The following is a 72,089-nucleotide window of genomic DNA, read 5'->3' as shown; positions in this document are numbered from 1 at the left end:
CCCCTTCGCACGCCGTGGTGACTGAGGCCCAAATAAGTCGTTATTCCTGATCATTTGGTCGCACGCCGTCTCAGACCGGACAGCGTTGTAATACTAATGACCAAATGCCGGTGACTTGGCCGAAATGTTTTTCTAAAAGGGTTTTGATTTAAATGCTTATTAGTGACGGTGGTGGTGTTATTTTGGTCATTTCTATTTCAAGATTTGACCAATTCTAGACTTCCGTAGTTTAATTTCTTAACATGATTGCATACGTGTTTCAAATGATTCTTCCAGGGTGCTTTAATAGCTAGTCTTAGAATGAAAAACTGTTTCTTTGAATATGGGCATGAATGTGCAAGTGAACAAATGAAATATACAAACTTTCAAATGTTTCCAGTGTGTTAGGAATAACACTTCTGCACCAGAATTGCATATGTTGTTTATGATAGCTTTTTCTTTTGGCGAACTCTTTTAAAATAGTACAAGCAACAGATAAATATGTACTGCGACACGATTTCGTCAGAACAGGTAGTTATAGGTCATAGGCTCCCTGAACCTTTCCGAATCATATTTAAAAAAAAATTGCTATCCGCATTTTATCTTTAATCCAAGAATTAGACACATATTTCCAGTGACAGACTCAAATCCACAGCTAGCTAGCTTGGCCACGGGTAGCCTAGTTGGCAATTCTATGTGCGGATTTGCGTCTTTTAGGCGTGCCTAGGTTCGAATCCAGGTTCACACTGATAATGTTTCTTGGTTTGCAAGCACCATATCCACACTCGAGGGTTTTACCAAAGTAGCGAACCTTTACAACCTGCATCACTTCTGGCTTTTTCCTCACACATCCATCTGATATGCCATGATACAGCTGAAATAATGTTTAACGCGCCGTTAAATCAAACCTACTCTTGGACAACAACGGTCGATGCCGACAGAGCAGTAAAGATCCTCCACGGCATCTTCCACTCAACAAAGATGGCTAACTAACAATGATTGACGACGTTCTCTGGTCTTTATTAAGAGTAGTTCACCTATCCTACGATATGTATTTTACATACTTAAATGCTTTAAAATAACTGTCAACATATAAAAGTAAGGGGCGAATGTGCATCCTCTTGTGTTACAGTCACACTTTATTATAGACAAAGCACCTTGTGAACATTAAAGATGTTGTGCGACGATGGAGGTATTTTTGTTTGTTTTCTTCATATTGGCGATGGATTGACTTAAAATATGTCGTTAAACACTACCATACATGACAGTTTATACATGTCAATATAAACTTGGAGGAAGCCTTAAGATGAACGGCCAATGATACCAGTCCCATGGCCTGTTCCAAATGGGACTGGTATCATTGGCTGTTCATCACCAAGCCCGACCAGCCGATCCATTTAACCCCCTCTTACGTCTCATGGGTTTCGGGGGACGATGTAATGGGAAATAGGCCCGGGGTAATTGGCGGTCAAAGCATGTTTGTTCAAGACGTTCAGAGCACCCTTTTCTCGGCCACAATATTAATAATTTTAATAATGCAGCCCAATCTAGAAGCCACAATCTAGAATGATTATTATTATACAGATACAATGTGTTAGTTTCATGTTGGGCATTAATTACTCAGTCCAGGCGTTGACTGCACATAGACAGGGGATCGTAGAGCACAGCTCCTCTTTAAGACCCGGTAGTCGAGTAGTCATGAACAGAATGGGGTTTTACTGAGAGTCAGGTCTGAGAACTCGAATTACCGTATTCGACGTAATAAGCGCACCACTCTAATAAGCGCCCATGGCGATATTGCTTATATATTGGCTTGTGAACAATTCCAATTAGCACCCCTTCTGATTGATCAATATTAACAAGACTTATTTATTCGCGTATAATACGCACTCATGTGTTATATGCACACTTAATTATGGGCAATTAAATTCTGGAATAACATATCTGTCGTATATAAACATTTCAGCCAGTCAGCATAAACCACGACATTTATCTTTCAACTCTGTTTTTTTTTCACTGAAATAATATACTAATAAGAGCCCCCTATTTCTAATTTTGAGAACGCCTGGGCTCTGATTGTGTCGAATACGGTAAACTATAATTTCACCGTCAAAGTGCATGTATAGAACGTGTATGAACTGCTCGGTTATTAAATGGTATGCATTGTTACAGTATCTCGTATAAACGTCTTTGCAAACTTGGAGTCACGGAATCAAGGAATGAAGGAACCTTGCATGGAGATGGATAATGCTGTAGATCTATTCTGTACACTTACAGTGTTAGTAGTTATTACACTGGTCAAAATTGATGTATTGTTAAACCTCGAAAGGCCTCCACCTGAAACCACATCGATAATAAACTTTGCGAATGTCAACCAACCATAAGCATGTCTCGTGTCTGTATATCTACTCACTCCCGATGTAACTGTCTCAAGAACGCGAGTGTTGTACTTTCAGCGTCGTGGACCAGTTGTCTACTCGAGCCACCAACCTGTTTTGAAATGAGAACCGGAATTCTCAGAGGCAATCACGTATTTGCCTATCTTTGATTTACCGCCATGGAACCACGTAAATCTTCAATATGATGTCCAAATTATTTACACATGTCGGATAGGTCTGGTAATAACAAAAGCAAAAAAAGAAAAGTCCTCATACGTAATTTAAATGCCAATAAATACATTGTTTGAAATGTTGTAAATTTGTGACGAAAGAAAAGTAAAATTATTGATTTTGAAAGGTAAGATGTCTAAGATACCCGTCAGCAGTTGTGTATTATGCAAACAATCAAAATGTAAATTTTAAAAAGTTTTAAATCAAATTATAGAAAAAGAAGAAGTATCCTTTAAGTTCATTGTTGGAAATAATATCGCTAATAAAGATATTTTCAAATGAAAGTCAATCATGAAAAAAATAGGTATAATTTCTTTTGCTTCGACAAATTAAAGCTTTGTGCCTTTTTTATAATGAAACATATTGTCATAAAGACGCCGCGATATGCCCTTTATGTTACCAGAATCCGCTTATACTATTTTCAGTGTCGGCACCATATCCGCGCGAGGTTTCAGCGAAGTAGTTAATAACCATTGCGTGTGCAATATTAGGTTGTGGACGTAGTAGTGTGGGACATGCCTACCCTTTTCACAAACACCCGGTGTCAACACTGATTTTCAGTGATCCATGCGTATGGTTTTCGCCGCTATTATGCCTTCTACGACCAATAGAATCGGTTTAGTCGGATAATCGAGTAATTATTCCTTGGCGTTGACGTTTTATATTTTATATAATTACCCAAGTTGCCACATCTCGATATAGCAAAAAGAACTTTCTAAATTGTGACTGAGCACAACTCATTTACGCACTCACAATTATGTCCAAACAAAACACTTTCCATATCCAACAGAAATTGACTGTTTGACTCGGCAGCGCTTCCTTGGAGAAGTCCCATTCGCTACCTGGGCTGCGTGTAGAGGGGGCCTGAGCTGATGATGAGCCTAACCAGCTTGACTGTTCCAGGATCACCCCAAATCCTCTTTGCTGCATTTTTTATATTTTAATCTGTAAATAATAATAAAGCGACAAAAACCTTTCCATGAAACAGAGTCCGTCGTACGATTCCGACCATATCATGAGCATGTGTTTATGAATCATTATCAAATAGCAATGACACCAGGCGTTAGCGAAGGTGAACGTATCCAGTCCCATCGTTGGCACCTGTCACAAACATATGCACAGGCAAGTCAATCGTCCACCCAAAAAAACACGGGAACATATTAAAGAACGTTGGAGTGGAAATTGTATGTCTGAAGTTCAACATCTAACGGAAATATGCTTGAGTATAACAGCTCTGACACTGCACACTTTGAATACGTATATAGTATGTATTACAGGAGAATAAGTGCATCATTCAGAATCGTTTGCATTTCTTATGAAGACTTTGGATCTTCGTAAGAAGAGCATTGTTATGATCATTATCCAGCTTCTGCATGGACAGGAAGGTTGCGAGTGTTCTGCTGCATGTGTGGTGTAAGGCAGCAAAACTGTCCATTAGATCCCTGAACACACTATATTTTGAGTGTTGAAAAGCGATTGAAAGGCATCGTGTAACATTCAGATCACTACTGTAACCAGACAAGAATCAATACTCATTATGCAAGAAAAATTTTTTTGCATAGGCTCTTAGATTTAAACTACGACACTGTCGCATATTTCTAACGGCACCCGCCGTGGTATTGCTGGAATATTGCTAAAAGCGGCGCGAAACTTTACTCACTCAGTAACGGCACACTCAAATCAGTCTGTAACTGATAGCCTTGAAACACGCCGAGAGAGGTTGACACAACGCCATCCCAGGCTTTTATTTGAATTATAAAATTGGGACAATCGTGCAGATGGGTTGTGCGAGGAGGATGAAAATCTTATGAATAAATTCAACAAGATCATTTCAACAGTCAGAACAAAAAAGTCCATTGTACGATTCCAACTATATCAAAAGGACGTATTTCTCAATCAATATAAAACAGTGATGTTACCGGATGTTCGCGAAACAATGAACGTATCCTTTCACAATGGTGGCACCCGTCACAGACGCATGCAAAGGCATGTCAATGTTTTTACCTGTCTTTACCTCATATATTCCACCAAACCCCTGCATTATTTACGTTTCACATTTAGCCATTCTTCTGCGTTTGGAGTTGTCCTAGCAATGCCACGTAGGTGTTGAAATAAGAAATCTTGTTCTCAATCTAGGAACGGCTTCTGATTAGTTTCACAGCAATTTTTATAAAGCAATCCTGATACCTTAGATTTTGTAGTTATAGACCTTGAACCCTAAAAGGGTCCCTTCCACGTCTCATCCTTGAGGAAAAGGCATTGTGACACAATGTCAAGAGGACTCGTATATCTGACTCATTGCCTCTCGTTTGTTGTAGTCAGGTTGATTCGATGCAAGGCTCCGTTTTCTCTGCTGAAAGAGGTAGATCAATGAAATACAAAATGATATTCAATATATTATACACGTATCTAATATCCCAGGACATCAGAAATGGTTTATAACTGGTAATTTGAGGTTTTATTACTGGTAATATGAGGCTTAACACCTGATATCATCGCTATTTGAAGGCGATTTATGCTTATGATATAGTCGGAATTGTTCAATGGCCTTTAACAGATATTTGATATTATGATTTTTTTTAAGGTGTGTGTTGCTTTTGTTAACGTAAAAAACGAGATGTTACAAGAGACTTGGCATTATAGGTGTTTTATTTGACTTTACTTTTGTGTTCTCGTAATGTGTAACGGATTGAAAAAACATTGGTGTTTAGTTGTAAATAACACTTTTATGTAGAAAAAACACACTAGAAGACTTTTGAGAGATTTAAAATAACACTGGCAAGTATGCCGGTACTACAGAGAATTTAACACAAATCACTTAAGTACCCTTAATAATTCATTTCGGATAAGAACATAAGTTCATGGTAGTGAATAAGCTTGTGAGTTTAGTTTAACAGTATTTCAGTTATATCACAGTGTCATATTGTATCAGATTATAGTGGAGAGAAAACTCGATGTCATGCAGGGTTTTCGACGTTTTTAGCTTTCCTGAAACCAACCAGAAGGTGTGATGCTCACAAGCCCAGATAAATATCAGAACGAATCAAGTATTCGAACCCATAATTGATCAGAAGTTTCTGGCACACGAAAGGAACGCAAACACTTGTGCTCATTAGGCGACTGTGTAACTCGTAAACCGTTGATGACGTAACAGACAGTGTCAAGGTGACATACTTTTGTCACTACGCCGTGAAAATCCTGTTTAGAACTTGTCTTCAGCAACCCATGCATGCTTTGCGCAAGAGGCGAGTAACGGTGGTCAGGCTCGCTTACTTGATGCATATCATCGTCTCCCATTTGCGTCGATCAATGCTCATGCTGTCAGACACTGGTATGTCTGGGCCTAGACCCCGTTCCACAAAGCCATCGTAGCGTTAACATGGTCGTACGTCCCATTCTTTAGCATAGCATTACTTTGATACATGTATCAAAATGAAAATGAAATTCCTGAAACAGTTTAGACAAACCAACTGAAAACGCTCAGACTCGAAATGGATTAGCGGACATGAACAATCACACACAAAGCAGTTCAGAGACAGTAGATACATGTACCACCATAGACGGATAGATGTAGATGTATGATTGACCTTTCAGAATGTGACTTGTTCAATGAGATTCAACAGTCTTGTATCAGACTTCATATTAATACATAACCTTCAATGTAGTTTCTGTCCGTGTTGGGATACATGATAATGCCATATGGTGGTATTGAAGAGTGTATATATGTCAGTGAGAACTACCATATTATGTTTCGTAATCAGCGACAGTCCTAGTCTCACCTGGTATCGTAACTATTTGATAGTAATATTAATACACGCTGAGGCGGAATCGTACACTCGACTCTGCTTTAATCAGAGATTTCTCAAGAATATGGAAAGGGGTTTGTCGCTTTCAGTTCGTTCGTGTTTTATCCATTATATTTTCCCAGGATGGCTGCTTAAATTTTTAAAAATTAATAATTATGTGTAATGTTGCTATAAATTAGATCAATCTAGTTCTGGAGTTCTGGCAGAGCGTTAGCTATTTCTGTGCCACGTATTTCTAGCTAGGGCAACTATCATCTTCCAAGATGTCCACAAACCAAATATAGTTTAGTCTTTTCAAGTATTTATTAAACCTCTTAGATTTCAAAGGTTATTTAAAGAACCTGAATTTAAATATTAATTTTGCATTATTTTTTATATAAATAATATTTTTTTAAAAACGAATAGAAAAGGAAAATTTCTTCAAATCAGTTTTCACAACATCTATGAGATCAATACAATATTTCAGTGGAAAGGAAAAAAAGTTTGCAACCTTTACTGTTTGGGTATTGGCGTGTTAACAATGATGACAATTGGTGTGGGAGAATCGGGAGCTCATAAAGAGGCCTGTATGTAGTACCCATCGTACACGAAAGTGTAGGCGGCTGAAGGTGGCCGCAGAACATGTCCAGGACAATTCATTCCTCTCAATTGATTTGAAAATACAAATGTAGTTCTCTCAATTATGTAGGGCTAAGGTTAAATTGGCGAGTGTGTCTGTGCGTGGAAGGTAATAGAAAAGGGTTTAGACGCTTTTATTTAAATACCAGCACCAAATGTCCAGAGTGACTGATGTTCCAACACTATTGATTGATTGATTGATTGGTTGGTTGGTTTGTTTGATTGGTTTGATTGATTGATTGATTGATTGGTTGGTTGGTTGGTTCGTTGGTTGGTTGGTTGGTTGATTGATTGATTGATTGGGAGGAAGGCCCGAAGTAATGCATGTCTAAGACGTGTACCAATTTGTTTAAGAAAGGAGGAGTCATTGATTCGAACCCGCGATCATTGGTTTCTGGTATGCCTAATCACGTGAAAGAAGAGAATGGAAAACGGCAAAAATGTCTTATTGAATGTTACATTTTATTAACAGCTCATATAATAAAACAAAACCTCTCTCCATATGAATTGCCAATGCCGTTAACTGAACACCGTGTCCTACATATCCCTAAATGTTGTCTCTGATTAATGTACAGCATGTTTCTTCTAGCTAAAACGTCAACGCCAAAGAATAAACAGATGACTATATTTGAGTATTAATCAATCTGTATTCATTATGCAGTGTAGACCACAGACCCATCATCCATTACAGATGAGGTGAGGTGAAATTGGGTTTAACGTCACGTCAAAGATTATTGCACTTATATAGCGACGTGTATGCACGTGTGTGTGTTTGGCTGATTGTACTAGTCCGGACTAATGCCGATTTTATAGTGCTAGCCCACTGAGAAACTATGTCGCAGTTTAATTTAAATACCACACTCAGAAACAGTATACTGACTCCAAGCCGACCAGTCTTTGTTTTAGACCCTAAATGGCGAGCGCCAGACAGGGTAGCAACAAGTCGACATCAATGCTTTGATCAGTCTACTTTGTAAACAAAAAGATTATTTATACGTCAAATGCCAATTTATAACTGCCCGCGACTATTTCGGAGCGAAAGAGGACGTATTAACTAATTCGACAGCACTTACAATAGAACTTTAAAACCTTTCTTATTCTCGAGTATGATTTAATCCGAGGCATCTTTTTAACACGTGTCTTAAACTGTCTCAGATTTTGTCGTTTGGTCAATCTGTGTCAATACGTCGCCGGTACCATCTCACTTTTTGAGGTTTGGTCAATGCCTGGACGTTGTAAAGTTCTATCAAGACGTGACGAATCTTTGAGAGTCACGGAACTAGCCCCAAGGTTATGCAATCTGAGACCACGGCTACATCTAAAGGGAAATTTATCAATATTGCTTTTCTGAGAATTCCGTTGGCCGGAGGTGTGTAACACTTCAAAATAGCATTAGGCAACCCAAGTAAATGATTCGTTCTTCAGAATAGGATCATCCTAGTTTCCAGCTTACTTACTTATTATGTATTCCTGATATCCATTAGTTTAAATGAATGGATGAATGGGTGAATGGGTTTTTAACGTCGCAGTAACAGAATATTACAGCTGTATTACAGCTGCCTGTCAAAGAGGTGGTGGTGTGAAATGGAGTTTAACGTCGCGTTTAAGATTGTTGCACTTATATAGCAACGCGCATGCACACGGAGATACCATGCCGCAGTTTTATGTGTGTGCGCGCGCGCGCGCGCGCGTTTCTTCAAATCCGGGGTAATGCCGATTTTAATAGTGCTAGCCCGCTGAGATACCATGCCGCAGTTTAACATGAATACCCCACTCAGACACATTATACATACCGACCAGTCCTTGTTTTAACCCCTTAAGGTCGGATGCCAGGCAGGGAAACAACAAGTACTCTTTTAATGTATTTTGGTATGACGCGGCCGGGGATCGAACCCCGACCTTCCGCTCTCTAGGCGGACGCTCCACACGCCCACGGAGACGACCTTGGTCAAAGCGACGATTGTGGAAACAAAACTAGAAACATAATCATGGATTCGATCCCACGATCAGATAACATGTCCCGATACCCATGTCACCCGATACGCCGTGTTGCCTACGTATTGCCTAGATGAAATATGTATCACAATACATCGGTAGATTTAGTGAGTGATTGAGTGAGAAAGTGTGTGAGTCATCAATATTCCAGTTACAATGAGTAAAGATAATAAGGCACATATCCTTTCCTGTATAAACAACCCGTTCTATAGAGATCTTGTACAGTGTTGGTGGATGTTCGTAGAGGGACTGAACAAAAATGTTTCACTGAACAAAGACATTATGTCTCAATCAGTTTGGTTAAACGATAACATCCAGGTTTGGCATAAACCTATTTTCATGTGAAAATTGTACGACAAGGGAATAAAATTTGTTAATGATTTCATCGATGACCAAGGGCACACAGAGATTTTTGTAGGATATATTCTACTGATGTTAACTTCTTAGATTATTTAAGCATCAGAGAATCGATTAAGAAATACTGTCGGGAACATAATAATGTGAATATGAACAAAATTGCCTCTCGATTGATACCGTTTCAATTATCGCACCTGTTAAAAAATAAGAAAGGATCCCAACATCTCTATCAGATATTGATAACAAACCATCATGATGGAAATCAACATTTCGCGAAATGGGAACACATATTTGGTCATGACATAGGTGAAAGACACCGTGCTAGCTGTAACCTAGTGCCTTTCAAATGCACCAATGCCACCAAATTCCAATGGTTTCAGTATTAAATCTTACATCACATTTTACCCACAAATTCACGTCTTTATAAAATGGGATACGTGGATAGTGATTTGTGCAGTTACTGTTCTAAACAGAAAGAGTCCGTGTTTCACTTATTTTAGGAATGCTCCTGTGTTCGCCCTCTTTGAAACGAATTGAAAGTCTGGCTTTCTTCTGACGCTCAGATAAATACAAATATATCTGAGGAAATAGTTTTCCTAGGTTACACCCAATGAAACAATTCTCCTCTCAACATAATGATAATTATATTAAAATATTACATATTTAATAAAAGAATACAACACAAAGAGCCAGATTTCAAAGACATCCAACGGGAGCTTTCCGACTATTACAACTTAACTAAATATGCAGCAACTTTGAATTCGAATGTTAACATGTTTAATAAGTTTTGTCAAGCTGTCATTTACTACTTAAGAAAATATGTCTTTAGTCTAATATGTATGCGCAACTTATGTAAAATGCAACAAAAATAATAAATTATATAATTTTTTTTAAATTCCAGTTACATCATGTATCACTGAATCAATGAACACATTAACCCTTAAGACAGCAAGTTGATCATGAGATATATAGGGAATGTCATTACCGCCCACCAGTGTGTGTTGTTTACTGCCGCAATATGACCGCGGTGTGTAAATAATCGAACACAGCCCAGACAAGCCAGTGGTCGATATTATGAGCACCATTCCATGCCACTGGATAAATTCAGTCACCTCTTTCGACAAGCATTATCTACAAGTTTCCATATTTTTCCGGAATTCACTCAGGGTCTCTGACTACACGTACCGATCTTAGAATTTTATAAATGTTCTGCTAATGGATTGCCAGGCAGGAATTGACCTAGGGCCTTCCAACAGTACCAGGCCAATCCCATATTCACATGATTCGGCACAGCTCAGTACCATGGGTCCTCTGGGCCACCATTTGTATGAATCAGAGGAACGGTATTTTCTAGTTTCACTTATTCATGTGACTTTCATATCACTCAACACGAATTGGCGACAGTCGTGATCCTTATTTCTTACACACCTGTGGGTGAGAAACCCATTTGAGATAACTGGTATCAAACATATGTGTGAGAATTCCAGGCCCGTGATTGGCTAATCCATAATGATAACTTGAAGTAAGTTGATGACGGACTACCTTCCTGAGTGTACGTCATTCATTAGTTACTCGTGCTTCAGTCGAATGTTCACTTACGACTGTATCTGACAGACACTCGTGTAGTAATCTCTTTATAAATTATGCTCGATATGAATTGTATACCTTATTCATATCAAGGGTAAAACGTTTTTCCCCCTCAAAATCATCCCCGTGTTGTACGATTGGTTGGTTTGTAGTTTAACGCTGCACTCAGCAATGTTCCAGCTATATGACGGCGGTCTGTAAATAATCGAGTCTGGACACGACAATCCAGTGCTTACCAAATCATGAGCATCGATCCTTGCAATTGGGATCGATGACATGCATCAAACAAGTCAGCGAGCCTGACCAACCGATCCCTTTAGTCGCCTTTTACGACAAGAATAGTCGCCTTTTACGACAAGCATGGGTTGCTGAAGACGTACTCTACCCCGGAATCTTCACGGGTTCCTCGTTGTACAAACTATTTGCGGGCATCCCGTTACAGCGACTTCTCTACCACATCTCTACCTAGGGTATTATGTTGGGAAAGGAAGAGTCGATTTGACGAATGTCACGAGATCCTCAAACGTAAACATGTTACATACATTCTGTTACCAATTCAAACACGATTAAGCAAAAGGCGAAGTCATTAAATGTTTTTATTTGGCACTTCTCTTGTAACGTTGGGAAATTTGGATTAGTTTTGTGAATAATCAAGTAAGTGGACAATATATCGCTTTTACCATCAGAACACATCTCAAGCTGATGGGAAATAGCGTAAATTTTAAAGGTTATCCGAGTTATGCTATTCGCAGAAAGAATTATTGAAGATTCTGTATACACTTGCAAAGGTTTTATTCATTTGATTGATTGTATCATGGCGTCGGCATTGTTAGGTACTAAGAAGGGATTTTACATAAACTTCTGGGAGTAAATTTAAAGCTTTGGCGGAAGTCGGCTTATTGATCGATGGTGTATGCCTTTACCCAACCTTATTACACAGAGCGTTGCTTTTTCCATTTTTGTTTTTCAAACCCCAGTTGCCATGGCTGACGTATAACACATAGGAATTGACAATCAGAACGTGCCAATATTTGTAATTCTGACCATTTTAAGTAGAATATCAATTTGAACTAATTTGTTTGAAAGTCTGGCTAATATTTGGAATACGTACCTATCTTTACTAAGAAAGTGTTATCCCAAATATAACATTTGTAACACATTTTCAACTTGCATTCAAGAAACATCTGTGATAACAAATGGAATTTGAACATTTACACGAATAATAGTTTTAAGTTTATCTGATTTTACATGTTAATTCGTAATATGCGATGGTTATTCATTTTTTCATATTTTAACGCGAGCCGAATATCATTATAATGAAAATAATTGTGAGAGCGCGGTTTGCTTACGTCAAAAAGTACGTATATTTTATGAAACACTTACTTTAAAGGGCTCTCTGGTAGCCTGAGTGAAATACCAGCAAGTATAGTCATATGAAATGTATATGTAACTACACTAACTAGTATTTCCTCAAAGTATTTCCTAAAAGTTTCGTTACTTCATTACTGATACCTCAATGGAAGATGATCTTAAAATACAACAACAAAATATTTTTTTAATTCAACTTTGAAATGAACATACTGAACACCCTTTTGACATCAATCACAACAATGAAATACACATTAAGATTGACTTGCGTTTAAAATGTTTAAAAGTATCTATCATACGAGACTCTGAAGCAGATTCTATGGGTTTGTCCGTCGAAAAGGGAATCGACTGTTCTAAAAATGGAACCCTGATTTCAATATTTGGCTTATTTCGGGATATTAGAGGTCAGAATATCATATTAAACAAACATTACTAGTTGACTACTTATATGCTATTGATTTGTCATAAATCTGCATGTCATGACGATCTAAAATAGCCATTCAATCATCGGTGACGGTTTATATTAACAAGGTGCATCGTGTCAACAAAGGGACATCACTCTCCCAACTTGATAAACCCATCTACCATTGAAAGTGCGCAAAGTCCAATTTTCAAGTTTGAAAATAAATATCATGTTCGACCCTGTAGAATTTGAAGTAATAATTCACTGCATAGATGGTAAATTGAGGTTTATTATTGAAAAAAAACCATGTGCTTTTTTTCAGGTGAAAAACAACAACAAAAATTGTGCTATATTTTGGTTTAAGCAAATGTTTTTTTCTGCTACAATGGTAGTTTCGGCCCTGTACTCTGTACTTATAGGGCTGGGCATCTCTACATAACCCAATATTCTTCTCAGGATACACGTCTGTTATTGTGATCTGAAACGAAATGTGACTCAAACACAGTAGTGTCTTTCCAAATTAATTAAATGCAGCTCATTATGTTCACAACCCAAAAGGCACACGATATATTTCAGTACGCACGTGCAGCTCCGATGCGTCATTAGTGTGTGAAGCGACAGTAAAATCCTCTGATATACACATGTTGGGGTACTGGGAAAAAGAGATCATACAACTTAAGTTAATGATTCGCTTGAACTCGCTGGCAACAACCGACAGCACAAACAGACCCAGAGGTGATTTGAAGAAATTTGTTAATTTCTTTTGGAAGCGGGTCTGATTGTTAAACTAATGGATAATATTCAACGTGTTTAACGCCACTTGATTGTAACGGTAGATGTAGACTAACATATAGTCTCTGAAATGAACATATCGTACATAAAAAAAACAGTTGTTCAGTTATCTTAATAAAAATATAATAAAAAGGAGTCCAGTGACTCTTTTCATTTTCAGATACTGATACTGCAGTGATCTAGACTTGCCAAACATTATAGACTTGCATGGGCTGTATTTGATATATATTTGTATCAGGGTCTGTAAGACAGACTATGGTAGATGTAGACTAACATATAGTCTCTGAAATGAACATATCGTACATAAAAAACAGTTGTTCAGTTATCTTAATAAAAATATAATAAAAAGGAGTCCAGTGACTCTCTTCATCCTGATACTGCAGTGATCTAGACTTGCCAAACATTATAGACTTGCATGGGCTGTATTTGATATATATTTGTATCAGGGTCTGTAAGACAGACTATGGTAGATTGACTATTTAAACATTTAAACATTATTATAATAGTTAAGATATGGAACTAGATTGAATGAGCAAAAAAGAGTTAAAATATCCATGACGTCCCTACTCGAGACCCTTTTTGTGACTCGGTGAAGTTATTTTATCCTGTAATTCATCAGTTTTTATTGGTAATCCGTCATGCTTATGGTAGTCAGTTAATAAAAATCAAGAGTGTTCTTTGTGTTTGTTGTTTAACACAGCACGCAATATTCCATCTATATGACGGGAGTATGTTAAAAAATCCAATCTGGGAATTGATTGACATCGGGAGCTTCGATCAGCGCTATTGGCATACGATGACACGCATCAACCAAGTCAGCGAGCCTGAACATCCAATGCCGGTAGTCGCCTCTTATGACAAGCATAATGCTGAAGACCAATTATTTCCCGGATCTTCATGGGGGTTCTTTAAGTGGATTCTATTGACGTTTCACTGGAAAGGACACTTATGTCTTTTCTATTTGTGCATTAGTGCATATTGATTATATTCTTAGTGTATTCTCTAGTGGCCTTATGCGTGCGATAGCTATGGGTTCGAATCCCAAATTCTACCAGATCATAATTTTTGGTTTGTCAAGACAATACCCATCCTCGTGGGTCTTACCAAAGTGGTAAAGGTCTTAAAACTACATCACTTCGGGCTTTCCCCCCACGCCAAGCTGACTGAGATAATGTTCAAAGTTTGTGAGTTTGGTTCATTGCCGCTTTTAACAGTATTACAATTATATCGCGGCGTGTCAGCTTAATGTGGGAGGAAAGCCCGAAGTGATGCAGGTCTAAGACGTTTACCACTTCGGTGAAACCAACGAGCACGGGTATGGTCCTGACAAACCTAGAATCATTATCGGGGCGAACCGGGATTCGAACCTGCAATCAGAGGTTTCTGGCGTGCCCAAGGGACGCAACACTGCAGAGCGTATCGCGGCGCCTTAGGCTAATGGGCCACCCGTGCCCCAAGATGCGTTAGAAATAATCCAATGTGCCATTTCATCGTACTTCGTAAGTTTTGCTTATATATTTGCATCTATAATATTTCCACTTGTCTTTCAGCCATGCTGGTACTGACAATGGAGCTGGGTTCCGTTTCCGGTTGCGCATGTCCACCATGCATGGGGTTTGCAGAAGGATCGCAAAGGTGTGAGTGTTGCGTCTATTCAATGCTTGGGAAGCGGTCGGCACCCATGCCTGAGTCGAGGTTAGCAAGCCAAGACAACATATTCCTACGGATAATTTCAACGCAACTTCACCCGGATCAAGAGATCGTCAAGTGACCTGACCCTCAAAGCCCACCCCCAGCCTAGCGGCGCTATGGAAACCCTAGTGATATTTGCTGACATTCTTAGAACGGAATGAGAATATTCGTCTTTGTGTAAATGTTTAATTATGATCAATACGATTTCCTCAGTCAGCCAGCAGTCACCAAGTCCAGGAAGGAATGGCGGTTATCCCTCTTATGTTTTATCTGTAGTCGTCAAAGAATTGACGGCAAGCACTGTTCCAAGGATAGAAATACAGTCTTTGTTACATTTCGTTATAGTTCCTACAGGATCCTTCTGTTTCTTTCGAATCATTGGAAGCATGTGTTTCGGGCAGTTTGTGCTCGTAAAATGCAGAGGTTTCTCCCGAAAGCTTCTTTTGACAGGTTTATATCTTGGAAAATGAAAATGGACATGACTGTATTGGGTAGATTCGACGTCACATACTCACTTGATACATGCGCAGACCCGTAGTCCCGATGCAGTGGTTTAAAGTCTCCCAGTTGAGACTTGTACAGGAGTCACTCTATTGCCTAAATAAATGCTTCAACCTTCAACACGTGTCATTGGTGTTATTTGTAAACATCAGGATGGTTCATATACATTGTCCCAGCACATATGGTTAGTCACACTGGGTGGTGGGTAGACGCATACCCGTGGTAGGAAAGTCCGAAGTGATGCAGGTCCTAGACGTTTACCGCTTCGGGGAAAACTGCGAGCACGGGTATGGTGCTGACAAACCTAGAAATATAATCGGGGTGAAGCAGGATTCGAACCCACAATCATAGGTTTCTGGCGTGCCCAAGGGACGCAACTCTGCATAGCGAATCGCGGCGCTTTGTATCCACGTGAGGAATTGAACTCGGTATGACAACACCTCAACCTTTAATTTAACCACAGGCCTACCAACGTCCCTGTTAACTCGATACTTCCATGACGAAACTTGTTTAATCGCCATGATATGTCGATGGCCACTGGGAAGATGAAATGACACTTCCCACGTGTAATTTTGATATTAACATTATGTCTTTGGTGCTAATGAACAACTGTGATTTCCTTGCGTTTAGGCTAAGCCAGGATCATGTTGGTTTCTCCATATTTGACATCCCTTACGACCAGTTCAGTCGTTCTCCCGCTATTATTGAATTGAAAGTCAACTTTATACGTGGATTTATTTTCCAAAACGGAGCGTGATATTGGTTTTAGCAGACAATATGGCGGTCGCAAAGAAACCGCTTCTGGTTTTCGATTTTGATAAGGATCCAATGTTAAAGTTCAGTTTTCATCAAAAGTTGCATATCAAGTTTAATATTATATTATCTGAAGCCTAGGTTAGCTCTAGGGGCGCTGTAATTATCACTGGGATTAACTGTTAAACTTAAATTACGTAGTGGTACAGTGAGTGAGTGAGTATGGTTTTACGCCGCTTTTAGCAATATTCCAGCAATATCACGGTGGGGGACACCAGAAATGGGCTTCACACATTGTACCCATGTCGGGCATCGAACCCGGGTCTTCGGCGTGACGAGCGAACGCTTTAACCACTGGGCTACCCGACCGCCCCCGTAGTGGTACAGAGACAATAAGACAGTACAGGAGATAAGGATGGGGGATACGCATCCCTTACCTAGGTGCATAGCTCTTACAGGGTTTAGTTAAGTGAGTTAAAATTTAAAGTCACATCGGCAATATTTCAGCCATATAGTGTACAGGGTTTAGAGAGGATGGTATATTTTATGTCATCCATGTACGCGTAAACAGGCATGTCAGACACGGAAATACGTTCCGTTCTCATTGTTTTCCATCCTCGATTGTCCAGTGTATTATATTTCCAGTCTACTGTGATACATACTTCCTTTTGTTCTAGTGATTCAGGGGGCGGTCGGGTAGCCAAGTGGTTAAAGCGATCGCTCGTCGCGCCGAAGTCCCGGGTTCGATTACTGACATGGATACAATGTATGAAAGACTTTTCTTATGTCCCCCGTCGTGATATTGCTTGAATATTGCTAAAAGCGGCGTAAAACCTTACTCACTCATTCTAATGATTCAATGCTATGAGCAACCGTTAAATCAAATTAGACTGTTGTTTTATGATTGAACATGGGGCGATATTACCGGTACTCAAATACAACAGAATCTGATTGGTCAGTAGGGGGAACATAGAAGGGACATTACTCGTAACAGCCACAGGTGGCGCTACGATCTAACCAAGAAATTCCAGCCAAGTTCGGCAACTGGACTTCTAAAGCCAGTTAACGCCTTTGCCACGGGAAGATGCTCAAGGGCACGTATGACCAAGTTGTCTAAAGCGCTCAATATATATGTACAGGGTTGCGTTCATGTTTTGCATGAAAACCTATGATCCTGGGATCGAATCCCAGATTCGCTCTGGTTGTGTTTCCAGGTTTGTCAGCACTATAGCTACACTCCTAATGGACGTATGAACGAATTGGGGCGTCGTAGACGACTGTGCCAAACAAGGCCCGCACACCTCTTCAACATAAAATTGTCAGTGCAACATCGTACATTTGACGTGTATGGTCAAAGTGAGCGAGTATTGTCTTACGCCGCTTTTAACAATATTCCAGCAATATCACGACGGTGGACACCGGAAATGGGCTTAACATATTATACCCATGTCGGGAATCTTCGGCGTGACGAACGAATGCTTTAACCACGAGGCTACCCCACCGCCCCTGTATGGTCATAGAATCCCTGTACAGTTAGTTTTCAACATGGGGCGGTCGGGTAGCCTAGTGGTTAAAGCTTTCGCTCGTCACGCCGAAGACCCGGGTGCGATTCCCGACATGGGTACAATGTGTGAAGCTCATTTCTGGTGTGCCCCGCCGTGATATTGCTGGAATATTTCTAAAAGCGGCGTAAAACTATACTCACTCACTCACTAGTTGTCAACACAAGACTCGAATACCCGCAATATGCCTCGTTGATTTGAATCATACATTTCATCTCGTAACACTGGGCAATGTAAATATAGGTCCACATACATTTGATCAAGCTACATGAACATAATTAATATCTTCGCACACAGTTCTCATATTACATAACGTGGGCAGTAGCTGGTACCATTATGAAATATTTGAATCTAACTCTGATATCAACTCCCAAACACACTGCCAAAGTTGACAGATGTTCTTTGATCAGCACTTCATTATAGTGCAATAAGCACGCCTTCAGGAAAAGCATTATAACAGCAGACGCCTAATCATCGATTTTCCTACAGCCTGATAGTTAATGCAACAAAGTCATATATTACATACCTAAATATGCCGCGTGTGTTCTCATTGTTACGTCTCTGGGAGCGACACTCACACACTCCTCGTATATCTCTGATACAAGCCGTTTTGTGGTATGATTCATTATACTACCTGTTAAAGGGAGACTCCGATCCACATTCTGGAACCCTTTCTCGGTCTTTCTCGGTCCAAGAAAGCAATATATATATATATATATATATATATATATATATATATATATATATATATATATATATAATCGAGTCTGGGTTTGACAACCTAGTGATTGACATCATGAGCATCAATCTACGCATCGGGATGATGCGGGAAAATGCAGCAACCAAGTCAGCGAGCTCGCCCACCCGATCCCGATAGTTGCCTCTTACGACAATCATAGTCGAGTTTTACGGCAAGTACTTTTTCAGTCGCTCTATTAAGTCAATGTGTGTATATCTGTGTAAATGGGGTACACGATAACTGTTAATGTGATATACATAAAACAATTTGTGTCTAGCAGAAAAAATGAAGTGTATGAATGACTTGATTCACCTCCGCTCGGACCGCCCGCCTAAGCCTAGGACTACTTAACACAGGGACATTGGAATGCAGGAGTCGTTTCGTGATACAAATGAACTCAGATGTTTGTTTGTTATTTAACGCAATAATCAGCAACAGCCCAGCTACATCCTGTCACTATGTTACTGACTGAATCTGGAAAAAATAAAATAATTGCGACAAAACCATTCCATAATCGTGATGATACCAGGTATTCGCGAAAAGGTGTGATCAAGATCAAGATCAAGACCAAGATCAAGATCAAGACCAAGACCAAGATCAAGACCAAGATCAAGATCAAGATCAAGACCGAGATCAAGACCAAGATCAAGATCAAGATCAAGACCAAGACCAAGATCAAGATCAAGAGTCATATGGTTTTAAATCTTCCTAGAAAGAGCGTGTTAGACTGTATCTCAGATTCTATCCTCGTCCAAAGCCGAGTGGCAATCAACCAAGTTTGTTTGTTTGTTGTTTAACACCGCACTCAGCAATATTCCAGCTATATGACGGCGGTCTGTAAATAATTGAGTCTGGACAAGACAATCCAGTGATTGACATCATGAGCATCGATCCACACAATTGGGATACGATGACATGCATCAACCAAGTCAGCGAGCCTGACCACCCGATCCCTTTAGTCACCTCTTACAACAAGCATTGGTTATTCAACTCCGGATCTTCACGGGTCCAATCAACGAAGTGACTGAGTCTGACCATCCTCTGTATGTAGTCCTTACGCTATGAATGTATTCGGAATCGGTCGTCATGTGAATTACAATTGATTACTCGTCTGTATAGAGACCACCCGTTCTGTTAACATATGTAATGCCAAAGCGCGTGATTATTTCTTGCGGGAACAAGTTTCTAACAAATATAAAACTCCCAACATCCTTCGGTTTATTCAACGTCATTGCCTGTAAAGATGATCACTGGATCACTGAGAGGAGCTTACGCTAGTAACCATGACGCTAGTAACCATGTTGGTAGGTTGACGTCACATGGCATTGTTTCGCCGGTGTCTTGCACCAAAGTTCCCCTCAAATAATGTAATAGGGTAATGTCGTGTTTGAAATTTTGTGGTGTAGGGCCCCGTTCCACAAGGCGATCGTGGCACAACGACCGTCGAAAGTCTATGTTGTAGTATGAGAGATAACCTTAGCGCTACGACAGCTTTGTATAACAAACACCTGAATGCCCAGAATGCCCTGAATGCCCTGAATCAGGATAGGCCGTTGTATGGCATTAAATAAAACTTTGGACGTGTTTGAAGCACTATTCAGTTAAAACAATTGGATCATGCTGTGGATCGGGTATATGTCTGTCTATTCACTCACGACAGTGAAATTAAAAAAGAAGACGCTTTATTAACGGCAAGTACGCATTCATTAAATTCTACCCCTTTGCCTTCTTTCGACATATCCAAGTTGAATGAAACATGGATGGACTTACTGACATGTATGTCCTTCATTTATATGACAGATACATAAACATCACCTTAATTTAACAGATGTAAAGGTGAAGTACTGGTTAAAATAGTTTCTTAGTTTCTCAAAGTAGTTTTGTCAGCCAATCATAGTTGAATATCAACACATTTACAGGTTTTGGACAAAATTATGAGAAAACGTGCGTCAAACAGAATGAGAATGCGTGCTTTAATCCAACTGGCTGAAATTGATTCCTGGAAATGTTTGGGTCTAATCACAGCTATGAATGCTTTTCTTAACAAGTATCTTATCTGTTCTCAACAGCAACTTTGAAAAAAAAATCCATTCGGTTCGGTGAAATGGATACCACTCTAACTGCATATGAAAACCTAACGGCTCCGAACACTTGATAATATCAACGCATAAAATACATAATGTTTAATGTGGACGTGGTGTGAAATACATTAGTTCATTGTTCTCTGAAACTCCATTGAGTCCCTTGGGGACGCCGGAAACCTATGATTGTGGGTTCGAATCCAGGTTCGCCCCGATTATGTTTCCAGGTTTGTCAGCACCATACCCGTGCTCGTGGGTTTCATCGATGTGGTAAACATCTGAGACCTGCATCACTCCGGGTTTTCCTACATTAAGCTGACACGCCGTCATATAACTGGAATACTGTTAAACGCGGCGTAAAACTCAACTCACTTACTTTCTAAAACACCACAAGGACATACCAGAAGAACAGGTTGTCGTACATGCACATATGAAGGTTACACAATGACTGAGACGAGAAAGGGCACATGGTGGGTTGAATGGCATAAGAGTAGAATTAAAAACATATCTTCTTAGGCTCGTACATGCATTTCGCATCAGCAGTACATTTTAGAAAAAGATGATGTAATACATTGAAATAAAACATATCTTCACTTCCATATGATCTGACAGAAGTATTTGTAGGTGGTCAACGTTACCTCCAGAAATATCATATTGTTTTTTTCCACAATGTTAGTTCCTTTTCAACTGTTTTATTAACATCCCCACAGAGATGGACCAGCATGAGGATAATTAATTATGCCAAGTACACATATCCAATCTCTTCAGTTTAGTTGTTCCCAGACACTACTATTTTTGCCTGTACTATTTATATTCTCACATCAGACTTTTCGCAGACAAAGAAGCCAAGGGCAACAACTACCAAACGGTCACAAACGATATGGTATCAATATGTGCAAGATTACTCATTTGGAGGCGTATGTCCTTGCTGAGTTTCGACTACTTGTATCTACAGCTCGTTCCATACAAGCTGATGATGAGTACACTACTCATACTAATCAACCATCTCGAAGGCAACCGTTGGATGACGCCATCATCCATTGTTGCAAGTGATGGATCGGGTTGGATTTCCAGAAAATTATCCTTCTGTGTGATCTTGTTCTGGAGACAGGAGAACCTTTACTACAGTATACGTCATTGTGCCTTGCAGATTGACTTGTATATTGCAGATTGATGAGGCTTTTGTAACAGATGTCGCGTTTGATTATGAGAACGTATGGTATGTAACTAATATTACAACATGATGATTTATCCACTGTAGTTTTATTGACAAAAATTGTATGAGCAATAGGTGGACCCACAGACTATTGAGACATAATGTACTCATAATCTTATGTGGGAGTAAACCATTTTTGATGTTCGGAATAAGTCTTATCCTTTGTTTAACTAATCGTTTGTAAATTCCCCCAAAATTGATGTGGATCTGCTAGCGCACTTTACCAATGTAAACGGAAAAAGTAGAAAATTAATCAATGGTATCAATTTTTATCCTATCCGATTGGTGCGATTCTATAATTCAAAGATTAGGACACTAATCAAATGAAATGTGCTGGGTACATCAAACGCTTGATAAACCTCTTTTCGAAAATCGGAAAGATCTCCCGTCAAGACCTGGGAATAAACATCAGGAATTTCACACTGATAATGGGGTCACAGGGACATATAACGGTGTATGAGGCGATATAGGGAACTGAGTTAAGCCTTTGGTGGTCATCATCAAGACATGCCCAGAAAAAATACCTTAATAGAGGGGTAATGAATTTACCATACTTCAGTGGCGCCCCTACAATCTCACCTGAGATAGCCCCTCAACATTAGGAAAAGAAATATACAACGTTAATACCTATGATTGCATTGCTTCGCTACATTTTGCAGTTGAAAAACTATTTTCCTGTCTAAAATATCACACGGTAATTGATTTTTTACACATATTTAATCTAAAGTTTCAATTTTAAATATTTTCAGAATTCCAACGGTTCCTCAATGTCTGAACTTCTTCATTGTTCTTTCCGTCTAATGTTATATTTACATCATGTGTATATGCGAATAAAACTAACTGTTTTAACCGCTCAGTATTTGAACTGTACGTTATGATTTTACGGTACTTGTAGGCATTGTTCTAACAAAGCATGGGTAACGATAAATTCTAAATGTAAAATTATGTAAATGTTGGGACACCGAGTAAGTATAAGATATATGGATGAACAACTTCTTTATTACAATTAGGAGCGACGTTTCGCTGTTGGATCGAACACCCTTATGAAGCAAGTGAATGTATTTGTAACCTTTCAGCAGGTGACATCTATTATCTTTACGGCTTTTCTGCTTATGTCATCCAATAATTAGTTTCATGATTATCCATTGTCTTCATCATCATATGACAATTCAGAGGAAATGACAGAAGATGGAATTAAATGTACTTTGATTTTTTTTATGTTATAGGATTGCTTAAGAGTTCATGCAGGTTCGTGTATTTTGTTTGCGTCACCAGGCATTTCAACAGCCTTCCTTACAGCCAAAATATTTACAAGTAAAAGCTATTGTTATCGTACACGTATGTGCACTTCACAAAAGTATAATTACGGAATTTAAAATAGTATCAATGCATGTACGGATCATTTGGTTGTCAAAAATGCAGAATTGAATGAAATAATCAAAATATAATTTACTTCATTCAACAACAATCTAAATCTGTCACGTGAACACAGCATAACGACATATGTTAGTTAATAGGAATATTAAGGAATATTAAGATATATACTGCATCGGAAATACAAGCTATATACATCCTTTACACCGATGTCCACTGGAGGAAAAAAAGACACATTCTGTCCTATTAAGATAAACGATTAAATGTTCAATCTTGATGCTCTCTAAATTCCAATGAGATCAATAGTGGAATAGGCACGCCCGTGGTGGAGCAAAATGCGAGCTACAAGAAAACACTCTCTGTACTCACTAGAATCCGTCTCTACCAGCCCGACACCGACAGCACTCTGACAGGTTAATGGCAGCTAAGATTCTAGAATCAACAACAACCAACCTTTTGAACGTCAAAGAAATGGTTTGAATGAGCGAATAGCAATTGCAGTGCATGCTTTCGTTGAGGCAATGCTGTATGTGGTTCAACAAAAATAGCATTCATGTTCACCAATGATAACTCAAAGTGAAGAAAACCGAACATGCATGATGTATTGGTAAGAGGTTTTCTAAAACTATGTTTCACCAAAAATACTTTACAGAACTTCGAAAAAGCAGTGCAAATATTTTGTCACTTTACGGCTTGCCTAAAGTCTGGTTACCCCTGACAGATGTAATAACGGTTAGCATTTATTTATGGCGGAATTTCGAAATATGGCATTTTATTGAATTCTTCGCCCATCTGTAAGACGTACATGCACAGTCTGACAACAGATCAATGAGTTGGTATGATCATCACATGGTTGTAGCGTACAGTATTTGGTCCAGATGGTGTAGGTATGCATATGAACTGGATTGCCTGTCTAAAGGAAAGCCACAAAACCCTGTCCATATTCTTAAGAAATACAATTCCGACTGAATCATGAACATGTGCACGTGCTTATGGGTCACTTTCAAATAGTGAAGACACCACGAAAAGGTGGAGCGTATCCTACCTCACCGTTGGCACCCATCACAAACACATGCAAAGGCAACTCAACTGTTCACCTAAATGAACACGGGAATAGGGAATTGCATCGGAGATCATTTTTGCCACTGATGTGACAAATTTGGAAATGTCCTCCACATCTACCAAAACATTTATTTTACTGAGGAGTTGAAAGTTGTAACGTTGATCAAACAACTTCTTCACAAGGGTTGTATGCTATTCTTTGAAACCCTGGTAGAAAGATCATGCTTGATTCTACCTCAAAGATCAGTCTTGTGAAGAAAGTATTGTCACTCTGAATCTTTATGCATCGATCTAAAAACAAAACAGATGAAGCGGTCCCTGTGCTCTCCTTTATTTCTTGTTCCAGTGGGTAAGTGACCTCGTTTGTCTACCTCGCACGTATAACATACATATGATGGATTGAGTCTCTAAACACTTGAATTCGTCTTACAATACCCTAAAAATGAAGATATGAACAGAGGCCTTAAAATAAATCATGGTCTCTGGTGTGAGATGTCAGAATATACTTGCTTGAAACTGTCAAATAAAAGCAATAATATTCTCTCCATAATCACTCAAATCCAATGTACGAGTTCTACTATATCTTAAGCTTGTGCTTATGAAGAACTATAAAATAGTGATGGTACGTGACAGGTGTTCGCGAAAAGGAGAATGTACCCTGTCCCACCTGTGACACCCGTCACAAACATGTCGGCAAGTCAAATGTTCACAGGAACAAACACGAGAATATATGATACAATTCCAAAAGGGAAGACATCATTTCTGTCACTTATGCGTCAATTTTTTATCGATACACCCGAAGCTTAGGTTAAACTTTCCCTTGTTTTAAATTTGCCAATCAGAGCAGAAACTCCGATTCCCAAGCATGTAGAAACAGAAGGCTTTCTGTTTGCTGCTCAAGACCAGTCATTTCCCACTCGATATCGTCAATGTGTGTTTTTGCATAAAAATGTAAATATGAAATGTAGATTATGTAATGAATTTAATGAGACTGTCCAACACATTGTGAGTGGATGCCCAGCTTTGGCGTTAACACAGTATCTTAAGCGATATGATGTAGTGGCTCGATCCTCGTATTACCGTCTTCGCCATGCTTGTGGTTTTGACACAGAGGTCCACCCATGGCACGATCCAGAATATGAAAAGGGCGTCATGGAAAATTATTAATACAAAATTCTTTGGAATAGGCCCGTATACAGCCTCCGACGTATCAAGGCCAACAAACCTGATCTTGTCCTTTTTGATAAATCCAATGAAATTATTTATATCATTGAATTGTCTGTATTGTCTATCCCTTTTGACACTAATGTTATAGACAAGATTCAGGAAAAACATGGTAAATATGCAGACTTCGCCTTCGAAATGTCACGCTTGCATCCCAAGTACCAAGTTGTTCGAATCCCCATTGTTCTCGGTGCCTTAGGTTTTGTACCTCCCAATCTGAGAGTACCCGGGTCTGCTACCAGGAATACAGCCCGTTTGACAATCTAGGTTATGCAGAAGGCAGTGATGGAACGTCTTCACATTCTCCGAAAGGTTCTTGGTGGTGGGTTCGACTGGGCAGACAAGTTCCCATTCGCCGTCTGGGTTTCATGTAGGACCGGACGGGACGGGACGGGACGGGACAGGAGGTTTCAGTTATCTAACTTCGTTTCATGGCAGCCCGTATATAATCCTATCCCGTGATTGTTACTACTACTACTACTACTACTACTACTACTACTACTACTACTACTACTACTACTAAAAGTAGTAAGAAGAATAAGAATAATTTTTACTACTTCTACTACTACTACTACTACTACTACTACTTCTACTGCTGCTTCTACTACTACTAGAAGTAGTAAGAAGAATAAGAATAAATTTTACTACTTCTACTACTACTACTACTACTTCTACTGCTGCTTCTACTACTACTAGAAGTAGTAAGAAGAATAAGAATAAATTTTACTACTTCTTCTTCTTCCAACTCATTCACTCAGTCTACTACTACTACTTCTACTACTGCTACAACTACTACTACTACTACTACTACTACTACTACTAGTACTACTACTACTACTAAGAATAATTATACTACTACTACTACTACTTCTACTACTACTACTACTTCTACAAGAATAATAAAAATTCGCCATCTGTATAGGAGAAGAAAGCATCGAACCACAGATGTTGTTTCAAAAGCTCCTGATCTTGCCTCTGTCAACGGACATGGACAGTATAACTACGAACGTGGCGTATGCAACCTAAACTGCCTGCTTGACTTCATTTGAGTGGCATTTGACTGCCCTTTAGACGCTATAAACATCACATACTTCCGGGTAACCATATGAAATGTCTTCTGCCATATGTTCGAGTGTTTCTTCAGGTAAACAACTGACTTTCCTTTGCATGTGTTTGTGACGGGTTCCACCGGTGGGGCAGGACAGTATTACGCTCCCCTTTTCGCGAACACCTGGTATAATCACTGTTTGATAGTGATTCATAGACACAAGCTCAACACATAGTCCGAATTGTACAACTGATTCTGCCAGTTTTGTCGCTTTTATTCGGATATGAAGAAAATTCCCTGACATGCAAACAAGATAATATTTTTCAGGATGCATGCAAGGGATTATAATACTTAATTTGAAATACAGTAAACTACGGTTATAACGAACTCAAAGGGACCTTTAACTTTAGTTTGTTATAACCGTAGTTCGTTATAAGCATATATACAGCATAACTATAGCAAATAGTCGGGACAAAAAATCAGTTCGTTATATCCATCAGTTCGTTATAAGCGTGTTCGTTATAAACGTACCTTACTGTATCTCCAAATATATAAAAAATCCATACCTCTGTCAAATAGTTCCCAAATAACTCACATTGCCTATCGAGGATAACAGTGGGCCTGGTAAACATATTCTTAATTCAGGGGGAAACGTAGTCTTAATTATAGTTGTAGTGTTGATTGAGATATAATCTCTTGATTCAATCTGAGCGATCAGTTATTGTGAGGAGTATGTGAGCGTTTTGTGTGAACTGATTGCGTGTGCTGCACTTTTTGTGGTGGCATATTCTAAATTATTCAGCTCCGTGTCATGGGCAGGTCAGTCAAAAGAAAGGCGGTGGTGTCATCTTCGTGATATCAGGAACAAAATTTGGTCGGTTTTTAACTTCTAATAAATGTACATTTTGCGAAACATTAAATTGGGATAAATCTGCAGGCCCAATAAGTTTGATTCAAGTCGTTGATAGAGTACTTGGTTAATATCTAACGCCCTCCTCGAGTTGTATATCACAAGAGCAATATAAGATTGCCTGAATGACCAGAGAAAATGTCTGTCACACAGCTGACTGTTATTACACCTAGCCTGAAATAGGGCTTCCGGCCTTGGTGTGATATTTTATATCAGCTGCAGTGTAATTAAACTAGGAATTAAATCTCGTTTTCTGATACATGTAGTTCTTGTTATAAAAGATTTATTTGGTCGGTCTGCATTTTGCGGTTATGATTGTCCGATGTGAACAGCTCGAAATCCAGCTAACGGATTGTCCTGCAAGGTCAAATGTGGGGATTCCAGAGTGTCAGCGTCCGAGTACCCCGACGACCTGCTGCACATGCTATCTGCCGTCAGCCTTCCACACACTAAAGCAATTATTTATGGGCAGCAGTGATACTTCTGGAATTTTGCTGACTATTTCAAAAGCTAGCACTCTGCCAGACACGTAACCTACAATGATGAAAATATACATAGGTACGAGTGAGTGAGTGGATTGGTTTTGTTAAACGCCATCTTGTTCAGTCGTCATTTATTATTATTATTATTATTTTAAATTATTATTATTATTATTATTATTATTATTATTATCACGGTATGTCAGTTATATGGTAGAGGAAAATGACGTACGCGTTGGACGTTTACAACATGGTGAATCCCACGTAAACTAGAAACCAAGGAGCATAATCAGGGCGAATCTGGGATCCGAATCCACGATCACCGGATCCTGGTACGTCTTAAGGACACACCCTTCCCAACAATTGACGCCGACTCAGAGGACTGTGACAAACTGGGACATTAGCCCTGGAACGTGTATCATACAGTATGGGAAAACCTGGTACAGCCACTGAATGTTAAAAAATACCCCAACAAATCTCCAGCAATAACTATAGTTTCTACAGTAGAAGCTTACATTCTATTGATCACTAGTACCTATGAACACCCTACAGTAGCAAATACGTTTTACCTAGTCCAGTTCTCAAGAAATAAGGGACATGCTCCTGTGGGTGTTATACAATCTCAGATGCTCTGTATGTTTCGATATTCCCTATGACAAGGATATATAAATCATTTCCCCACTCTCTGTATGTATGGCATGTTTGAAGACGAGACTGAGCGGTCATTAACAAATAGATGACTGAACCGATGCGCTTGAGATGGTGGTTCTCTCACATCGTGGTTTGTACGTCGCGTGAATGTCATTTAACGATCAGTAGGAAATTAACCCTTCCAGTGACACAAAACTACATACAATGAGCCTGTGCGAAGTCTCACTTTCCTACGTACACACGCAATTTGATCAGAGGGATAGTCCCAGACTGCCCTGAGTTTGGATGCGATCTCATTTCGAAAAGGAAATACATACATCTCAGCCACTTTGAAAAAGAGGCAGAGATTTAACTCTTGGGGTATGACTTCTGTCAAAAATCGATGAATTTCCGCCCTCGAGTTTTCCGGTTAGAAATGTTGAAATGTCTCAAGCTGATGCAATGCTTTTTGTCTGTTGGGCAAAAATGTACTGTTGGTTTATCCATCACGCTGACGTGCTTAAAGCAGTTATCAACTGATCGGATACCATACAACGCCGCCTTTCAAATTCACTATTTAACTGTCTGTCATATTAAAGTTCTTCAGAAACATATCTGACGGGTTACGTGATGCCAGATATTATCGTGGCCTCTCTTCACGCATAATCACTGATATTCGGTAAGCAGCCGCAATTCTGGATTAAGCAGCATCTTGAGAGAAATTTTTCAACACTTACTTAATATAAAACGTCAACGCCAGAGAAAACCAGCCTCGATTATCTGCCGAAACGGATTCCATGGGCTTAAGGGTGCATGTTGTGATGAAAACTATATAAATGGATACTGAAAATCGGAGATGATGATGCAGAGGTGTTCGCGAATAGGGCAGACATGTCCTACCCTACTAGTAGCGCCCGCAACGCACACCTTGTGTGCAAGGGCATTTTTAAAAAGTTTATGGTGATGGATGAATGATAAAAAATCCTTTTTTCTTGAAACATATACTGATATTGTATTTGTTTTATGTCTCTGTAATATGAAAACTGTCTGGTGTTAGACTCACACAGTCCGCACGGTGTATACAGGACCGGATTCTCTGGAGTTTGCCAAGAAGATTTCTGCGAAGCGTCAGTGCATTTAAATGTTGATGGCTAATCAATAGTGACAATGAGGACAATGAATATAAGCAGTTACCAAATCCCAAATAAGGTAATCGAGTGTGGGTTTCAATATGCAATAAATGCGCCACCGTATGCACTCACTCCCACCGTCCTGTTCCTGATACAATGCACGTAACAAGAGATTTAAAGATATCACTTGAAAGGAAAATCGGATTGCTTAGAGTTGTTTGAACGGAGATCCGGTGAAAATTGTAAGCGTTTCAATCAACATGACAGAGTCCAGTTAATTTCCCATAAACTAAATGTCTTAGAGACACATCAGTTACAAAGGCCCTTGATGAAGCGATCACTATTTGTCGACTGAAGAAATAACACGCGACTTGGGGAATCTAAAAAGTAAATGTCTCTTTTTGCAAATCTTTCTTCCATTAATTCATAGAAGGCGTTGGACCGATTACAGCAATATTGTGCCACATTTTCCCGATGAATATAGTTTCTTTCATATGGCATGGCATTAACAAGGTAGACTTTAAAGAAAGATTTACGATATCTGCTTATTTCGCAGTGTCATAAAATGGTCATCCCACTTTAGTGATTTTACACCATGGCTAGACTTTAATCAGTTCACTGTATTCCTTAAAATAGTCATAATCACGACTACCGATGGATACCTTAATTTGTTGTGGCGGATACTTCAGTCTGTTTGTCCTCTGGCATTGGCGTTGTATATGTTTTATATGGAATTTGGTGTTTTGTGATCTCAGCAAGTTGTGACAGTAAGGTTTGTTATTGGTTTTAGACTACAAATATGTATGCTTCATGACCACAATCTCAACATGTTCCTAATATCTCTGATTTGTGAAAGCAAGCCAGGATTTCAATAGATTACAACAACTAAATTGCCGGGGAAAAGAAAGTATACATGCAAAATTGGATCTGACCAAAAACTTACCAACGTTGCCAAAACGTTATAAGGCTGGAAACAGTCGCCGAAACACTGCAAACCTAAGGCCCCGAACAACTATAATACCCGTATCAAATCATCACCATGAAATAACCATTTCTTTTTTGTTTCATGTTAAGTCACCATCAAACATATGTGTATACTTTCTTTTCCCCGGCAGTTTATAATGATGTGTACAGAAGAGCAGATAACGAAAACAAACTTCTTCAAAAGTAACACCGCTTTATTCCTGGCAGTCACAGTCATCATATATTACAGAGTCTAGGGGAGAAAATTGCTTTGAAGTATACATTGTAGGGCATTAGCACAGAGATGAAACCTGATTCATTTCTATTCTTCCCTGCTTGTTATTACTAATGAAATATTGCTGATATTTTACTACATTCAAATAGCAAAGATATCCCAACTTAGCCCTATCCCTGGGTCCAGTCCTGGTCAACACCACACCGATAACAAGGCATGTGTTATAAACAGTCTCAATTTAACAAGGATCAAGTATTGGAGAGCACAGACGTTTTGTATATTGTTCATATTGCAGTATAAGGTCACCTATGAAAGCGTATGATATATTCTTCTTAAGAATGTTATTTTTCTTCCAAGTCCTCAACATCATTGCGTCAGTAGATTGCTTTCAGGTAACTAGCTTCCAGTAGCAGTTATAAATTCTATAATACAGTCCATATTGCCCAACCAGCACATCATCAATGTTTAATCACTCCTCTGTCTCCCTGCCCCAGTGGAAGTTTCTTTTAGTATCTTGTCCGTCCTCGTTGACTGGCACCCACAGATCATCATTTCCGCTGCGCCCAAATCTGAACAGAGTGCTGCCACGCTTTCCAAACCGGAAGAGGGTACCGCGCTTGCCGAACCGGAAGAGACCGCCGCGCTTGCCAAACCGGAAGAGGCTGCCACGTTTGTCCATGTCATAAGCATCGTCGTCAAGGAGATCTTGTGACAGTGGAAAGTCCACCGATCGTTTATGATGTTCACTTGGAGCTACTACAGCTGCTTCCGAATCTGCAAGGATTAAATTAATCAATTGTAATCCTGATCAGTATCATAATTTCATCATGCAGCTTACATCTGTTTGTTTAACGTTTATCCCGGAATCCACACGGAGTGCTTCCAACATTTTTGAGTATATGACAACACAGAAAATAACTCCCTATATAATAATAGTTCAGCAAATTAGATCAACTCATTAAAATTTATATGAATTTAATTAAATATAGACAAGATACATATATGAGAAAAATAATACTTTATGAGATAAGTTTCATGTTATGACAATCAGAACGAGGAGGACAAAGAAAGGATTGTAATCGTTGAATGAACGTTTCTTTGGAACCATACACTATACATACAATACCTGAACAGAGTTCAATTCAGGATGATAATATGACCGTGTTTCTTATTCAATGTAGACTATGCAAGATATCATATATACTTTGGAAATTGATGCTTCATTTATTTATAACATAAAACATTAAATATATACTTTAAAAACTAATGCTTGAGTTATGACAACCGGAAGGAGAAGAATATAGTTGCAGTTGCTGAAAGGAAAGAACTGATACACAGTAGTAACACGAAGGCAATACATCACGCCATATACAGGGCAGTACAACACTGGACGTCTACGTGGAGAAGAGGAGGTAAAGGGTATACAGTCACTCAGTATACATAACGGAAGACTCACGAACGTTACTTACCTTAATCATGATAGGAACGTGTAATTAGAATGTTCATTTAGAAGCCAAGGGAATTTCTTGTGTAACCATTACATTAAATATAGCGTTTTTCAGCTTTCTTTAAAAAGATGAAACTGTATGTGACTCTTAAACATAACGAAAACGTATTATCAGATCCTGATATCTGATGAGTGTAAATATGACACATGTTCATATCGTTTGGCTTTAGCACATGTGGGTATGAGAGTGTAAACTATGTGTTATGTAAACTATATCATCATTCAATGTGCACGTTTCCCTCCCAATTTCACAAAACAACATCAATATTGCTTAAATCTGCTTATTTTTTATTCAATTGCAAGTATCATATAATCCCTAAACAGTGTGATGTTTTGTATCTTATATTCAGTCAAACGATGATATATACATCAACATAAGAATATAAATGTAACACTGCCCTGTATCATCTACCGTTCGCTCGACACGCCGAAGACCAGGGTTCGATTCCCGACATGGGTACAATGTGTGAAGCCCATTTCTGATGTCCCCCGCCGTGATATTACTGGAATATTGTTAAAAGCGGCGTAAAACCATCCTCACTCACTGTATCATCTACAGCAATGTGTTTTCATAAGAATATCATGTCTTGTTTCTTTACGAAATAAGCGACCTCTCAAACATTACTTTCAGTGGAATAACCACATTCATAAATGGGTAAACATCTTGTTGAATTGTATAACTTGATAATAATTTCTATAAGAAGAGGTGTCTTGATATGACAGGCTTGTTATATACATCGATGTTCAATTCGCTGTTTTTGTATCACGACAGAAGATTGTCACGTACTTAAAGCAAATACAAATGAATGCCTTTCTGCAATTCACAGTGGTTCCATTACACGGGAAACCATTGTAACATAGGCACACACAGTATAGTTCGATGGTTCAAGCCAATAACAGGCTTTTCAAGAGAAAGTCCGTAATCGTTCATTGGTAATGGTCTTTACATTTACAAATTCTGCACATCGCCTGGTCTCCAGTATCCTCCATTGATATCCCTGCCAAGTTTTGTAAGCATTGGAGATTGTCTTCCAGTGCGACCAGATGGAGCTTGAGCCCAAAGGTCTGATCGTGATGGCGCGTACGGTAGCCCGTTTCCGCCATTTTCACTTTGCGTTGAAAATGTTACCGTGTTAGGGTTGTCGTTTGTCAAACATACAAAGATAGTTCCTGCAATTACTCTGATGAGAATCCCACCGCCCATTTTCACCACAGGTGTTTTTGCAGTCGCCAGATCTCGAGAGTATTCATAATCCGTTTCCGAATCTAATGGCTGACAGACTTCGCTACGTCCATCTTTGGACGCGAATGCTCCCGGTAGTGCACGTTTAGGTAGGCGTGAATCTCGCCCATGTGACGTCCGGTAATGGTCATCGTGGACTCTCCTTGTGTATAGTTTGGGCTTAATTCCAAGTGATATCTTAGTGTAAAGTGAACTTATACCAGCTTTAGTCTTTATTCTGTTCTCTGGAAAAGACGTATATAATATACCTGTGTGGGATTAAAGCTAGTCTGATTTATAATTTCATGACACCAGCAATCGCATGGTCCTAGAATCTTGAAAGAAAACGGGAATATACTAAAACGGTTTTGGAATAATATGACGTTACATGTTCACTGATGATATATGAATTCTTTATGCATAATTGAACTTACAATCCTGATTATATCAGAAATTTAAACCAACAACGTCACATTTTAAGTTTCGGTATTCATCCGAAGAAGGATCAGATTTTGGAGTGGGCTCATTGATTGCATGGGGTATGACTGGCTCAGAATGTTCAGCAAATAACCACTTGGTTTGAGTTCTCTCCCCTACTTCTCCCTGTTGAGTTTGTCTACCCCTTCAAAATTTAGCAGCTGGGGATGATTGATATTCAGGTTGAAACGTTTCACCACCAGAGAGTACAGCGTACGCGTCTTGGTTGAAAAGAAATTTCGGTGCGATGAAAAGTCCATGCCTAATTGCAGGCTTAATGGTCCACATTTACACAATAGGAGGCATATTGAGTGAAAAATCAGTTTCGATTAACAAATAGGAGTGTAGGAGGGTAAAAGCAATTGGTTGTGTGGTTCGAGTATCCACAGCAGGTGGTATGTCAACTGTAGCATTGCTTCTAAATGTCTTATTCATAGTGATGGGGGGGACCAATGTGAAATTAAAACTATGGAATGTCTGAACTTCTTATGTTTTCTTTTCTTGGAAATGAGTGTGTCAACACAATTGCAAGGAAAACAATCACACCGACCAGTATTTACTTTGTTGTTAAATATATCATGATAGTTTGATGGTTCTTTGTTAGAACGGTCTGCAGTGTTAAAATCGCATGAGTTGTCAGATGCTTGTAAACGATTTATCCTGAAATGAGGAAAGGGAATTAAACATGGACGTGTACCTAATGATTTTTCTTGTGAGACTGTAATTCAGGTGTTTCCATGCATAAACATATTTTTATCAGGCGCTATTCATTTAAAAATCCTTATAAAAAAACGGGCGTATGCTTGTCCATGGAAATATCTCTTGAAGGGCAAGATTAAAAGACGCCATTTTGAATTAATGACCTCTTGGAGACGTGACCTTTCATAAATAACCGAAAACGAGACCCACTATCCAGATAAATGTGTGGGGAGACATACCATCAGTATTCTAACCAAAGAAGGGGAAATATTTACGATTTAGTCCGTAAGAAATTGATTTCAAATTCTTTTTTTATTGTTGGCCGGACAAGACAGGGACTCTCTTCTAATGCGTGAAGTCACAAAGATTGACCAGCATCAGAAGACATCACGGAACGTTGTTTACTGATGTGTACATCGTTTTACACCAGTTTACCATTAATCATTTACGGCCGATGCTGTGCAAAACAGTGAAAATAGATGGGACACGATCGCCTGCACGTAGTCTGGTTCTCATACTGCCATATTTATGTACATACCAGTATTTATGTAATTCTCACTGAACACTACAGTTTTGACTTATGTTGATTGGCTAGTTTGTCCCATTGTTGTTGTTTTTTATTAGCGAACGCAGCTTCAGCAACATGACGTCTTATAAACGGACAGTCGCCAAAAATTAAAGATAAAGTCATCTATTGTTCCTAACGTCAGAAACGTTCCAGATAAGGAAACCCACATTCTTTCCAAATTTTCGCAGAAAAAAAGACGGGGCAAAATCAGAAATAACCTCACCGCAACTCGAAGTTACTGATTATCTTTCCCTGGTGAAATAATGTTGAGAGTTCAACACTTATACAATGAATTCAACCGGGACAAATAATCTATAATTCCGAGTTACGGTTATGTTCCTGTAACTTAGAGTATAAAACGTGAAAAGTCTTAGAGTATGAAACGTGTGAAAGTCAAAACAGCGGTGAAACCTGTATGAATGGATCACCGAAAATAAGTGATGACACCAGGTGCTCGCCAAAAGGCTAAGCATGTCCTGATCAACCAGTGTGTAGAGCCATGGTGTGTTTAACATACGGTACATGGAAATGACACGGAGATGAACTCAGTCTTCAAGATATTTGAAAGTTGGCTTCATGGGAAATTTTGGTGACACACAACGACTGGTTACACTGACATCACAAAGTTTCTACTCGCGGGAAATCAAACGAACGAAAACACGAAACACTGGTCTACCTCCCCGCTCCATTAACGCATTAAACTTAAACATCAGAAATAAATTTATTAATTTCAAACTTGATTAGATTCTGATCTGAAATGCAGGTATGACGAATGAACCTTATAATGTTTTTAGGAGCGGACGAGATGTTTTTAGGCTAAACCCAGGCCACAAGATCATTCTACATTTTCTCATTAGGTTCGTAAAGATTCAATCAATACATCCAAGGAAAAAGTTAATAGTGTAAAAAAATCTATTACCTTGTTGCAAAAACATTTGATGTTATATCCTGTGAGTGAAATGACCAAGTGAGTCAATTAAAATGTGGAGGTTCTTTTAAAGGAATTACCAGTCTACTACTGCCTAAACGAAATTTTACAGAAGAGTGGTTTAGTCAGAGGCAAGGGAATCTGATTTCAGGAAGCTAAGCAGAAAGAGACTAAATTACGTTTACACTGGACCAAATGATTTGTACTCCCTAGGTAGCTTGTCTGTGGCTTCTTTGTGGTTCAGATTACAATTGCTTACAAGCAATCGCAATGTTTACCTTTAGCGAGGGTACTCTTTCTTTTAAACATAAGAGAACCGTAAAATTTATCAGATTGCATATGAAATGATAACGGGGTATTCGTTTTACCAACATAAGAGGAATAAATTGAAAAGGAATAAGTTGAAATTGAAGGTTATTCTTGGGAACCAGGGGAGAGAACTGATTAGTGGGTTACAAAACATAAAAATGAAGAATCATGATACTTTAAAGAAGATTAAAACTTATTAATAAACAATAAAACATTCAAAAACAAATCAATCAATCTAAACTAATAGGAGGTATTAAAATACGAAATTACGTGCTGGGAAGTTGCTAGGGATAACTTTGGCGACAACCACATCTCCACTGAACATGAAATGTCGACAATGTATATTAGTTTGCTTAATTGATTGCAAATAGTGATGAAACAACAGACCAAGTAGGTCTTATATTTAATCCAAATGTCATATAAGTCATATATAATATTCATCTCATAATCGGTGTATGAATATTATGTGATTACACCGAAAGTCAAAATGTGTTTTTATTCGATTGAAGTTTAATTCACTTAAATCATCGAAAATAAAACTTTTTAGCCCTTCTGTGACATATTTTTGTTCAATATAAATGTGTAGCCAACTAAATATTAATATGGGTGAAGGGGGTTAACACAGGGGGTGGAAAAATAAGACGCACTTGCATAAAGATTATTTTGCATAATCATTTTAAGATAGATACATGATGAAAATAATTTACGTTAGTATCTAAAATAATGTCTTACGAGAATAGATATCATGGTAATTGGAAATATGTTCACGATGAGTATTTTTGAAAAGCTAAACGTTGTTTAATTTAATTGTGAGATAGATATATCAAAGCAATATCTCATGTCAAATGCGCCTTATGTACTGAAAGTAAACGGCTAAAAGCCATGGGTTTTGTACCTTGTTCCTCTTTGGCTCCAAGAGCCACTCCCGTGAGCACCATAGCGAAAACCAGCATAAGGATAGAGAGGATCTGACTGCTGTCCATGGTTGTGGTGCTGAAAAAGATCAAACACATATAAGATCCACTGTCAATCAACTGTCTGCATAGTAACACTATAGTTTGACAGTATTGACCACAATGAAGTACACTATAGTTCCGATGAAGTGTAAACTATGTATTGTAAAATATACTGTCGGACACCCTGAATACGTTAGCGGAAAGAACAACTGTTTCTTATGTGATTGTGTCAGTTGTTGCTATACGTATATGTTCTTTCTTGTAGTTTTGACACGTGTACCAGATTTAATGACTGAACCTTAACGTTTGAAGACGTACACGTTTACCGCCCATAATCACAATTTGATTAATGCAAATACAATCTGCAACAATATGATATGCAAATGAACGTGTTTGATCCGTACCGCTTTGCTTACTAATTAGGAACTTCTGTGCAATCATTTTGCCTGGAGTTTTAATAACCATCTTTTATCTGCTACAAAGGCAATACACGTTCGATAATTACATGTTGGGGTAACTGAATTAGTAATAAAAGGGTGTCCAGGTACAATTTGACTGCAGTCTTTGGATATGATTTTGTGCTGAGTCTAACGAGAATCTTTTCATAAGAAGATTTACTTTACGACGGCTGTGTTGTCACGGTTGTATTCATGGCCATGTGAGACATCGACACAGTAGACTGCGTTCCATCAGTATTAATGTGGAAACTCACATGGGATATGCCCAAGCAAGTGATTAAATTAATAACGCTGTGATTTTACAAGACATTGACGCACAGGATTCAATGGAGACATTGTGCTGAAAGATATGATATTGTTAAAGAACATATGGTAGAATAAGAGACACCAACGCCAGAGAATAATCAGTCTCGATAAACAAAATATTTGTTTATTTATATAAACGAGTCATCCATAAAATGCAACACAATAAGTGATACCGAAAATAAAATATCAATAACTTCGTGACAACATTGTGAAGCAATGATAACATCAATGCACATGCATTGCATTCATCCCTTTATGCAGTATCTAAACATTGTCCTTAATAGTTAAATTGTTTTAAGATTTAACTTGTAGTCAAAGAACTCAAAATGTTCACATTACCTCTTATAAAACAAAAGGAACATTGGACATATTTTAAAGGCAATAAAAAAGAGTATAAAACGTTTTCTTAGTAATCAGTTGTCAAACAAGCATAACGGGACAACTTTAACAATGTATATAAAAATGCAAATACCACTAAAGCATATTCATACGTCTTAACTTAAACATAGTTGCACTGATTTTGTCACAACAGAAATACGTTTCCTAATCTTGAATTGATTTATCCTTTATGTCAAAGATTTGTAGACACAGTTGAAATCCATGCGTAAATAGCAATGGAGATTAATAACCTTCTGGATGAAAATTAAACTTCTAATTTTAGAAAAGGGAAATGAAATACAAATAATGTCTTGATCATAATCTTTGACAGATTTAATCCGTGTGACAAATAGAAAATACTTCTGACGTCCATGGCAATAATAGCATTCAACAAGGAATAACGTCCTTTGTGAAACTTTCGGCGTATTAATCAATCTGATAATACATGGAGAGAGAGAGCCTATATTCTCTGTGGATTATCATTGCTTCTTGTGCTGAATTAAGACATGTTTTAACCATCAATCGTCTTACCATACTAAAATGGATACAGAAAGAGGGGGTAGAACAGCCTGCGCCCCGCGTTACTCCTACGCTGAGTATGAGTTTCGTAAGTATTAGTCATACATGAAACGAATACTTGTCAGTATTGTCAGAATAAGTGCTGTATCAGCCATATTTCAATAGGACATCCATGTCCTAAGGAATGTCATGTGGTCAGCCAAGGATTACATTGAGCACACGGACTGTCCATCGTGACTGACGTTTAATTCCTGTCTTGATCCTTCAACCATAGATCCAGCATTTGTGTGACAAAGTAGTTATAGATGTGGAATATTTGCCTAGAACTCAACATTTGGGGACATTAATCACCAGACATCGCGAGCTTCTATCACTGGCAGACTGCATTAAGATTCGGGATCAATCTTAATTGGAATCACGTCCTGTAAATAGACTCACAATGTCTGCGCTTTTAGCCTTTACTCGGAGCAGGATGTGCATGCAACGCATGTCGAGTGTAATTACGACGTTTCACGAACAGAGAGTGTCGGGTGTTTCCGTCACATAATTCTATCGCTTTCCCATTCGGCATTTCCGGTTCGTGTCTCAACAAGCCATAACTTTGTTTGCATCCCTCTGTACCGGAATTACATTAATGTTTTATATTTGAAATGCATCTTGTTACAACGGTCACTTAAGGTATTTTATGCTATAACCATTAGAAGGAAAAACCATCCTAATTCTATCACACGAGTCCATTATCTGAGCAAAGTAAGAGCTAATATATGATAATAATTAATTCCTATGTATACAGATGTCATATATCATTATGGACGTCTCGAGATATGACATCGTGTCATTGATGATTCTAATGGAAATAAATCGACTGTTGTGTATTTTAACTTCTGAGAGTTCCTGTGCTGGTTAAGAATAGATTTCTAAGACTCGGAGAGATAGTTGTTACTCACAAAAATGTCTTGTTAAATATAACAATGACACAGCTACTAGTAAATAAAAATATGGGGAAAAATAATAAAAGGCTAGCACCTGATACTGGTCTACTATTGGTGTTTTACAGGTTTAACAGGATATCTCAACACTAATTTCAGATAATTGATAACAGTAATATGTGTCAGTTGAGTGACTATATTTGTTAATTAACTGCGCAATCAGCATTACACAAGCCATATGATGGATGCATCTTATAACAATATCCGGAAAAGATAAATCAGTGATTAATATCATGAGCAGATTCCCACACCATCTGGGTGTGATTACACACAATCAACCAAGTCAACAAGCCAGATCACCCGATCCTTTAACTCGCATCTTACGACAAGAAACCAATTCTAACTCGGAACCCCGATGGGCATGTGAACGACCGGATGTAGTTCAAGCCTTTGAAATGAATTCACTTGTTTCACATATGATAAATGATGTACGATTTCGTTGTGTAGGTTCACACCTTGCGTCAGTTTCATAAATACATTTCATTCAATATTGAATGGATTCGGTAAATTCGTTTCTTCAGACAAGGCTCCAACCAATGCGAATCGTTTCTGATATCATTTGGACTCGAATTTGCTCGAATTTTCCCATAATTAATGTTGAGATAGCTACTTCAAAAACAATAAACCGTTTTAAAGGAAGTGCAATCTAAATTGCTCACATCCATAAAGAACGTTCTCTTGTGGTGCAATTGAATGTGTTACAATATTAAAGCATATTATTTCAATATGGAGATACTTTAACCACATTCGTAACATTAAAGAGCATTAACTCAACACGACAGGCTAAATTGAAATTCTAAATGGTAGCCCAAACTGGACCTATTTGAAGAATATGAGTCGCATGCCCCACAACCGGCCCCCAATATAATCCGTTCTGACATTAATGCTCAGCGGTAATAATAGCGCAGACACTAATGCGCCCTCTATTGAGCAGTTAGCTCGCAAAGCCTGCTGGGAATCATGGTAATTAGCACAGATTGCTTTAGACTGAGAAAGACGTATGAGACCGAATGACTCGGAATAATAGCTCACCTGAACTCATGCATATCGTCAATGGTCACTTGAGTACACAACAATGCTGTGGATATTGTCTATAACCCACAAGGGGGAGTTATTTACACTATCTGCTTGATGCTTTATGCGCCTAAATTCTTCGCAATAAGACAAAAATTGATTTGGATTACGTGGCAGTGTGTCGATTCAATGTGCTACTTTGATCACGGCCTCGGCGGGTTGTGATCATAAATATGCATTCCACTTGTGAGGTAACATGTTACAAAATGATGAAATGTTCTGGTATTTGAAGTGGAGCCTTGTCTTTACTCAGATTTCTATTGCCTGCCTACGTACACTAGTATGAAACAGAAAATGTTAGATCTATCATCCGGTTCACACTGTAGCATACCAAATAAGCTATTATTTCTCACAAAAGTATTCATGGCCAGCCGCTAACATATGTTTGTCTGGACCGGTGTTCTAAGGAAACCAGTATTATCACTTGCAATCACATGCTACCAGAATTGCATGTTACTGTGCTAGAACAGCTATCAGACGACTTATACGTATTGCGCAATTGGAATCAGTCTTGCGGTTATGCTTTTGGTACCGGATGAAGGTGTGGTCAGACGAGGTGCCACTGAATGTATGCCTCCATCCCTGAACGCTAAACATGTGACTGGGTGAGTGTGTTGGGTTTAATGCCGCTATGATTAGTGGCGGCGTGTCAGCAAGAATATGGGAATAAAATACACAGTGATGTGATGGCATTTGGTGAAGTTATCGCGCTGGGCAGCTTGATCATGACTCCTGAGAGTTTTTTGGTATTCAGGTGCTACCCCACACTGAAGTACATGCAGTGTCTCCTTAGGCAATGGACTGTTCGAAATATGCACCCAGCCCTAGATGGTATTTTTTATATATTATTATCATTATCATTATTATTATTATTATTATTATTATTATACAACACAGATTAAAATACACATGCAGCAAAGATGGCTTGGGTGATCCTTGCACAGTCAGGCTGGGCCCTTGCCCCCTCTACACGTAGCCCAGCAGTCAGCTAATGGGACTTAGCCCAGGAAGCGTTGCCTAGTCGAACCCACCCAGAACCTTTCGGAGAATGTGAAGGCCCCCCAACACTGCAGCCTTCTGCATTAACCAGATTGTCAGAAGGGCTGTATTCCTGGTAGCAAACCCGGGTGTACTCTGTCAATGTCAATCAACAGATTGGGAGGTACCAAACAATGGGGAGTCTCGGTACTTGGGATGCAAGCGTGACATTTCGAAAGTGAGGTCCGCATGTTTTTCCCGAATCTTGTCACTCACATTCGTGTCAAAAGGGACAGAAAATTCAATGATATAAATGATTTCATTGGATTTATCATAAAGGACAAGATTAGGTTTGTTGGCCTGGACAGGCTGTATATGGGCCTTTTCCTGGCCCGGGCTCGATTCCCTATATACATGTAGGTACAATGCGCGAGCCCATTTCTGGTGTCCCCCGCCGTGATATTGCTGGAGTATTGCTAAAAGCTGCCTAATCAATGACCCGTCGTAAGATGCTGTTAGATACAAACAGTGTATCTATGATGATTTGGCTTAAAGAATTACGTCTGTAACATACATCCATACATCAGATGAGAGCAGGGTGACACACCAACGCGGTGCTGCGTGGTAACCACAAATTCATACCACAGCGTTGATCGTATGCGATGTATATGCCATATCATTTATAAAAGCATTGATTTCCGCTTATTTCAATGTTGATATCCCATGTTCACAAAAACTGTGAACCATCAATGCAAACATCCAACGCGAAAAAGAAGTAAGACTACGTGATCATTTTAATATGTAAACCGTTAGACAATAAAACTGTGTATTTTCCTATTACATTGATGAGGAAAATTCCCAAGATGGACTCCGGTCATAATTGAGCAAACGTTTGCCGGGGATTGTCAGATAATTTCGCCGGAACGACCCAAGAATCATAAATATGAACACATTATACCATCCATTTAGATAAACGATCACAACATGTGTCTCTGCGTCTAGTCAAATACAGATTGTCACCACCCAATGAGCTTATACTTATATTCTTTCAATGAGATATCTAAAAAGCAGCAAATTATTTCCTATGTATCGAAATTTCAGATAAGTGGTAGCTACAGCATGAAAGATAAGCGGTCTTATGTTTTCCTTGCACGCAAAGTACAGATGGCGTTGTACCATGCACAAGCAATCTGTTCGGACAAAACCGTCAGGACTGTTGTCTCCACAAACAAGGCAGCCGTGGTGACAGCTTAAGTGTTGCTACTACTGTTTGCACACGTCTCACACGGTTAAGGAACACTATGTATCATTACTAGTCTAAATCTGTCAACCCTTTACAGAAATTACAGCATATCAATATGTCTTTTCCGGACGAGTGTTCTTGAGATTTTCAGGTCCATTAACCCCTGACATTATCCGTCTTTTGTTATTTTGCTGCACCTGAGAGACAGTTTTCTACTTTGATAACTATGTGGAAAAGGGGATTTCTTGTAGATCACTTACATCAAAAATATGATACACTATTCAACGCCTTTGATGTTTATCTGAGCTCTATCGCCAGTGTATTTCATGTCACTTTTGGTTTGCACGCTGTGTACTGCTGTAATGAATTTTCATTTACTAATCAAAGTTAACCATTACGTGCAGCCTTTAACTGAATACATTAAAAAACATCAAGAAAGTGCAACTCTAATGATTTTAAGGAACCGGCACCATAAACCTGTGTATATGTGTAGTTTTTGATATATTTGTATTTATCTGTGCTTATGGTTATAAGACAAACTTAGAAGCACTCATTTATTTTTTAAGGTTTGTCCGTATTTCTGGTTCACGAAAAGTCATGTACGTGGTGATTACTTCCATTAATTGTATAATGCTGCCAACAATAAGATAGAATGGGAAAATGACTGGTCCCTGAAAAAAGAATAATTGTCGTCAGCCAGAAAAGCGACTCATTTCAAGTTCGGCAATAAACGGCTACCGATGTCTCCTATGCACGAAATGTTTGAGCAGAATAAACGCATGGCAAGCCATCTACTCCAAGGTAATGATGAGATAGTCTGGTCTTGGTTATGCACAAACAAGCCACAGTTGGCCCTTTGACGAACTGGAGTAGATATTGCTGTTTCGTCTCCAATTCGATTATGCATGAAGAAGAGAAGAACACAGACAAATTGAAGATAATATTATTTTAAGACCACAGTCCTAAGGGATGACATCGTCATTTAGAAATTAATGTAACTATCAAAAAGGATGGTCAGATCTCACGGAATAACACTGGTCCGGCATTTATGGATGTAGAATTGAGGTAAAGGGAATTACTTGGGCTTTACATCCATTTTAACTTGGTGTGACTTTCAGTACAACCATGGCGTATCAGCGTTACTAACGTTGGAGGATTTCCCGATGTAACGATGACCACTTTGGCCAAATCCAGAGTGCTGACAAACCAAGGCAAAGAATCAAAAAGTATCTCAACAGCTAAGCGGGACAACTTCCAATGGTGGGTTAGTCACATGTGTACGTAGAGGGAAGCGGGTGAGCTTGGTTACAAGCTAATTTAAAAAGTGTTTCAGTCATATCATGGCATGTCAGCTTGATATTTGAAGAAAGCCCGATGTGATGCAGGTCTTTGACATTTACCATTACGAGCGCATAAGAAAACACGAGAAACATAATCAGGGCGACTTGTGGATTCGAACACAGGGACGCAACTCTTTACAAGTAATTTCGGTCCGTGAAACGACTTTCAGTTTACATGTATTTGAGGGTGTGGCGAAGTTTCGTTTTTACAAATCTCCTTTTGAGATTCTTCAAGTTTGTCAATATTACATAACGTAGAGTTAAATACATTGTACCCACAGAAACATACCAATACACTTTTTACAAAGTTTGTTCTTACTTGATGCAATTGAAAGGTTTTTACAGACAGGTTTAATTACTTATTTTACGTTTGATTGTATTGTTATTCGCATCAAACACGTACGTTGACAAGCAATGACAGCGTGTTATTTACATAAACATTATAAACATTAAATTCTATTGGAACCTCTTTATATTGAAAAAAATTCTGGCTGACGACAGTTTCGAATATGGCACAAACGCATGATAGAGTTACCCACAGCCTTCTCAGGTAATTATGTGGATCTAACTTATGAGTGATAGATACATAAAGACGTATTTGTGGCTCCTCTATTTCTCCCACTGTGTTCCCGAGTTGTTCTTAAACACGTAGACTTGAATCCAGCCACTCTGTACTTTCTGTTTGCCATAAGGTCATCTGTCTATCTATCGTCTATCCAAATCCATCAGTTTCACTAATGAATATACTTATCCACGTTAAACTGCCTGTTACATTACAATCTCAAGTATTCTTTGAGACCCTGGCTATGCATTAATGGTGTTGTCTTGCAATGAAGTTATCGTAGAAAACATGTATTCCTCATGCCTACAAAACAATTCAGGAATAGAAAGTGCCTCATCATCTCTTGAAGCGGTGCCATGCAAGAGGTTTGGATGGTTTCCTGTCTGTAATTGGTGTCCTACAGCTCCATTGTAGAGCTTGGTCTAATATCCATAAGCACTGGACGGAGGAGTGTCACCCATTATCAAAGCTTTCTTAGCGCTACGACTAAACTGATAGGCAAAAGAAAATAATACAAACGTCAAAACTGTTACCGAAACAATGCAAATTTAAGGTCTAAAACAACTATGATACCCGTATCAAACACATCACCATCGAATAATCATTTCTCGATCGTTTCATTTTTAGCCACCACCCAACATGGGTGTAGCGTTCGGTTTTTGTTTTTCAGATTTATGAGAGTCATAGATCTGGAAGCGATTTGTGAAACGCCACGTAACATGTAACTGCCACAGATAGAGATTGATACCACCATGAATTTGGAGAATACTCCATTCTGACAGGATGATCAAAGGTTCAAATCCCAACCTACTCTGAATAAACGAGTTGAATTGACGACCGCAGTACAACGGGACCTAATATCAATATGGAAAAGAACTTCTTTCATAAGCACTGTCGTCACGTATTGTAAAATTATAATATGTAGAATTAAAGGTTTGGGGAACAAATCACCATAAATATCTACTCACATTATATCCGACTGTGATGTCACATCGTTTGCGTCCCAATGTGACATCATGATTGTGACGTACAACGTTGACTTACGAAGAAGCTGTGATGCACACTTACAATTCTTGTCATATATGCAAGTAAAGTATATTGACACCAAAAGCAACGTGCATATACAGCGACACTGTCGGTGTTTCCTTGATACCGTGAGCGGGTGTAGTTTTACGCCGCTGTTAGCAATATTCCAGCAACATCACGACGGAGGAAACCAGAAATGGGACAAACACATTGTACAAGCGAACCCTTTAACCACAAGGCTACCCCACCGCCGTTTCCTTGATTTAGATCGACAACAATTCCTAAGAGATAATTGGGCTGCGATGATCGAAGTTCCCATATCTACAGATGAGGAGCTCTCTTATACAAATAAAGAGATCATATCCCTACGACTTTCGTAAACTTATGTGAAACTATGTGAAACTTCGTGAACTGTTATAATACATGTTTGTTTGTTGTTGCTTAAATCCGTATTCAGCAATATACAAGCTGTATGACGGCGGTCTGCAAATAATCGAGTCTTGACCAAACGATCCAATGACTGACATCATGCGCATCAATCTACGCATTTGGAATACGATGACATCCATCAACCAAGTCAGTGAGCCTGACCTTCCTGTTCCGTTCCACAGAGTTAAGATTGTCGTAACACTGAGATCGCTTCATGAAGCTCGACCCGGATCATCCTTTACACAAAACGTACGATCAATACCTTAATGTCTACTTTATCCATTTGTACGTACATAGTGACATATAGTGAAACTATCTGCGGTTGATCGACTGATAATTTCACGTGGAGCACAGAACCTCAGAGAAGGAGGTGGTCATATTGGGTGAACGTTAATTTTGTAAGAAGATGTTATATATTCAAACTCAGGTTTAAAAGTCCCATTACCACATCCCTAGTTAACACCAGACCTGATTGATGGCTTATCTGATTTAGATCGGGTATCAAAATGCATTATCGCGTCTCCCTATTCAAGATTATTGGTATCAAATATCAAGTCCATTTACACCATTCAGTTTATCGATATTTCTGCATGTCTCCATTTGAACCATTAAACATGATTTTCAAGCGGTGATGACACCTCAGTGTGACATTGGACACATGGTGTTGGCGTTTTGCTTCCATAATAATAACGAGTTTCATAAAGGTGACAATTTACGCAGTTAGCTAGACGTGATAGATTTTGTGTTTCTGGTAAGGTTATATTTCTTTGACCTTTGAACATAATTATATATGTTTACTTGTTAAACTGTGTGTCATTTCTAGAATGAAACGTCTGCTGTCATTACAAAAGAGGCATATTGTCATTCAAGTCATTAAAAGAGTTACAAACTTTAAGAAACAAACGAGATAAGTTTAACCAGGAGTTAAGAATCGATCATCATTTATGAAAATTGTTAACCATGGAGAAAAAACAAGTTTAATAACTAAACTTTCAAACTAAAAAGATTTTCAGACGATGTTGCACATACTTATCTCGCAACGTGTTGACAGTACTTTTACCAAGCCACCTCAAACAGAGACTTAACAGGAATAGAAACTGAGGTCTCTTCCATATATTATTCAGTCCAGCCCACACATCTGGGTAAGAAACTCGTACTTTTATAGCATAACATCAAAGGATATCCCCTTTGTGTGTAACTGAAACGCCCACAGTGATTAAACAGTGAAGTTTACACTGTCAGTAAGAATACCCTTGCGCAAACTGCTTTTCGAATTGCTATCCAGTGTAAAGGAGGCACACCGTAAGCTTTATCATAACTTTATGGACTCTCCTTGGCTCTTGACTCTAGAGAAGCTTCAAGAGGCTAAAAAGATAACTAACAATGCCTTCAGCCTCCGATTGCTATATGATACATCCAAAATGCCTTTCTGGTAGTCTTAGGAAAGTTGAAGAACCCATCAATATGTATTAATTCTGTTTTTCGGGAGATTATTATTCTAAGTTATGATTTAATCATTCATTAGACATGTGGCTTTACATGAAGATGGTTAACTCGAAGAATTATACTGTAGAAGCTTGTATGATGTCGCCAACGGCTGGAGGGACCTGGTTGTTCATCGACGTAGTTTCCGTTATACAATGAAGATATTTCTTGAACAAATTAGCACTGCGTCGTACACCTTAGGGGATTTAAAGGGAATCTGTGATTCACCTTTGATCGCACAGCCAAGAAGCTCGGAACACAACATTATGTCTTCAGCTGGCAAAGAAGAAACACAATTGTTTACATTCTCTAACAAAAGTCGGGAATTGCTGAGTTCTCAAACGAGAGACAAGAAACTTAACTAAAACTGCATTTCTGACATAAATTGTTTCTGATGATGGAAGTTTAAGAATGGTTTTGTATTCTAACATTCATGTATGCAATTGCTGCCTAAATAACTCCACATGTAAAAAGAAAATTATACATGCTTTAAGTGTACAAAGTTTTAAAAGTAGAATTAGAAGTAGTTTTCTACTTTAGACCTCGGGCTATAAACAGAAACTTTACTAAAACCATCCTGAAATGTGCCACCACGTTCCCTACGACATCCTTGCAATGACAATACGAAGGCGGTACACAGTTATACAGATAGGTTAGCCGGTCCTAGCTACAAATACAGTTGATTAAAGTGACCAGTATTGGCACAATTGGTGCCACTTGTGGTAATTGTGTCCCCACGGCGTTTCCATACTATAATTCACTTTTCAGTATGCCGTGCGCGGTTTGGTTTGAGGGTTTATACTATTGACCTAGAGACAGACTCGTGTAATTCTCTTATTCGACTGAGCAAATTTCTACTTGTTCATCAAATAGTTCATATTAGCCCATCTTCCCTTCAGTGTACCATGGTTAGGCACTGACATTCTTGATTTCGGAATGACATGAAACTACGCAATCATTCTGTCCATGTGAAATTCTTTAAGTGATGCATGCATCACGTATGTCATTTAATGGCTCTGTTGGAAGATTGTCCAGAGATGCTGCCTTAGATCGGAGCATTAATGGTACAAAAAGCAATATACATGATTGAGCGACACCCAGCGTCTGCTCTGAAGTACTATCAACAATTCTAACGAGTAGAAGGTCTTGTAGAGCAGTTGTTCCTAAAACACAAACTTCCTGGGTAGACAGTGAACTAACAGTGCATGGATTTGAACAACGTTTTATTGCATGTTACGATAAAACAACGAAATTGAGGTCTGACTTGTACACTTGAGCCAGTTTTACATAATCACCAAAAATTATACGATGTGTCAGGTATAAAACAACACATGATAAACAACGCTGAAATGTATGGGGAAGGATTTGATTGGGCAAAAGGCAATTTCAATCTGAGTTGTTAGAAAAATGCGTCAAATTATATTATAGTCTCAGTTTCAAACTCTATAAATTATTCGCCATAGGAGGGCTTCGAATAAATCAGATCTTCAAATTGTAGCTGTCATATTTTTCAAGAAGTACCCTTTCTTATAACTAGGTACGACGATGTCGTTTCGCAAGAAACATCTTCCTCTTCCTGAAGAACTACAAAAGATTTCTGTCATGATAATCAGAATGCAATCATACTGAAGATGATGATATTTACCCAACCTATGCAGAGGCCGGAATTACCGTAGTTAATCAATGCCCTTAAACACCAAGCATGCACTTAACGTCATTTCGCGTCATTCAGAGCGACATATGGAGACGGTCGCTGCTTGTTGAGGAATATGTTCTGCCATGCCCAAACATTCAAGACCAATCTTCCATTCACTATGCTCATATTGGACAACCTCAGCTGTGCTCCATTGACGCCAAGCACAGCAAGGGTCCTCCCTCCACACAAACAAAAGGCGTTCTGAGATGAAGCCCACTGTAACGGCATCCGGCGTTGTTATATTCGTTGACTACCACATGCTCTATTGCCGTGCTGCACGCGTGAGTCGTGCCGGTATCGGTATATGATTACGGACAAAGAATGGGCTATAATGGCAAAACGTATTCATCGCAATATAGAATTGATGTGTTCGCTGACCGAATCAGAGTATCGTGAGAATAGTAGATAATGACATACATATGCAGCTACGATAAGAGCCTCAACTCTTACCTGTCTGTCTACATTTACCCAATAAAAAGATTTAATTACAGAGCATGAAACTGTTATATCTGGTCTGGGAAACAGTGTTAACCAAACTCGAAGGTAAATGTCCATGTCATTGTTCATTTCAGAATACACTAATCAGTTGGTTTCAAAGACACGGAATCAATTAATCACGTCTGTGTACTTCATCACCTGGTATGGACTGTGTCAGCTCCATGTATCTGCCATCGGCGTGAGTGGACGTGCTTAGTTTATGTAAATATTAGTACACGTCATAAGAGAAATCTCGGGTTTCCATTGCTTCCATTTTCTCGGCAGATGTTCCTGGACCGTGTAAACAAAAAGTGTTCTTGAAAAATGAAACCTAACCACGGTTGTTAGACACATCAAAGGCTAGTTCGCAGTTAAGGAACAATAAAAAAAACTGATAAAAGAGAGAAATAATAATCCCAGACTGCAAAATACATATACAGTAAAGTACGGTTAAAACGAACTCAAAGGGACTACTAATTTTAGTTCGTTATAACCGTAGTTCGTTATAAGCATATATACAGCATAACTTCAGCAAATAGTCGGGACCAAAAAGTAAGTTCGTTATATCCGTCAGTTCGTTATAAGCGTGTACGTTATAACCGTAGTTTACTGTATTGTGTTTGTTATAGTAACAGTCATTTTATATTTTTCGCCGTATGTGTCTCTATGCTGAGAAAACGATTTTCCGAAATGGTGTGGCACGATTTCGTCGTTACATGCATTACTCACAAAATGCACTTCTTAACTTCCTAGTAAATCTGTATTTCTCTTGTTCATTTGTTAACAGTACGTGTACATTTGTGTGATGAGTTGCTCCGCTTAATCAAAACGATCTGTTTGTGGGTTTCAGGAATCATTCCGAATATGATCCTTGGTTTATAAGCACCAAACTTGTGCTCGTGGCTTTCACAAAACGACTCAACGTCAACGACCTTACCTTCCCCAATTACCCGACACATGGTGCAATAACTGCAATAGAGTTAAAAGAGGCGTTACAACTCACTCACTCACTTGTCCATTCAAGGATACTAACTGCTCAATCAACCGATAAACAACAAACTATTGTTGCATCTTTTTTTTCTTTTTAGAATTTATTAATCCTTAAAAAAATGTTGATCTGAGTGTTCAACATACTTTATGCATAAAGAATGTGAATAATTGAATATGATAATGTATGTCTGCTAAAAGTTGGAAATGCTGTATTTACTAAGGGCTCATTATGGTGCGCCATTATCTATCCCTTTAGCAAACATTGCTTCGTGTTGTCGCGTAATTTCTATTCAGTATTAGAGATTGTTATCCGCGAATGTATTTGTTAATCCGTGTTATGCTTTTACTGGATATGTACCGTTGTGTCTACGTTTATCCACGTCAATATTGTACCCATATTTTGTACAAGGATATCATGCTACAGCCCAAACACAAGGACCTGTCTGTGCTGATACTCATTAATGCCACTGAGCTAGACATATTTACTAATATTGCTCCAATATTTAGCATCCTTGAATTTAGAGTGCTGCATTTGCCTGCAATTGACATTGCAGCTCGTATTTGGATCAGTATATTAAATGGTGAAAATTTATACATAACCATTCAAATAAGGTTCGAAATGTTTTTATCAGCGTTTACCATTCAGCAACAAGTTTTTCCAAATACCCGTTTGGATTTATCGATCAAGTAGTGCTCGTCGACATTATACTTATCATCAAAAGCGACAAAACCATTTAAATAATCATAAGAAATCTTATTCTTATTATAAGAGTCTGTTGTACGATTCTGACTATACCATATGCATAGAATTATGAATCACTCTCAAATGGCGATGATTCCAAGTGAACATATGTTACAAATAAAAATAGGCAATTGCATCGGACATCATTTTTGTCACTGATGCGTCAAATTTTGAAATGTGAACCACATGTCTGCCACAAAACGTTTTGAAACATTAACTGAGGCCGTGAATGTTGTAACTTTAAGATTCCTTTGAAGCTGTTCGAAGTGCTCTTACAAAGAGCATGCTAGATTGTGCCTCAAAAGTTGTGAAATGTGGACACCAAAGGCTGGAACTTCTGGAATATTCCTCGACATGAATTATGTGATTATACAGGAGAGTGTTTTGTCACCCTGAATTGTTATGTATAGTTATTAATATAAAAATTCCTGGTACACATAATCATGCAAAGGCTGATTAATTGTTTTGTTAGAGAACCCTGATGCAAGGCGATATGTGAAAATACGTTCAATTTTAATATGTATCAACTGACAATCGGTGATCAAAACAAAAGTCAAGCCGATGAAACCAGAATGGAAACATTTTTAATCTCGGAAGAACTTAAATTTGACAAAATCTACTACACAATGATATGAGTAATATTACACTATCAAAGTACAAATAATCAGAAGTAACAGGACCAGGTCGTACGGATATTACTGATTCACTCAAATTGCAATATTTTAGCTTATCCTGAAATGAATGGTATTTAAAGGACCGTCTTGTTTCAATTCATGATACAGTAAACTACGGTTATAGCAAACACGCTTTTAACGAACTGACGGATATAACGAACTAACTTATTTGGTCCCCACTATTTGCTGTAGTTATGCTGTATATATGCTTATAACGAACAACGGTTATAACGAACTAAAATTAGTAACTATATAGTCCCTTTGAGTTCGTTATAACCGTAGTTTACTGTACCTTAATTGAAACGCAAAGGTAACTTTGATACTACAACTACTACTACTACTACTACTTCTACTACTACTACTAATAATAATAACGACACAAATAATGGTGTATATGTAATTATTTTCTATCTTCATTGTAGATTTACAACATTTTAAAATCTTTGTCCCGAACGCATAAACATACTGCATTAAGCTACCCTCGTTAATGTGACAAGTGGTTACAAAGCTATATATCCCATATCATCATAACTATCAGCACTCGTTATTTTTCAAATTAGATACAGCTATTTTCAGGAGATAAATATGATCTGTTTTCTGATTTGCGTGTTTATAAGTATTCAATGTCCGTAAGTTTCATTTTGAAGCGGCGGCGTTAGACGGATGTTTCAAAGCATACCCGAGCATAGTGTTTATAGACAGTGTAAAATACAAAGTACTTCAGATATTTTCTGAAGCACTCTCTATCTTCGTGAACAGTTGTGAGACATAAATGATGTCACTCTGGAAGTCACATGACGTCATCTGAAGTCACATGACGTCATAACACTGGATGACGTCACGTGCTTCCGTGATAACTGAACTCGCCTGGTTATCAAAATGTGAAAAAAACATAAAAAAAGTTCTTCTGATATGTGAGTATGGGAGCTGCTTTAACGTCGCTTTGAACAGTATTCTAGTTTTATCAGGAAAAAACCCACAGCGATGCAGGTCTCAGACGTTTATCACTTTAGTTAAACCCACGAGCACGGGTATGGTTCAGACAAATCCAGTACATAATCGGGGCGAAGATCCTCTGATAAATATTTATTAACTTATCATAATTAACGTGGTCTCCGTTTCGCCAAGCCAAATGGCACGGTTTTTTTTTCTAATTTGTGATTGAGATAAAAATATACTTTTCAAGAAAAATTGTCATGCGCAGCGAATAGCCGATAATTTCGAATCTCAACCAATCAGATTGCGGCACACTCTCCTATTCGTTTGTCATTGCCTTTGATTATGGGGAGTCATGGTGGCAGCTGATGGTAAGACCACATTACCTATGGATTACCTATGGATGGTGAGAATATCATCATGCTTCGATGTTAGCTATGTTTGCGAGTCGTAGTTCTGGACAAATACTGCATGAATGGTTGACTTCCTCGAGAGGGTCATTTGGAATTTGGCTAACGGTCATTGTGAACTCTAGATCGACTTATTTTATGCCTCCTTGATCGTCATCCTTCGGGAAGAAGACGGTATCTTGTTTTATTTAGTTGACAATCAAATAATTCTGTCGAAAGCTATTTCACTGGACAGTGTAGGCGGATATTTAATGTCAATCCCACACAGACGAGGAGCATCATCGCATCGAGCACAATAATGATGCGCATGCGCAGTGATATCGGGTTCCAAGCTAGTGACCTCTTAACGCAGCCTCTAATGTGAAAAACTATCCGACGGCAGCCCTCGCCGGAAGCGATCGAACAGGAGAGCTTTGTTTAAAGATGACCGCCATTTTGAAACACGGTGTCAAGATTCACTCAAGTGTTTCGATCAGTGGGCAGAAATCCTTTAATTCAGAATCTAATCTTCCCTTCAGAGTTGGTTAATCGTTGGAAGAGCAACAAGAATTATTTAGCATGACGGGTTCTTTTAACCCACACACTGAAGATTCCATTTAACAATATAGAAATGACATTTCGATCACGCTACGGGGTTTTATGGCTACAGAATTGTCGACAAAAAGTTGTTAAAAATATTTTGGAATTGATAAATGCGAACTGAAAAATGATTTTTCATAATCAGAAGATAAAATTATCATATAACTATGAATACCTTTTGTGAGTCCCGTGAAGGTTAGACCCGTGAAGATCCGGGATAGAATAGGTCTTTAGCAACCCATGCTTGCCGTAAAAGGCGACTATGCTTGTCGTAAGATGCGAATAACGGGATCGGGTGGTCAGGCTCGCTGACATGGTTGATGCATGTCATCGTATCCCAATTGCGTGGATCAATGCTCATGTTGTCAATCACTGGATTGTCTGGTCCAGACTTGATTACTTACAGACCGCCGTCATACAGCTGGAATTTTGCTGTGTGCGGCGTTAAACAACAAATAGAACGTGTTATCTGGGGAAAGAAATTGGATAGGCCTGGTCACGTCCCATGTCACTACCCATGACTGGCGCCGCGATGTGGAACCTGCAGGTCAATGTTTACTCATGCATTGTGATAATGACCTGTCTTCTGGTTATATACATGTTATTACACAAAACCACCCCTATCTCTGGTGACGTCCTATTGCCCCGAAGCGCATCCATTTCAAACGAGAAACACTGTTTGAATATACTATATTAGAATAAATAAATGCGTTTATCGATGCTCATGTTATCAATCACTGGATTGTGCGGCGTTAAACAGCAACACAACAAACAATAATATAGAATAGGTCTTCAGCAACCAATGATTGTCGTAAGAGGCGACTAAGGGGATCGGGTGGACAGATTCGCTGTCTTGATTGATGCATGCTCATGATGTCATTTACTGGATTGTCTGTTTTCATGATGTTTTCAATTTGTTCAACTGTGAAGTGGATGCCTGCTACATCTAAATGCGTAAGGGCTGATGGAGTTTTGAAGCCAATTTTGACCGCCGTCATATAGCTGTAATATTACTGAGTGCGGCGTAAAACAACGAACAAACCATCAAACAAAACCTTCTGTGACTTGGTTGATGTAAGTATTATACTGGTAACATTGATCTATATGAGCATATTACAATATGAAAGAAATCATTATGATTTGAAACAGTGACTATATAAATAACTATTTGTGAGATGTAATGCCTTCGGACAAGGCAGATCTAAACTATCACCTCATTATTCATTGAACACGATTGGTCGTTAGCGATACCGAGCAGGTGTACGAGTTTATTCTATGAAGATTCTAATTGTAGCGGAGAATAAATAATTCACGAAATTAATTACACCAATGGCGAAATAAATCCACCTGTTCTTTGACGAGAGCACATTTAGACTTTTCTCTTCACATGGAGGAGGCCGACGTGGGCTTGGGTGAACAGCCCGGAAGAAAAACGCGATAATTTACTGTTAGTGAGTGAAACGAAACAGCAACCCATGCTTGCCGTAAAAGGCGACTGTGCTTGTCGTGCGAAGCGACTAACGGGATCGGGTTGCCAGGGTCGATTACTTGTTGATGCATGTCATCGTATCTCAATTGCGTGCAGGCCCGTGAAGATCCGGGGTAGAATAGGTCTTCAGCAACCCATGCTTGCCGTAAAAGGCAACTAACGGGATAGGGTGGTCAGGCTCGCTGACTTGGTTGATGCATGTCATCGGTCCCAATTGCGTGGATCGATGCTCATGTTGTCAATCACTGGATTGTCTGGTCCAGACCCGATTATTTACAGACCGGCGTCATATAGCTGGAATATTGCTGAGTGCGGCGTTAAACAACAAACCAAAACCAAACCAAATTGCGTGGATTGATGCTCATGATGTCAATCACTAAACTGTCTGGTCTGAGTGCGGGGTTACAAACAAACGAATAAAAAGTTAAAAAAGTAAAGTTTAAGAACACCAGAGACCAGTAGCAGCGGGGTTGGTTGGTTGGTTATTTAACGCCGCACTCAGCAATATTTCAGCTATATGACGGCGGTCTGTAAATAATCGAGTTTGGACCAGACAATCCAGTGATTAATATCATGAGCATCAATCCACGCAATTGGGATCGATGACATGCATCAACCAAGTCAGCGAGCCTGACCACCCGATCCCGTTAGTCGCCTTTTACGACAAGCATAGTCATCTTTTACGGCAAGCATGGGTTGCTGAAGACATATGCTACCCCGGAATCTTCACGGGTAAGTAGCAGCGGGGTAGCAAAAGGGCAGTCGTCATGGTACTATGGTAAAGCTCATTTTCTTTCTCAATTTTTTAAGTGTGTTTTTTGTCAGCTTTGAGGTATTTCAAACTGTAAGTATTCGTGACCTTCTTCTGTAATAAGGAAACACAGCAAAAACACATGGCAAAACACCCACGTCAGTGCGAGAGGGACGTTACGAAAATGAATACTGTTGACACCAAGAGCGCGATCCGTATTTCGGTATATTTTCAAATCAACAAAGACATCATGGCAACCACGCGTATGTCATGAACAGTAACGAAACGAGGTGTTTTTCAAAACGTATCTTTTCCTGCATCGGTAAAAGTACCATCCAAACGCCAAGTGAACAAACAATGTTGACATCTGTCAAATTATATCAGCTTCGCATTGTCTTTGGAGAAAGAAGCCATACTGTTCATTGACATTTTCATTTGTCGTTATAACAAGTAGAGTGAGTGAGTGTTAGGGTGGGTGGGATTCGATGCTACTTTGAACACAACGTTATTTCATTCACTTTACGGCTTGTCAATGGACACAACTCCGCACAGCAAATTGCGACGCTTTGGACGACAGGGTTACCGTACCCCCTATTACCGTAATATGGTAAGGGGCGGTCGGGTAGCCTAGTGGTTAAAGCGTTGGCTCGTCACGCCGAAGACCCGGGTTCGATTCCCGACATGGGTACAATGTGTGAAGCCCATTTCTGGTGTCCCTCGCCGTGATATTGCTGGAATATTGCTAAAAGCGGCGTAAAACCATACTCACTCACTCGTAATATGGTAAGACAAATGGGATAGACCCGTGAAGATCCGGGTTGGAATAGGTCTTCAGCAACCCATACTTCCTGTAAAAGGTGACTATGCTTGTCGTAAGAGACGACTAATGGGATCTGGTGGTCAGGCTCGCTGACTTGGTTTGAAGCATGTCATCGATCCTCATTGCGTGGATCGATGCTCATGATATCAATCACAGGATTGTCTTGTCCATACTCGATTATTTACAGACTGCCGTCATATATATTGCTGAGTGTGGTGTTTAACAACCAGCCAACCAACCAACAAGTCGGATAATGCTGAGGTGATCTTTGCTCCAGTGTGCGGCCTACTCTTTCCATTTTATGATCAACTTCTTACGCCCAAACCATGTATAAAGAAAACTAATTTATATAACAAGATTTCATATTTATGTATGCAGTGTTTTTAACTTATTCAACTTTAACTAAGTTATTGCTATGTATATTTCTATTTAAGCATAATAGGGGCCATATGTTAGTCTGGTGTGCATGTATTGTCGTGCATTGAATCACTGCATGAAAAACGCTATTTCACTTTTTTTTAAAAGGATGTATCAAAGTAACCCAAAGTGACGACACAAACAAAATGTCTTCTCACTCGAATAACAGACACATACAGCTGATTTAAAAAACAAACAAACCACAACTGCATGACGACTTTTTTTTAAATGTTGTTGTTTAACGCCTCACTCAGCAATATTCCAGCTATATGACGAGGGTCTGTAAATAATCTAATCCGGACCAGACAATCCTGTTATTGCTATGAGCTTCGATCCACGCATTTGAGATAGGATGACATGCATCAACCAAGACAGCCAGCCTGACCACCCGATCCCGTTAGCCGCCTCTTACGACAAGCATAGTCGCCCCTAACGGCAAGCATGGGTTTCTGGAGACCTGTTCTATTCCGGATCTTCACGAGTAGATAGGAATATGAAATTTGATCTCTTTCGTCTGACCTATGGTTCGGTCGTTATCATGGCACCTTAGCTTCCAAGGGCCAAAATGACCAGCAGTTAATATTTTTTACTGTAGGTATTCTATTTCAAACACATATTTCCCAATTACTTGAGTTCTGCAATAATCCATCTGCCACGAAGACAATGTACAAGACGAAGTGCAGTAGATCATATATAAGGTACGACGCGTACAGGTCAACAGGTTTATTACCCTGTGACCATAACAAATAATCACTTGCTATGAGCCGGTCTCAAATTCTAAGCAAAAACGTATTGCAACCGAAGATTGATGTGGTCTGGGTGTTGGTACAAGTAGCAATATAACAAACGGTCACAGCAAGAGAAGTGTTTTCCAATATTGCTGCTGTAGAGCACGCGTTAAGATACAAATCTGTTCAGGCTGGGCTGCTGCTGAATTAGGGTTGAGTACAATTTCCCAAACTCTTTCATTAAAGAGCAACTCGGCTCGAGACAACATATTGTCCTGGCAAGTTATTCAACCGCTACTTGTCTGCTGACTCCAATTTTATGAAGCTGTTCAATCAAGCCAAAAATTATTCCCCTAATTTCAAAGAGACAATTTCATAATTTTTCATATTACCTTAATTATAACGGGGGCGATGGGGTGGTTAAAGCGTTCGCTCGTCACGCCGAAGGCTCAGGTTCGAGTCCCCACAAATGTACAATGTGTAAAGCCCGTTGCTGGTACCCCCGCCTTGACATATCGCTTAAAGTGGCGTAAAACCATACTCACATGACAACAGCGGTTGCTGTCAATTGGCATGAACATCTAAGTGAGTGAAGACGAAAAGGATGCCAATTGTCTTTGGATATTTATGGAATCGATTCCAAGTCATCTCATCGCATATTTTGTATTAATAGAAGGTTGGATAATTACATGCTTAGCTTAAGTATGAAACCGGACAAATTATGCCGTTAGTGGCAGACGGGGCAATGCCTTTAATTACATCCTGGTATTTTTCCTGTCTCAGATCTGACAGCGACAGCAAAATTATGTTCGTTTCATTGCTGGTGATATATATTTACGATGTGATGGTAATTAGTGTCTTGGTTTTAACTCATATGTTGATTAAACCAGGTGCAGTACCGGAATTGCACAACACCAGAGGGTAGGAACCGATTTTGTTGTAACCAGTTGAGATCAACGTTAACCTATTTAATGGAAAGGATAATTTGACCAATAGTGGGCGTTTCGTCGACCTGTAGAATTAGTGATATTCGAATATTATTTGTCATTTTTTTACCGCCACGTCCGATACAGATACATAAAGAGCATCACACCTTCAGCAACAAGACACATTTACTGTATTTCATTGTACAACTAATTATTTCCCACAGACTCTCTGCACTTGTTTGCAGCAGAAGTAATACAAGGCTAACATATCGTTTATAGTTTGTCTGGTCTGGACTCTTTTACTCGATTGGTGCAGTCGTATGGCAAGAATATTTCTGGCAACAAACACTTACTTTTTATTGCAAATTGTGTGAGTGACAGTTTCTACCTGTAGAGCAGGCCAAGCTTACCCTTTTCGCGAACACAAATTTTCAACGCTATGTTGAATTTTGCGCCCTATGGAATCCGTTTCAGCAGATGGTCGAGACTGATTTTTCTCCGGCGCTGACGTCTTCATTTCAACCCAAGCTTGGATGATGGAGCAATGCTTATAGTTTATAGCAATGTTAAGAGTCCCCCGCCGTGATATTTCTGGAATATTGCTAAAAGCGGCGTAAAACCATACTCACTCTACAGCTAAATGGGATAGATTATGTGCATAAGTTCGGAAATCTCTGGCACGTGGATTCTTCTAAAGAATTGAAACTACGGGGTGTTTCTGCCAACTACAGCACAAATGTGAAGCAATCTGGAAGGATTCATTGCTCTAAATGTTAAGTTGCTGTGCAGGGGATTTGGTTACCACCGTCGATGTCTATGTGACAGTCTAGACTTAGTGATAGGTCTTACACTCATATGTTCTCATTTACTGGACTAACAACCTTGTCGCATATCATACATGGGAAGCATAATGTTCTATAATTCAGTTTCATTGCCACACAAAAAAATAGTTTAACATGTATATGCGAAGGTGTTAATGGACAGAGTATGGCACGTATACCTCCCCTGCGAGTTCTTGGTACTTCACTGGGATCAAAGGTACAAGAGTAAAGAGAAATAATCGGTTCAGGTAATAACCGCGCTCACACCAATGCCCGCGTGGCTTCTAATGTTTATAAAGAAGTGGGATGGATTGTGGAGAGTGTGATCGACTACAGCAAAGCAACGTCGTATCACTCTCCTTACGTCACTCTGTGGCTGATGCCATTAAACCCGACACCATGCAAGGCAATGATGTGACTGTAAGCAGAATAATTACCTGTTCTGCAATGCTGAGAAAATGTGCCTTTGTGTGTTAATTTGTCGATGTTCCCAAATGGGAGACGTTATGTAATTTTAAGTACTTTAAGATACCGTTATATTGAGTTATTATTCCGGTATCGTCAAGAAGATACTTTTGTAAAATTATCTTAGGTATAGCGTAGGGCAGGTCAATTTCAGAAGCAATTAATGTATCATCTAAAAACTGATTTCCAAAAATCGTTTATTTGTTGGTGACAACTGTTTTTGCAATTACACCAGCCTACTTCCACCACACACACGCGCACGCTCGCACTCTCTCTCTCACTCTCACTCTCTCTCTCCCTCTCTCTCTCTCGCACTCTCTCTCTCTCGCACTCTCTCTCTCTCTCTCTCTCTCTCTCTCTCTCTTGACTTGTGATTAAAGTGGGTTCGAGTCCTCACATGGGTACAACGTGTGAAGCCAGTGTTGTCCTTCTCCCCTGACATGGTTGGAGTATTGCCAAAAGTGACTTAAAAGGCAAGACACTGTCCTTAACTGTTAATATATCTTCCTGTGGATCGTAGCCTTAGATGAATTTTACCCTTTGTTTCCCATTAATTCTTTGTCAAAGGCCATTCATGTAACAGGTGTACACATCTTCATTTCTACTGACAAATGTACCAAAATAACAGTCAAATAGAATTAATTCATATTGTATTTTTTTTAAACTAATTGTATTGGATCTTCTCTTGTCCTTCAGATATGTCCCAGGCCGTGGATGGTTACTTGAAGATTCAGAAGTTAATTAAAGAAGCAACATTAATAACACTGCTGTGCGTATTGGTTCTTCTGTGTAACGGTTAACCCAAGGTTCAGAAGTGCTTCCATCATTTGTATTCTTGTATTTAACTGACAATGTTTCCATCCAAGGCCATATGGTCGATGCTGTTACAGTGCGTGAGTGATATTGCTCAACGCACTTTTTCAACCAGTTACGCAATGTCACTAGAGATGTTTTATTATTAAAATTCAGAGAACGTTCTATCAACACAAAAGGAGTGCTGTGCTCTTCGTGTCCAATAACTTTTAAACTGAGAAGTCATTTATACAACACTGCGCTCAGTAGTGTATGGCGTACACTACGTTTCTTCTTCACGTATCATTACAACCTCAATATATCAATTTGTACACATTACACATCATCCATTGATCAATCTTCCAAACAATTGCTAAATGTCTATATATGTAATTATTCATGTGTTCCAAGACTTCTCATATACAAAATGCCATGACATGTCTGATGTTCATTTCCGTGGAACTAATTTCATAAGCTATTATAGCAGATTCGTGTGTCTTTATTGAAGGTAACATAGTCTGATTGTTGATTTAATGGCGTGCGATATCATATATATGTCAAAACACACGGCATCTTGTCAACGGCATACCAATGCCAACATAAAATGAAAATGTATTCGCCAGAGAGCATGTGTTAATTAGCAAAGAAAGGACATTCCCCTCCTCTTCATTATTTCACTGCGTAATACACTATGTCGGAAAAGAACTCTTCAATTTGTCATAAAACTGTAATATCGATGGCATTAAGAACATTGGTGTAAGTCAGTGATCGTGCTTTAACGGTCATAAAAACAGATGGGGCAAGGCAATTGGATCACAATATTATATTGTCAAAGTAAACATGTCTCAATGCTTTATTCCACCCAATTATCATAACACCCCGTATCCCCTATACACAAGCAAATGCATTGCTCAAACCCATGAATTTGGTTCCAAGAAGCGCAAAAACTTTTTTGCTTGTTTCATGCAAAGTGCAAAATGTTAAACTGGCGAAATATTAAAATGATTCTGCCATCATCAAAATTAATGTGAATGTAACGTTCTACTTACTTCTATGGATTCTGCGAGGTTTGGTGCGATGTTGTCAGTGATCCCGCAGGTGGCGATGTCTCTACTTCCAATCTGTCTCGCAGTAACAAGGGCCGAGCATCAAGTCGACACGTTATTATATCGTGAGAAGGAACCCGATTGGTCGACGTCACAGCCCGGAAGCCAATCAATCCGAAGTCCCGATTGGTCGCCTACTCACCTATGTTGAAATACTGTTTACGTCCTAGGACCATGAGTAGGAATTATTCGATGAGAATGGCGATAATGGTGAGAATATTGAAATTTCCTTACCTCGAGAAAATTTGGCGGATACTGCGTCAGAAATCGATATGTATAAGGGGATGGAGATAACGAGAAATGGATAGGTGTAATGGTAATAATGAATAAGGTGGGTGCGCAAAGTAACCTTTTAACTGTGATTTTACTAATTATTGAGTAAATGCATATATCAGTTACGCATTAAGGAGTGCTTGCTTATCGGTAAGGATTGAACGAAAGTACCACGTGAAATCGAAGGTCCACAAATGTCAATGTGCAGTTTAATGAGCAGATCGATTACAACGAAGGCTTCTGGTACAGACCACCACTTACTTTATCACGTTCTAAACTCGACTGCGTCATTTCAACCTTTTAAGAGAACATATGTAATTTGTTTGTGTTATCTCATTGATAAAAACATCTTATTTTGCATGTTTTTTCCTAAACCACGTTATTATTAAATATCAAGGAAATTATTCATTATTTAGGTAAGAATGCATTATGATTTAACATTAATAGTGAGAAATGGGGTTATTGCAATGCATTAATGTTTTTGTCTCGCACCTTGCCTCATTTTGGACTAGGTAGCATTGTTTGTCAATAACGTCTAATGTTTTTAAGCATTTACAAATAATTGATTTCCATTTATTCAAGATGGATCGGCTAGATATTAGATTGAAAATGGATCTTTTAAGTAGATCCCAGCCAATCTTGCATTTGCAAATGTCATTCTTCCAAATGTATCATACAACAACACCCAAGTTAATTGAATGGCATCAGATCTCTCGGCACTATGATTGAGGGTAGAAGTCCATCTTTCCTAAGGTGAAAACCATGTACCTTTTCAAAATTACAGCTGATCGCATGTGCATCTGTAACTATTTAAAATGAAAAGGGTTTAAGATGCCATGAACGTGTTTAAGAATCAAGTGTCATTCCTGGTAACGCCAGATATGTGACAGTTGAGATCCTGAAATTGTTTCTTGGGCAGTTGGTCCAGTGACATCGGGCGTGCTTCATTTTCCGCCTCGCTGAACCTGCTTGACTCCAATCACGGAGTAAACCCCAAGGGAGTATAAAATTCCTGTGCATTTAGAAGAAGTCAACATCAAGCCAAAGGCCAGACAGCTATGGCTGCAAATATTGCACTGCTTTTTCACTTTACAACTCTTCTAAGTACCCTGGCTTTTTACAAATTCTCTGTATAGCCTTTATCATGTCATATCTACCAAAAATTCAAAATGAGAAGTACAACAAATTTCAGGTTACATAAGCATTTACATTGATTTTGGTGAGTTGTTTTGACAACATATGAAACCGATTTTTCGCCTTATCCATTTTCGTCAATCACAAATCAGTCTCAATTTTCTCTGAAACAAAATCTATGATTTTATTTTTCAAACATACGTTTTTTTAATATTCGTCTTTCTGTCATATTTTCTGATGTATCATGAGGATGTATTTGAGCGGATATCCAGATGGCATGCTCATATGGCCACAAATCAGGATTATTCAAAGATGTGGGAGTGAAAGAGTTCCTTTCTAATCACGTCGAAATTGTGTGATTATTCTCCACTGATCCTCCCTGTCTCACAGGGGCGATCTCCACGTCAGTTGGACACCCTGCACGGAGCTGTGATTGTCTCCGCAGACCTAATCCCGTGTTAATCAAGGACTGAAAGGTGACATTTGTTTACTCTGGTATTTCAGGAAGTAATGATGTTGTATCAGTTGATTCTATAACTGATATCTTCAAGCAGGTTATGATGACATTGTCATTAGGTAGGAGAGCAAGTCATATCTGAGAAATATAAAACGTCAACGCCAGAGAATAGATGGTCTGGATTATTCCACGAATTACATTCCATTGTGCGTGAATGACAAAATAGCAGGGGGAATTATATGAATGAATCACTGACAATCAGTGATGTCACCAGGTGTTCGCGAATAGGATTCAATATGTTATAGAATATGAAGGACGGTTCATACATGCATATCTACCAACTCAATTTTGGAAATGTTTACTAAGGATTCTACCGTGGTTCTAACTTGCGTGAATGTCCCTTTGGCAAGGAGAATGAATGTGCATTATGTTGCTTAAAATATGTCAGTAGCCTGTCAACATAACGTCTTCCTCAAAAGTTGTATAACGTTACGCCAAACAATTTTCGAACGTTTTCTTAGCGTGAATGCACTGTAGAGGCTGTATTGTCATGGGCAATGACGTCATGCTTTTATTGTGTACTTTCACAATACCATTGTCGACATTTGTGTTAAAGTCCATACGTACCAGTGACAGATTCTTGTGTTTGTCATTTTCCATATGTCACGCTCCGCATAAGCCGCTTTTTAAACACATAGCGCTGCTTCCACCGTCCGTCCAAATTCCACGTGAACAATTTAAGCTTTTCGACGATAACCTGAATACATATTAATGAATCTTTATCATACATGTAAATGACAGGACAGTCCTTCATAAACAAAAGGTAAAGTATAGCTTACTATTTGTATGCAAATTCATTTTTTTCAACTTGTTTATAAATCCATATAATTCTCACCGCTACTTTGCCCTTCACGCCCAATGGAATCACTAATCGTGATTATTCTCTGGCGATGACGTTTTATACTTATTATAACTAACCAAATCGAGTGTACAATGTATTTAGTTTGTTTGTTTTGTAACAGCGCAATCTGCAACAGTCCAGCAATATATCTGGGTTTCCAATGATGATGAACGCCCAAAAATTTGACCCCAATTTAACTGAATTTCTGATATTTTTTGTCAATGCAAAATGATTATTTAGTAATTTATTAGTAATTATTTGGAATCTTTCTTGTACATTTTTAAAATGTCACCAAATAGAATAGAATAGAATATATAGATTACTAACGTTAGATACTGCTTTTATTGCAAAGAGTTTGTTTTAAAATCAAATTGTAATTAAAACTGTCAAAAACTGGTGGTATTTATTACTAACTTGAACATGGCACATTATCTTAATTCAACGTAGAGACATATTCCCCTGACAATGTAACATAACAATATGAATATTTCATTCTTCATTTTATTTATTACGACGTGTTTGTATAGTTATCTATTGTGTAATTGTCCGATTTTCGATCACGAACGTTGATACAACTTAATTTCGTTTATCCGATATACTCGTTAATCCAACATAATCACATGCAACCAACCATGTCGGGACTTGACTGTATAAGGGTGGCGTATGAATACAACATCCATAGCTGATGATTTGAGTTTAGACTTTCCCCACAAGATGCCGAGTCGATTAAAAGAAAGGATACGATGTAGATTCTTAAAACATGTTCGCAATTGCAGAAATACAAACATCAACGGACAAAATCAAACTTTATTTCAAACTCAACTCCGTGTCGGTGCTTGGAGCCCGAGAGACAAACGACCTCTTGACCTCTGAGCGGACTTCTGTCATGAAATTGATTTAAATTATCGTTAAGCAACAACAGCGGGTCAATTACGTAGCGACAAAGATCCCCGACACAGGACAGCATCGTTTGCCATGGTTACGATGTTGCTACACGACCTTGTCCAAGGGGGGGCTACTCTCATTATCAGCACGACGTTCAAGGTCGTAAGCAGACTCGGTGATGAATGGTTGCCGCTGTTTCGACATAATGATTTGTTTATTAATGATAATTAAACATTAATAATGTCACGATACTTGCATTACTAAAATACAAAATTATCTCCGTTACAAAAGTAGCATTTTGTTCGCGAGTCCTGCCATCGGTCAAAGGCAACTGCAATCACTGCAAAATTTACTGCAAAAGAATTAAGTAAAACTTGTCAAAATTACATGAGTTTTTTTATATGCATGCATATTGTGTCGATGTATCTCTGGTGAGAAAAGGTGTCTATCGGAGTAGATTATCCGTGTAGCAGCAGAGAAGGAGTTGCAGAGTAAGTTACAGTGTGCTGCCGACGTCCTCATTCTAATGACCAGCTGATGCCAAAAATAGTCGGTTTGTAATGTTTCTACACAATGTGTAATACATCTGCTTGTTTATCAAAAAGGGATATTTCCAAAAGGTGAGTACTATTACATAATACTTTATGCCGGCATTGTGATGTTTACGATATGCCTCGATCATGCATTCTGGAAAACGGAAACATGTTCTGACCTGTTGTTTTTTCAAATTAAATTATGAATGTTTTATAATCAGACATGGCTTTTGGCACAAGAAGAACCACAAGGGCTGAAATATATATATCATGGTTCCGAAAGACATTCATAATCTTATACACACTCTATCTACTTGTATATGGAAGCTAGAAAATGAACAGACTTTATGAAATAGATATTTCTTAATTTATAATATTTAGGGTTAATATGTTGAAAAACCCAAGTGTAGTCACTGCAGCTGTACGGTGACCAGAGATGGTTGGTTCTTGAAGTTTTCTCTTCTGTCTTGACGATGCGAATATTAATACCTTCAATGATTGTTTTATTAATCGATTGCTGCTCATCCTTCAAAGACATTCGCTTATTCAGGGGAAAATCTGCGTGGTACAGCATTTAGGAAAACTTCTTACCCTTGCAGCCACAGCAGGACCAGTTACCGAACATGTAGAAGGGCGATATTTCCTTTTCAAAACATAACTCATTCATATTCACACTTTACGAAAAGTTGTTGCGTGTCTGGAAAGAAATGGAATTTCTAAATGTTAATTTCGGGTTGAAGAATCGGTGGAAGCGAGGTGTCATTGCTGGAAAAGGATTTAAAGAGCTAATACTTTTTATCTGTTACGTGATTCCTGTTGGCTAGAGTGGATCATCGAGCGCCGCTGAGCAGCTTCAAGTAGGGTTGCAACTGGTCCTCAAGCCAGGAATTGTTTGTCTTTGTAGAAGCCTTGAAGTAATCACAATCCTGGATGTGTCCATTTTATGGTACTTTTTATTCGTAAGTTAAAGAAAGTGAGAAAATTGTATTCCAGTAACAAACAGCACGATTTCAGTTGACTGTCACTTGTAAGTGCAAACTTCAGAGGGTGTTTTCCCATGCACCACCTTCATAAGAATGAGAATTGTAGCTCACAGAGCTAAATCAAGACAAAATTGTTTCCACTTGTTACATTGATGGCCCAGAATCCTCAAAAGACACTGACTTGTCACGATTCCTTTTTGTGATATATCATTCAAAATACGACAATGAACAGACACTGGGTCATATGCTAATGTGCTTGGCTTTTCAACCTCTCTGTATATATTGTTGAAAAAGGATGACGTCAGCGTCCAAACAGCCAAGCTGAGTATGATAATGAAACCCCTAATGATGTTTATGGTGTCATCGGATTGTCACTGACAGGTACTAGAGAATGATCGATCTATGTTGCACTTAGACGTAATCTCTCGCGCATATTCAAGCGTTCTCACTGGTGTTATTGTTGAATTGAATGCCATAATGTTTCACATCAATAATATTATTTCAAAATAGTTTAAGAATTAAATATTGTAGATTCTTTGAATAAAAATGTTGGACTAACAACGTCAGCTACAAACGGGTTAACTCGTACATTTGAACAACTTCTGTCGGACAAGAATGTGTGCAACGTTCCTATTACTAGCATATTCACATATAGGTGACACGTGTTGGTAGTTTTTAATAATAATAATAATAATAATAATAATAATAATAAGTGCAGTTATAATGCGCCAGATTTTATTCACCAAGCGCTACGCTATCATTACCCCGGTCAATGGATCAGTGAGCACTCGATTTTCATTCTCAGCTCCCTGGGGAGTATACAACCCAAGTGGTGAAACTAAAGGAAGGTGAATTCACACTGCTCAAGCTCTTGATAAGGTTCTAACAACGCTTAGTTATGCGAAATAATGTGTAACCGTTTTAGCTGTGATTTTGGTCCCCTGTATTGTGTCATGGGCGGGGCAACTCACGATCACCCGTATAGCTTATGCCTTTTGTGTGTTGATGTCGATTCGCGGTTGCTCTCTAATCTTTGTGTTAGCGCGTGAATAAATGCAGCCTCAGGTATGATATTACATCATGAGTGACACCGTACTAGAACTGAACTCCAGACTAACCCTTTCTCAAAGACATCAGCTGCCAGTGAAGCCTCGTTAGCATGCCCCGTACAAGTCCCAAACTCTTCAGCCCATCATTCCGATGATATTACATGCACGATTCAACTTTTTCCATTGAGGTTAGTCTGGGCCGCGTACCACAAAGCGATCTTGATGTTATCAAGTGATCGTAACTCCTATACTACAACATAGTCTTACGATCGTCGTAGAGCGACGTGGAACGGGGCCCTGTTCTTTATTGCTCCAGAACCTCAGCTACATGTACTCGTGAAGTTGGATTTGGAACAAAATGTCCAACTTGCCTAATGAGGGTTTGTTAGGACCATAACGACTCCGGATTCACAGTGTCAGGAAGAAACAACTGATCTAGTTAGGGTCATATTTTTTCTGGAATCCTACAATTTCAAGAACTGTTTTACTCCTTTTGTCGTTAAATGTTGCTTTTGAGCCTTAGTTTTATTCTGGAATCCTCATACAACAGACAGTTTGCAATTGCAACTGTAGTATTCCTATCCTTGTGAAATCTTGCTATTTACGGAATCCACATATTACAGTTAGTTTCCATCTGAAAGCAATTGGTTTATTCATGATTATTTCATCCTCTGTCATCTAATCTTTACTAGGCGCCGCGATTCCCTGTGCAGAGTTGCGTCCCTAGGGCACGCCAGAAACCTATGATTGTGGGTTCAAATCCCGGTTCGCCCCGATTATGTTTCTAGGTTTGTCAGCACCATACCCGTGCACGTGGGTTTCGCCGAAGTGGTAAACGTCAGAGACCTGCATCACTTCGGGCTTTCCTCCCAGATTAAGCTGACATGCCGTGATATAACTGGAATACTGTTAAAAGCGGCGTTAAACCCAACTCACTCACACTCTAATCTTTACTGGTACTTCGGGCGAATTATTAGAAACCAAATCGTTGGAATAAATGAGAAACTGTATTTCGATATACCTCATAGTTTACCGTTGGTATTCATATTTACAATGTATCTACAAGGAGTGTTCCCGTGTCTAACGTTCACATTTTCAGAAGCATCTACTTGATCATCAGGACTACCGCTGATGTATATGTCCGCGCAGCATCACAGTTCGTGATATTAGGGTCCACTGAACACGACAGGTCGGATATTGTATGTCTAGTTCTGAAGGGGCCTCGGGACGACCAGCGCCTGAACTTTATAATTGCCCAAGCTAATATTGATTAAGATATAACACATACCAATGAATCCTTATTCATCCTATAGTAAACAGATTACGATTGTGTTTGGACGATACTGCTAGTTTGTTGTTGCTCTAATGAGTCTCAATTGAAAACAGTCTCCATTAAGCCTTGTATTCCTACATTCGTTCGATAACATTTCAATTCACCCAAGTCCCTGAACTGATCCCATCAAAACCATCTACATTTCGATTCAAACTACATCTCGAATCTTCAATTTATCCCGGCAGTAAAGTGCGCAGAGCATCGACTGTTGTAACCTCTAATATCGAGTTTTCATTTAGCCTGCATGTTTCTTTGCAGTTATTCATACTTAAATCATGAACCTCCTTTTTGTATAAAGTTCTTCAAACTACTCCTGTTAGTATTTTAATGAGTTTTATCCCCAGATAAAGTTCAAATGTCCGTTCCGATCAGACAAACAGTGATCTATTTGTGTTTAACGATGGCGTCTTCCATGTAATATCCGCAGAGGACGTGAGTTTTGAGAGGGCCCATCTTCGAACAGACATTTGTAACAAGATTCACTTTTTTGAAGCTCATCATGCATTACCACACGATATCCTTATAATACACATCTCCCTTGTGATTGACCTGCACGCAGTATATAACTATTGTAATATATTTCAAGTTCCGCAGCACACACATATATACGTCTTCTTGTTTGACAACTCAATCTGTCATAAGGCTGCAAAGTTGTAACGCTATGAAGACAAACTGAGATTTATTCCAACACATCAATCGTTTCGGGTTCATGGAATGGAAATTACGGTGAAGACATGGCTGCTATTTTCAAAGTAAAAGCTGTCCAACTGTTCAGTGGAGCATATACCTTGCAGTTCCTTTTACCAAATCAACACACTGCATCCAAGGCTCAACATAGCACAACGGATTTGGACTTGAGTAAATTAATCAAGGCACCTCCCTGAGCATGTTCCATAAGAAACCTTAAGTTTTTTATTTCAACTGTCATGTCAATACCATGTGAAAATAAAGTCACAGTGTGTTGCGATATACGAGTTATATTTAAAGTGGCCGAAGAACTCGTGAATTTTTATTCAAGGTTTTAATGACTTTTCCCCTCTCGAAACTTAGACCGGTCTTTTCCACCTCTATTATCTTCCTAAAACCTCGCAAAATTTGTCTCTTCAATGAACAAGCCGTTACGAATTGCGCCTCTTTACCGTGTCAGGATACTGGA

The 72,089-nt window shown here is 38.8% G+C and overlaps 1 protein-coding gene across 1 annotated transcript; it reads right to left on the bottom strand.

Moving 5' to 3' along the window:
- Positions 1-31,078: 31,078 nt before the first annotated feature.
- On the bottom strand, positions 31,079-63,431 carry LOC139463483 (uncharacterized). Its single transcript, XM_071244755.1, has 3 exons — positions 63,329-63,431; positions 37,719-37,816; positions 31,079-31,887 (listed from the first exon to the last, which is right to left on the bottom strand). Exons 2-3 carry the CDS (start codon positions 37,804-37,806, stop codon positions 31,583-31,585), a joined length of 393 nt encoding a protein of 130 aa, XP_071100856.1. The 5' UTR covers positions 37,807-37,816; positions 63,329-63,431; the 3' UTR covers positions 31,079-31,582.
- Between the last annotated feature and the right edge of the window lie 8,658 nt (positions 63,432-72,089).

This window comes from Haliotis cracherodii, unplaced genomic scaffold (assembly GCF_022045235.1).
Source record: "Haliotis cracherodii isolate W230 unplaced genomic scaffold, xgHalCrac1.p SCAF_16, whole genome shotgun sequence".
Classification (NCBI taxonomy): Eukaryota; Metazoa; Mollusca; class Gastropoda; order Lepetellida; family Haliotidae; genus Haliotis; species Haliotis cracherodii.
This window is presented reverse-complemented; position numbering and strand designations above follow the sequence as displayed.

Excerpts from the sequence above, each read along its gene's own strand:
- LOC139463483 (XM_071244755.1), bottom strand. The coding sequence starts at position 37,806 with ATGGACAGCAGTCAGATCCTCTCTATCCTTATGCTGGTTTTCGCTATG. Across the intron at positions 31,888-37,718 it reads TGGAGCCAAAGAGGAACAAG|ATTCGGAAGCAGCTGTAGTA; the intron begins GTACAAAACCCA and ends TAATCCTTGCAG.